The following is a 71,773-nucleotide window of genomic DNA, read 5'->3' on the forward strand; positions in this document are numbered from 1 at the left end:
GCTGACAGGTACAGGAGAAAACCTCACTCACATAACAGAAACTGACAGGTCCAGGAAAAAAACCCAATCATATATCAGAAACTGAGAGCTGCAGGAAAAAAAAAGCACCACCAACAGACCAGAGAATGACAGGTAGAGGACAAAGCCCCATTCACATACCTGCGGGGTGCTGAAGGTTTTCCTGGAGAATGTGATCAGGGATGCGGTCACCTACACTGAGCATGCCAAGCGCAAGACGGTCACTGCCATGGATGTGGTGTACATCCTGAAATGGCAGGGCTGCAGTCTCTATGGACTTGGCATCTGAACAACTCGACCCTTTCCACCAAACACAGCACAAAGGCTCTTTTAAGAGCCACCCACCACGTCACAGAGAGAGCAGTGACCTGGGAGCGAGGGTAGACAGTTGATGTACATTGTGATCGGTGCAGATCTATATTTTACTCCAAGTTCTATATCTTGGTGTGTGGATGTTTTAAATCAACATAGGCACGATGGGCTGAATGATCTTTATTCACAGATTCGTAGACATTTACGTTACAGAAGGATTCAGCACAAATAATATCTATGATGCCGAATCCCACTTTCCAGATCTTGGTCCTTAGCTTTTCAGTTTATGACACTTCAAGGGCGTAACATATAGTTTTTAAATATGATGAGGGTTTCTGCCTCTACCTCACTTTCAGGCCAAATGTTCCAGACCCCCAACAACCTATGGGTGATAAAAGTTCTGCTCAACTCTCCTCTACTTCTTCTACCAATTATTTTAAATCTTTACCCCCTGGCGATTGATCTCTCTGCTAAGGGAAATAGGTCTTTCCTGTCCACTCTATGTAGGCCCTTCATATACACATCAATCAAGTCTCCTCTCGGCCTGCTAATGTGCGGAATCGTTCTGTGATTCTATAAAAGGACGATATCCCGAATGAATAATTCGATTATATTAATGCTGCGACTTCCTCTGAAAAGAGCCGTTGCTTTGTTTTGTGCTTTTACAGTACGTTGTGAAATTTATTTGCTATTGTCCCTTCCGACACCCCGTGCTTGGCCAGCTCCCGGGCAGCACCAGGCTCACGGCGGTCTGGATGTGTGGACACAATCCGCACTCTCCAAACTATTGGAGTTTGGTGCCATCTCCTGGCCGCCAGCCAGTGGTGCAACAGGAAAACCATTCCTCAGAAACTATTTTAAACTGGAGAGAAATAACCTGAACATCTTGTTTCCGTTCAGTCTAAGATGATTGCAAAGTGTTTTACACGTCCTGACTGAAGCTCCAAAGACCTATGGCGAATGATCTGTAAATACAGCGTCTAACATTTCAAAATTAGGGCGATGAATTTATCGTGGTGTGGCTCGCTGCCCTCCCTCGCGAGTTCATTGTAGTTCGATTCAAGGCATCACAACCAGGCTCCTGTTAACACAGTTTAGGTCACCCTATCGCATTTTATAGTAGATGCATTGCTGGTCATCTTCCAAAATTCTATAGGCTCTGGAACAGTTCCCATGGATTGGAGGATAGCTAATGTATCCCCACTATTTAAAAAAGGTGGTAGAGAGAAAATGGGAGTAGTGGGGAAATGCTAAAATCCATTATAAAAGATGTAAAAGCAGAGCCCATAGAAAACAGTGACAGGATCGGACAAAGTCAACATGGATTTACAAAAGGTAAATCGTGCTTGACTAACCTACTGGAAGTTTTTGAGGCTGTAACTGCTAGAATAGATAAATGAGAACCAGTGAATGTGGTGTATTTGGACTTTCAGAAGGCTTTCGATAAGGTCCCACATAAGAGATTAGCGTGCATAGTTAAAGCACATGGGATTGGGGGGTAAGGTACTGTCTTGGATAGAGAACTGGTTGGCAGACAGGAAGCAAAGAGTTGGAATCAACGGGTCTTTTTCCGAGTGGCAGGCAGTGACTAGTGGGGTACTGCAGGGATCGGTGCTATGACCCCAGCTATTCACAATATATATAAATGATCTAGACGAGGGAACTAGATGTAATATCTCCAAGTTTGCAGATGACACAAAGCTGGGTGGGTGTGTGTGCTGTGAGGAGGATGCAGAGAAACTCCAGTATGAATTGGACAGGTTGGGTGATTGGGCAGATGCATGGCAAATGCAGTATAATGTGGATAAATGCGAGGTTATCCCTTTTGTTATCAAAAACAGGAAGGCAGATTATTAACTGAATGGCAATAGATTGGGAGATGGGGAAGTGCAACGAGACCGGGGTGTCCTTGTGCACCAGTCGCTGAAGGTAAGCATGCAGGTGCAGCAGGTGGTTAAGCAGGCAAATGGTATGTTGGCTTTCATAGCGAGAGCATTCGAGTACATGAGCAAGGATGTCTTGCTGCAATTGTACAGGGCCTTGGTGAGACCACACTTTGAGTGTTGTGTGCAGTTTTGGTCGCCTTATCTGAGGAAGGCTGTTCTTACCATGGAGAGAGTGCAGCGGAGATTCACCATTGATACCTGGGATGGCAGGAATGACGTATAAAGAGAGATTGGGTCGATTAGGTTTATACTCGCTAGAGTTTAGAAGAATGAGAGGGGATCTCATTGGAACTTAAAGAATTCTAACAGGACTAGACAGACTAGATGCAGGAAGGATGTTCCCGATGGCGGGGGAGTCCAGGACCAGGGATCACAATCTAAGGATAAGGGGTAAGCCATTTAGGACTGAGATGAGGAGGAATTTCTTCACCCAGAGAGTGGTGAACCTGTGGAATTCTCTACCACAGAAGGCAGTTGAGGCCAATTCATTAAATATAATCAAGAAGGAGTTAGATATATTTCTTAAGGTTAAAGGGATCAAGGGATATGGGGAGAAAGCAGGGACAGGGTACTGAATTTGGATGATCAGCCATGATCTCATTAAATGGCGGAACAGGCTCGAGGGGCCGAATGGCCTAATCCTGCTCCTACCTTCTATGTTTCTATGTTTCCCTTTGTTCTCAGACCCGTTCATTTACAGCGCCTGCCGACGAATTAAGAGCTTGTTCTACGGGTAAGCCTCAGATTCCAGTCACATCGTTCTCTCTCAAGGCATTTTCAGGTTTTAAAAATAAATGTTGGGGGTTTATTAACCCGAGACTTCTTGCAGTGTAACAGCCCAGAATGGGAGTTCTAACAGAGACCGGAACGGGGGCAGACTGAACACTGTCCCTCTTCTCTTTTCACAGGGCTCCCGCTTTTGTATTCACTCCTGGCTGTGCAAAGGATCCATCGACAATTATTGAAACCTCACTTTTACAAAGGTTGAGCTGGAATGTGTCCGCTTACAGAATCAATGGGGGTTGATTCCCGCCCGTTACATTCTCAAATTGAACAGGCTGATTGTCACAGCCCGGACTGTGCAAGGGAAATATGGAATAAGACAAACGGGAATAAAACGTGCTTGGAAATCTTTGGCTAATGGTGAATTTATTAACATAATAATCCTCAATTTAAAAATTATTGGCGGGGCTTTTGAAATTTTAAAAATCGTTGGCGGTCTGACTGTTGAGGCAGTTATTTCCGCCCTCTTTTCATTGGTGGGAAAAGCAGACTGTGATTGGACACCGGAAAACACCAATGAAATTCACCACAGTGCGACCAATCACAAGTACGCTGTCTGCATTCCTCCAGAAGGTATAAGAAGGGCAGATGTGGGAGGAGACTTTTATTCTTTCTCTGACCGTATTGATTGTGGAAATGTCTGGAAGAGGAAAAACCGGCGGTAAAGCTCGGGCTAAGGCCAAGTCTCGCTCATCCCGGGCCGGACTGCAGTTCCCTGTGGGCCGTGTTCACAGGCACCTGCGAAAGGGCAACTATGCTCAGCGTGTGGGTGCCGGAGCCCCGGTCTACTTGGCTGCTGTGCTCGAGTATCTGACCGCTGAAATTCTGGAGCTGGCTGGCAACGCGGCCCGGGACAACAAGAAGACCCGCATCATCCCCAGACACCTGCAGTTGGCCGTCCGCAACGACGAGGAGCTCAACAAGCTGCTGGGAGGGGTGACCATCGCTCAGGGCGGGGTGCTGCCTAATATCCAGGCGGTGCTGCTGCCCAAGAAAACCAGCACTGCCAGCTCCAAGAGCAAGTAAAGCGCACAAGATTAAATCTAATAACCCAAAGGCTCTTTTCAGAGCCACCCACATTATCTTTGAAAGGGCTGGTTACTGTTCTGTTATATGGGTCACGATTATACCAGGTCTGATTTAACAAGTTAAATCTTAAAATTACTTTGAAATTCATTTGCCACAGTTTTGCCCATTAAGTTATCTATCCACCACTCACCTGACAATCAAACGCTGCCACATAGTAACAGTGACAGATACAATTGCTATCCTGTATGAACGAATACTCGATCACTCACGTGCAGCACCAGTGAGTGAGTGGTAGTGCTTTTCCTATACTCACCTATCAATCCCACACTGACAGTACCAGAGAGTGACAGATACAGTATCTATCCCATATTCAGCAGTGAATCCCACATTGGCACATAGTACCGGAATGACAGAGGAAGTGTCTATCCCACACTCAATGATCAACCACATTGTTCACTAGAATCGGGTGAGCGCGTCCATCTGCATTTAATGGTTCGATAGCAAAATACTGTGGATGGCAGCTGTCTCCCATTCTGCCAGCGCATTTCACACCTAATCTAGAGCTGTCTTTTGTCTCCACTAGTTCTATCACCATCTCGTCTCGTTTTGAATACCTCTTAATGTCTCTTCTCTTTTGTTGTCTCCCAGCCCCTTAATCTATTTCATTCCCTGTGCCTCTTTCGTCTTGATAAAAGGTTTTGACCCGAAACGTTGGCTCTAATTTCTTTCCACGGAAGTTGCCTGGCCTGCTCAGTTTTTCCAGCATTTAATGGTTGTTTGGAATTTTCAGCTGGACCAATAAACTACTTGGCAATAGTTTTAAGCGGAACATAAACAGGGTACTGAAGTATCTGTCGAAATCAAAATGGTTTCTGCCGAATCATTGTCTCTTGTTGCAGCACTCGCTGTCGGCCAGGAGATGGCACCAACCTCTAATAGTTTGGAGAGTGCGGATTGTGTCCACACATCCAGACCGCCGTGAGTCTGGTGCTGTCCGGGGAACTGGCCAAGCACGGGGTGGCCAAGAACGCCAGCTCCAAGTAAAACTCCACAATTTACTGACAAAAAAAACACAACGACTCGTTTAAAAGCCACCCACAGCCTCTCTGAAGGAGCCGCCTGTTTAATGCACTGATTTCGTCAGTTTATTCATTCCGTCTAACGCCCTATCAATCTGGTGATGACATTATCAGACAAATAGGGAAACTGCCGCATTTTAAAATCTGTCTCTGTCGAATTTATTAATTATAAATAAAAGTATTTATTTTTTTGAATTTAGCGGATTGTTTCAAGATTAATTTATAAATTCTTCAATTGAGGCCAATAGTTATTTTTGTTAAGGTAATGAGATTTCAATCAAGCGACCAATCCGAAGTAGCCAAAGGTTACAGCGGGCTCCTCGAGTTAGAACTGGAGACATTACAGTCCATTCAATGACTTTACTTTAAACCCTTGAATTCCACAATCCCCGACAGTGTCTGTGCAGGAAGCAAACTTCAGAAGGAGAATAATCTCACAAGTTGGCCTCTTGTCACAGCAGCTCGGTTTAACCTATTGTGAGGTGGAAAGCTCCGGTTCCCCGTCACACCATCTGTCTGATATATAAAAGCTGAATGGAAACAGAACACTGAGCGCATGGACACCCAGGAAGACTAAAAGAGCTTTTCACTCTCAGGGGAGAATACAGAGAAAGCAAATCACCTCGCTCGTTCAAATCATTGCTGCTTTATTTCCTCAAATCAGCAGTGATTATTCCTGATTCAGTTCCAATCTCAACGTGTCTGTTGTTCGAGGACAGTGAACAGTGGAAACACAGCCTGACAGTGAGGATGTGAGCAGTTTCACAAAGTGCATCTATTGCAGGCAGCAGGAGAAAGATCACATTTCAAAAATCGGTTATTTACTTTCGATGCTTTGAGTTCTCCAGAACAGTGCTGCTGGTGATCGAGAGATACATTGCAGCTCTCTCAGATACATCAGGATCCGGGCACTGAGATATTCTGTTAATTGCACAGGCCCTCATCTCGGTTTCTATAGATTGAAAACAATTCTTTGTACAGCCCAGGTACCTGTGGTTATGTTCCAGAAAGCCATTCTGATTATTATAGGTAGCCCCATTGGAATGGGAAATGAAACCCTGGACTGTGCAATGGGGTGGTCCAATTCCTGGTCCAGTGCTGGATTTGGGTTGTGTCTGGATGCTGATAACTTACTGTAGAACCGTCCTACACACCTGGTGTGGAGAATCTGAGTGCCGCTGTGCTGCAGTGAGGGCAGACAATGGCACTGTTTGTATCGCGGTTTCCCCTCGCCAGATAATTTACATTATTGCAAACAAACACATTAATTATAACTCTATTTTTATATTCTCCTGGAACCTGTCATTATCTTATAACTAATATTAATCTCGTATTATTATTCTCATAGCAAAATACTTCAATGCGCCCGCATGAATAGGATCTTTCCTCCACCCGGAATGCAAGGAACAGTGCAGGCAGCTCCTTCTCACACAGAGTAAATACATTATCACTCACAGAGCGCAGAGACACAGAACTGGCCTCAGTCCTATTATCACAGGCAGCAGGAACTGTCCCACTTTGATCCGAATTTCCAGAGCTACATTATGAATCTCACAGTCGTTATCTGAGGAATGTTGTCCTTATCTGAGGAAGGATGGCCTTATCTGAGGAAGGATGTTCTTGCCATGGAGGGAGTGCAGTGAAGATTCACCAGACTGATACCTGGGTTGGCAGGAATGACGTTGGAGGAGAGATTGGGTCGACTAGTCTTATATTCGCGAGAATTTAGATGAATGAGAGGGGATCCCATTGAAACTTATAAAATTCTAACAGGACTAGACAGAATAGATGCAGGAAGGATGTTCCCGATGGCAGCGGCGTCCAGAACCAGGGGTAAGCCATTTAGGACTGAGTTGAGGAGGAATTTCTTCACCCAGAGAGTTGTGAACCTGTGGATTTCACTACCACTGAAGACAGTTGAGGCCAATTCATTAAATATATTCAAGAAGGAGTTAGATATATTTCTTAAGGCTAAGGGGATCAAGGGATATGGGGAGAAAGCAGGGACAGGGTACTTAATTTGGATGATCAGCCATGATCACATTGAATGGCAGAGCAGGCTTGAGGGGCTGAATGGCCTAATCCTGCTCCTATCTTCTATGTTTCTATGTCACTTGCAGCAGCAGAATAAGATGTTATTTCAAAGCCCAAACACATTGCACTGATAGGCAGATCCATTTTCACTCCCTTACTCACACACACGAACAGATAGACGCTGATATGGAGTCAATGCTCGCTGCTGGCAGTACTAGGACTATCAAACCCAACAACTACCATACAAGACCAGAGAATCGGAGATAATGGACTGAACCAAATCCTGAGACAGTCACTTATGATCCCAAACTAGCATTAGCTTACACAGGTGGAGAATGATTGCAATCCAACATTCACACAGAGCAAGAATAGTACAGTACAATAGACTGTCAATTACATAATAATTCTCAAACTCACATACATTACAAGTCTGACAGATACAGAATCAATCCCACACTCTCAAACAGTAGCAAAAACTGACAGCAACATAATAAAGCAGACATTCTCAAAGCAGAGACAGACAGGTACATAGTAAATTAGAGAATCACACCAGAAACTGACAGACAAAACAGTACATCAATATACTGGAAACTGAATTAGAGGATAATCCACACGCACATCCTAGAGATGGATATTGCTAGGGGAAATCCCACATTCATATACCAGGTTGACAGCTATAGATAAATTCAATGCACATTTAAAAGAGACTGACAGATACAGAGTGAAACTGGCACTCACATCCCAGAGAGTGACAGGTACAGGGAGAAACTTGCACTCACATCCCAGAGACTGTCACCCACACCCACAAGCAAAGACTGGCAGAAACTCTACACTTCCATAACAGAAACAGGCAGTAACTGATTAAAACCCTTACTCATATAACAGAAACTGACAGGTACAGCATAAAACCCCACTCACGTACTAGAAACTGACATTTACAGATATTATCCCACAATCACATACCAGAGACTGTCAGATACAGAGTGAAACTCACACTCCCATACCAGAGACTGTCAGATACAGAGTGAAACTCACACTCCCATACCAGAGACTGTCAGATACAGAGTGAAACTCACACTCACTTACCAGAAGATCACAGGTGCATAATAAATCCAAGACTTGCATACCAGAAACAGAAGATAGTGAAATAAAATCCACACTCGCATCCAAGAGACTGTCAGCTATAAGACAATAAGAAGTAGTCGCAGGAATCTATATATATCTATATATAAAAAGCAGTTCATCTGTTTGTCTGTCTGCCTGTCTGTATGTATGTCCTCTATACACTCAAAAGTTATAGAGCGTACCTACACATATGTTATATCAAAAGAAAGCTTATGATTATGGAAGTGTCAAAGGCATATTTACTTTTTGGTCAGACAAAAATTGTTCAGACAGTATACAATAAACGTTCAAAAAAATGACAACTCCGCTCATTAGCGTTGAGTGACATGATGGTTGACCAATCGTACAGGGGATAGCATTGAATGACGTGATGGTTGACCAATCCTACAGTTGAGTGACCTGATGGTTGACCAATCGGTGCATCACGGGGGGCATTTCATTGCATGTGTGGGCGGGCCTAATCCTTCTGAGCTGAGGTGAGTGGCCGCCATCTTGATTCCTAACTATTGATTTATTTCTCCCACTTTCTGTGTGTTTATTTCTCCCACTTTCAACACAAATAAATAGTTTTTTTTTAAAGATTTTTCTAAGCTCATTATTTTTCCTGGCTTTCACCCTTTTTTTTTGCTCTTGACTCGCTGACTCTGCCGGGCACTGCAACCTTGGAGGGTTACCCCGGCAACCAGGCCCGGGCCTCTCTCACAGCCTGTAGCCGCTCAGGAGGGTGGGGGTGGGGGGAAGAAGGTTTTCACCGGCAAGCGGGCACGGGCCTCTCACAGCCTGTGGCCACTCAGGAGGGCAGAGAGGGGCGGAGGAGGGTTACCCCAGCAACCAGGCCCAGGCCTCTCTCACAGCCTGTAGCTGCTCAGGAAGGCAGGGAAGAAAGTTTGCCCCGGCAACCGGGCCCGGTCCTCTCTCACAGCCTGTAGCCACTCAGGAGGGGGGGGGGAGGTGAGGAGGGTTACCCCGGCAACTGGGCCCGGGCGTCTCTCAACTTCAACCGCGCAGCCCGAGAGCCCGTCCGAAACCGCGCAGGCTAGCGGCGGTGTCGCTCGCATGGGGGCTCCAGGCCACCAAGGCCTCTCCCTCTCTCCTCCCACCCCCACCCTCTCTCTCCTCCCACCACCCTCTCTCTCTCCTCCCACACCCCTCCCCCCTCTCTCTCCTCCCCCCTCACTCTCCTCCCCCCCTCGCTCCACCCCACCCTCTCTCCTCCCCCTCTCCCCTCCCCCCTCCCCCCTCTCCTCTCTCCCCCCTCCTCTCTCCTCCCCCCTCCCCCCCTCTCTCCTCCCCCTCTCCTCCCCCCCTCTGCCCCATTCCCCTCCCCCCTCCACCCCTCCTCCCCTCACCTCCCCCTCCCCTCCTCCTTCCCCCCTCTTTCTCCCCCCTCCCCACTCTTTGTGCCCCCCTCTCCCCCCCTCACCCCCTCTCTCTCCTCCCCCTCCTCTCTCCTCCCCCCCTCTCTCTCCTCTACTTTTTTCATAACAACATGCCCTCAAAAAACCCTCGGCACCGCCGGACACTCCAGCTAGTAGATTATAAAGCCCCTCAAGCCTGCTCTGACATTCAATAAGATCATGGCTGAACTTCGACCACAACTCCAATATCCCACCCTATTCCTATATCCCTTGATTCCCTTAGTGCCCAAAAATCTATGATCTCAGTCTTGAATACACTCATCGACTGAGCATCCACAGCCCCATGCAGTAGAGAATTCCAAAGTTTCACGATATTCTGAGTGGATACATTTATCATCCACCAGTCCTAATTTTCCGACGCCTTATCAGGAGACTATGAACCCTAGTTCTAGACTCTCCTGCCAGGGGAAACAGCCTCACAGCATCTACCCCTGTCAAGCCCGCTAAGAATTTGAAATTTTTCGATGAAATCACCTCTCATTCTTCTAAACTCCAGAGAATATCAGCCCATTATACGCAATCTCTCCTCATAGGACAGCCCTCCCATCCCAGGAATCAATCTCGTGAACATTTGATGCACCCCCTGTAAAGCATGTAAATCCTGCCTTAGATAAGGAGTCCAAAATGTGCAAAGTACTCCAGTTATGGTATAACCAAAGGCCTATATAATTGCTGCAACACATACTTACGCTTTGCTGCAACCCCTTTGCAATAAATGCTAACATACGTTACCTTCCTAATTGATTACTTTACCTGCATGACAACATTCTGCATTTCGTGTAAACGGACACTCAAATCCCTCTGAATATTGACAGAAGTAAACCCACATTCACATACCAGAGACGGTCAGGGAAAGAGTAAAATCCTCAATCATATTAAAGAAACTGACAGATATATAATAATGTAGTGATTCATGTGCATCGCCACTAAATAATCGAGTTCAACTTCGACGAACTATAAACAAGTTCTTTTTTTACAGGAACAGGTTAAATACAACAGGTAAGGTAGCAGGTAAGATGGCTGACTGTAGAAGCACCGTGGTATAGGTCTTTCCCCAGCGGTGACGCCACGAGGACTAACTACAAGTTTCCCAGCTCAACTGCCAGCAGGTTCCGAGCTCTACTGTTGTAAGGTTCCGAGTTCTGACGTCATGACGTCATGACGCAGAGTACAGGAGAGAAGCCTGAGTAAAGTAACAGACACATACAGTAAGGTATGTTAAAGGGAATTATGTATCTCAATGTAAGGGACAACCAGTGGTACCGCCACATAGGCCCCCCCAGAATTCGCTTTAACGAAAGTCCAAGGATGAGATGGTCTGACGAGCTGGTGGTCATGGCGGTCGTGCTGTCTCGACTTGGTAGGCGAGCTCTGAAGATGCTGCTCATGAGCGGATCCTTATGCGCGTCGTGGCGAATAAAGTGTATCCGTCAGGCGAAGGACCATGGAGACATGCGAAACAGCAGGTCTTGTCAGAGTGACGGGCAGGTCGGGCGGACGCGGGCGATGACTCTGTTGATGTTGGAACAAGTCCTTGATCTGACAAGATCTGCAGGAATGCCAAACGAGCGATCCAAAGGACTTGATAGATGAGGTGAGTGAACTCGCCGACAGGTGAGCGAAACCTTCAGGAGGCTGGAACATGCGGAACGGTGTGTGCCATAGTGCTACGATGTTAACACAACAGAGGATGAAGAATTACTGCGTTGACCAGTGATCGGTGAGGCCATCAACTTTCATGTGGCTGATCGCAGCCGCAGGATGCCCGTTGGACCCATCCTCGATGTGTGCAGCTTCAGTAGACGTTTGCGTTTGTTAAAGGGGAAACTGGAGAAAGGGCAGCTACGGTCCAGGTTGTTGTTGCTTTCGGGAGGGGTAAACTCTGCCTGGAGGGCGGCAACACTTTTAGTTATTGTAGATTTAGGAGAAAACAGCCGTGAGGCCGGCAACGCTTTTCGTTCACGCTGAAACGTGTAGTAGGTAACACAACCAGCAGGCTGATGGGCTGGTGCATCATCGGCAGGGAACGAGTCTTCGTGTTTCACGAGGGCAGGGTCCTCGTGGTGTGCAAGGGATGGGTCCTCATGGTACGCGAGGGATGGGTCCTCATGGTTCACGGGGGTGAGTCCTCGTGGTATCCCCGCAGGGGGCGCTCCGATTTTGTGGGCCTGAACATGCCGTACCCCGCGCTAGGAGAGATGTATACTAGCTGTTGCTTTGGACGTAGAGGCGGACAATCCGTGTGGCGGTAGGAAAGACGAGTACGGGGACCGTAAGCAAGTGCGTGGTCGGCGCCGCATCGATGTTCTCGTCGAACAGGGCTTCTACCTTTATAAAGCACGAGGGAGACTGTGGCTCCCTGGATTGCGGTAGCGACAGCAAAACGGCTGGTGCTTCCATGGCGTGCTTCTTTTGTGAAATTGCTCACAAAAAAATGGGGTCCGGTTGAGTTTTGTCCGTGTCAAATGGGATCTGCTCCAGACTGCGCTTACCTTGTGAATACGTTCGCAAAGACGGGGTCGCCTTTGGAGGATTCGGTGTTAGGCGGTTGCTGTTCCGTGGTTGTTCGTCGGTTGTGCGTCAGTCGTCTTGTGGGAAGACGAGGTTCAGGCGCGCGTTGCTACCGTGAAAATCGTTCACAGATACGGGTTCACCAATTGTAGTGTTGGAATTGATGAGCTCCCGTATTCACGTCGTTGGGTCACCAATGTAGCAATTCGTTTTCATCGCCACGAAATAATCGAGTTCGACTTTGACGAAATATAAATAAGTTGTTTATTTACAGGAACAGGTTAAATACAACAGTTAAGGTAGCAGGTAAGATGGATGACTGTAGGAGCACCGTGGTGTAGGTCTTTCCCCAGCGGGGACGCCACAAGGACTAACTAGAAGTTTCCCAGCTCAACTGCCAGCAGGTTCTGAGCTCTACTGTTGGAAGGTTCCGAGCTCTGACGTCATGACGCAAAGTACAGGAAAGAAGCCTGAGTATAGTAACAGACACATACAGTAAGGTAAGTTAAAGGGAATTATGTATCTCAATATAAGGGACAACCGGTGGTACCGCCACAATACCACACAATCACACATACCAGAAAACACAGGTACAAAATAAAGCCCATATATACATACCATACTCTGACTGGTACAAAGAAAAACCCGCACTCACATCCCTGAGACAATGAGGGAAAGAATAAAACACACACACTCGTGGCAGAAACTGAATATTATAGTCAAAAACCCACACTCACATCCCAGAGATATAAAAATTAGAAGCAGGAGGAGGCCATACAGCTCCTCGAACCTCACAGATACAGAATAAAGCCACTCTCACACACCAGAGACTGTCAGGCACAGAATGACCACGCACGCTTCCATGCCAGAAACTGACAGGTAAAGTTTAAAACCTGGCACCCTGAAGCAGAACGTAACAGGTATAGATTAAACTCACACACACACACCAAAGACTAACATATACAGAGTAAAAACTGCACACATCCCAGAGTATGACAGATACAGAGTAAAACCCCCACATACATCCCAGATTATGGCATATACAGAGTAAATCCCCCACACACATCCCAGAGTATAACATTTACAGAGTAAAACCCACACTCACATCCCAGAGACAGACAGATACAGAATAAAGTGCTCACTCATACACCAAAGACTGACATGCAAAGTAGGTCCCACATTCACATACCAGAGACTAACAGATACACAGTAAAACTCACACTCACATCCCAGAAACTAACAGGTACTGATTGAAATCCACACATACAACAAAAACTAAAAAGTACATAATAGAACCCACTGGCATATACAAGAAACCAAAATGTACAGAATAAATCTGATCCTCACGAACCAGACACTGACAGGTACAAAGATAAACACACACTCTGCTACCAGAAACTGACAGAGACAGAATAATCTCACACTCACAGATACAGAAGATACCCACACTCACATACCAGAAGCTGACAGGTACATAAAAAAACACAGCTTTGCATAACAGAAAAAGAAGATAGTGAAAAAGACACTCACATAGCAGAGACTGACAGATAAAGACGAAAACCCACACTCACGAACCAGAAACTTTCAGATTCAGAGTGAACCCTTTCTTCCAGTGTGGAAATTGACAGGTAGAAAGGAAAACCCACACTCATGAATCAGAAACTGACTGGCACTGAATAAAACCAGTACTAGCATACCATATATCGATGGGTACAGATTATAACCCACACTCACATATCAGAGACTGACTTGTACAGTAAAATCTAAAATTCACACAGCAGAAACTGACAGGCACAGGGTAAAACCCACACTCACGTACTAGGGACTGACAGGTATAGGTTGATTCAAACACTGACACAAAGTATCGGAGGATGACAGAATCAGAATGAATCCCACACACGCATGCAGAACCAGAAAGTGATAGAGACACAATGAATCCCTCACTGACACCGATTATTAAAGACTGATTGCTACAGAATTATTCTCACTCTCACACACAGTACTAGAGACTGAAAGACACAGAATTAATCTAATTCCAAGACAGACCACAAGAGACTAACATATATAGCATAAATCCCACTCATACATACAGTATCAGAGAATGACACATACATAGAATCATACAGCACGGAAGGAGGCCATTTTGGCCCATTGTGTCCGCGCTGGCCAACAAAGAGCTATCCAGCCTAATCCCACTTCCCAGCTCTTGGTCCGTAGCCCTGCAGGTTAGAGTATCCCAATTGCGCACCCAAGTACTTTTTAAATGTGGTTAGGATTCCTGCCTCAACCACCCTTTCAGGCAGTGAGTTCCAGACCACAATAACCCTCTGGGTGAAGAAATTTGCCCTCAAATCCCGTCTAAACCTTCCCCTAAATACTTTAAATCTGTGCCCCTGGTTTTTAATAATTATTCAACTTATATTGTCATTGTACAATGCACAACGAAATGTGATCTTACTAGCTCCCATGAGTCCAGTACAAATAACATTAACATTAAACGTAAATAGCACCGTCCTGGGAGAAGCAAAGCCGCTGCGTCTGTGCGCGCCGCCATTCCCTTTTCCACCATTCCTCCTGTCCGACAATCTTCAGCCCAATGCCCGGGCCTGCTCACCAGCCGCCCCTCCCGGGGCTCTTTCCATGACCTTCTCACCAACCGCCCCTCTTCAGGGCTCTTTCCGTGACCTTCTGCACCTAAGTCTTCCCTGATGGTCACTTCTCCACGTATTAACCAGACCTGGCTCTGCTTAGCTTCCAACAAGCCTTGCCAGTGACCCTGTCCCTAGTCCCAGGAACAGGACCCCACTGCTAAGGGAAATTGATCCTTTCTATCCACTTTATCTATGCACCTCATAATTTTACACACCTCAATAAGGACTCCCCTCAACGTCCTCTATTCCAAGGAAAACAGACCAAGCCTATCCAGTCTATCCACATAGCTAAGATTCTCTACTCCTGGCAAGATCCTTGTAAATCTCCTCTGCACCCTCTCTAGTGCAATCACATATTTCCTGTAATGTGGTGACCAGAATTGCACGCAGTACTCTAGCTGAGGCCTAACTAGTGTTTTATACAGTTGAAGCATAACCCCCCTGCTCTTGTGTTCTATGCCACGGCTAATAAAGGCAACCATTTCTTATGCCTTCTTAACCACCTTATATATTTGGCCTGCTACCTTCAGGGATCTGCAGACATGCATTCCAAGGTCCCTTTGTTTATCTGCACTGCTCAGTGTCCTACCATTTAATGCGTATTCCCTTTCCTTTTTACCCCTCCCGAAATGCATTACCTCACACTTCTCCGGATTGAATTCCATTTGCCACTGTTCTGCCCACCTGACCAATTTATTGATGTCTTCCTGCAGTCTACAGCTTCTTTCTTCAGTATCAACCACACAGCCGATTTTAGTATCAACTGCATACTTCTTAATCATACCCCCTATATTCAAGACAAGATCGTTGATATATACCACAAAAAGCAAGGGACCTAGTGCTGAGCCCTGCAGTATGACTCCCACACTCACACACAGTACCAGAGACTGACAGATACAGAATTAATTTAACTCTCACACACAGTATCAGGGACTGACAGATACAGAATGAATCCCACACTTTCATACAACACCAGAGACTGACAGATACTGAATTAATCTAACTCTCACATAGAGAATCATAGACTGACAAAGAGAAAATGAATCACACACTAACTCAGAGAATCAGAGACAGACAGGCACATAATGAATCCCACACTCATATACAGTACCAGAAAGTGATAGGGACAAAATGAATCCCAATCTGATACAGAGTATTAAAGACTGACTGATACAGAATGAATCTCACTCTCAAACATAATACCAGAGACTGACAGACACAGAATGTACCTCACTGTCACATAGAGTATTTGACACTGAGTAATACAGAATCAATCCACACTAACACAGATTATCAGAGACTGACAGGTACAGATAAATCTCACGCTCACATACTGTATCAGAGACGGTCAGATACACAGAAATAATCTCACACTCACTTACATTACCAGATAGTGAGAGACAGAATTAAACTGACACTCACATGCAGTATCAGAGATGACAGCTACACAGAATGAATCTCACACTCTGAAGCAGTACCAAAAATTGACAGAGACAACATTAATCTAACTCACACATACAGTATAAGAGACTGAAAGGTACAGAATAAATCCTAAACTCACATGCCATAGCAGGAACTAACAGATATAGAATAAATCTCAGTCTCACATACAGTATTAGACATTGTCAGAGAAAGAGAATTAATCTCACACTGACACAGCGTATCAGACGGTGACAGACCCAGGATTAATACACACTCGTACACAGTACCAGTAAATGAGACACAGTTAACCCCACATTAAATACTGATTGGTGCAGAATGAATCTCACAGTAACACAGTGCATCAGAGGGCCTGGCAGATACAGAATGAGCACACAATCACAGGCAGTACAATTAATTTGCAGAGAGGTTCATTCCCACACTCATACAGTACCAGATACTAGCAGAGACTGAAAGAATCTCAAACTAACATCAAGTACCAGAGACTGATAGATGCAGTGCGAATCCTACTTTCATAAACTGAGTGAGTAGCATATTCATGCGGAAACCTTCGCTGAAATACAGTACGAGAGACAGACTGATTCAGAGCTAATTCGACACTAATGTACAGTACCAGAGACTAACAGTTACAGAATGAATCTCAGACTCGCACACCGTCCCAGTGACTGACAGATACAGAATGAAACACAGACTCGCACGTCTCAATGACTAAAAGATGCAGAATGAATCTCAGACTCGCGCATCCCAGTGACAGACAGATACAGAATTAATATCACACACACGTACACTACCAGAAAATGAAAGATTCCAAATTAATCCCAACACTGACACATGGTACCAGAGTCTGACGGATACAGATGGAATCCCACACTGACAGATGTAACAGAGACTGAGATTGAGAATGATTCCAAAAGTTACATAAATAACCAGAGACTGAGACAGAACTATTCACACACACACACAGTACTAGGGACTGGCATTACTGAACTAAAGTGGCGCAGACCACCCCGCAAGGCTTGAATATAGAGCACAGGTTGGACATTTAAATTGCAGACCCGTGCAGCAGAAGTGCTTGGGGCCTCTTTAATGGTCTGGGAAATGGAGAATGGGAAAATGATGATTACTCTGCCCTTGCAATGACCTTTCTGACTGCAGGGGGCGTGCTTGTGACAGAGTTTCAATCTGATTGGATACATAAAGCAGCCAATCAGAGAAATGCAGAACAATGGAAAAACATCACTCTCCAGCAGCCAATTACAACCATTGCCTTCACCCATCCCTCATTAGCATAGGGCGGTGGAGGCAGCCTATTTAAGTGGGGCCCGAAGCAGAATAGCGTCATTTTGTGTCTGAAATCGAGTTTGAGAATGGTTGATGAAAAGAAAACAGTGGCCAAGAAGGACGCCAAGAAAACCGTCACTAAACCGGCAGCGAAGGGCGGTAAGAAGCGCAGAAAGTCGAGGAAGGAGAGTTACTCCATCTACATCTATAAAGTGATGAAGCAGGTTCACCCCGACACCGGCATCTCCTCCAAGGCCATGGGTGTAATGAATTCGTTTGTGAACGATATTTTCGAGCGCATCGCGGGTGAGGCTTCCCGCCTGGCCCATTACAACAAGCGGCACACCATCAGCTCCCGGGAGATCCAGACCGCCGTGCGCCTGCTGTTGCCCGGGGAGCTGGCCAAGCACGCCGTGTCGGAAGGGACAAAGGCGGTGACCAAATACACCAGCTCCAAGTAAAACTCCACGCTGTCCTGAAAGAACAAACCCAAAACAACGGCTCTTTTAAGAGCCACCCACAATCTCGCTGAAAGAGTTACACAAACGCATTCCCATTTAGACACAATTTACTGTAATTATTTCCTGAACAAGTGTGTTTGAGAACGTTTGAATTTCCAGCTTTAGATTTAATTTTGTATTCTCAGATAAGCAGTTTCGCTGACTGGATCGACCATAGCGTCTCTGTTGAATTCCCTGTCCAATAAACTACAAAAACCATCCGTGGTCGCTATTTCCCTTTACACTCAGACGCTATTTCCAGAGCCTGCCGAAGAATTAAAAGCTTGTTTTTGGAATGAGACTCGGATTTGAGAAGGGCCGAACGGCCGTCAATGTGCTGTAATGATTCTGTAATAGATTTGAAGTGCAGAGTGCTTCCTTTAATGAATTGTAATGATATTGTCCGCCTATTGCTTTTGTGGAAAGCGAGCGGTCAGGGTCTGGCATGAACTGACTGAGAGGGAGGTGGAGGCAGACTCAATCGTAGCGTTCAACAGCGAATTGGATAAGTACCTGTAGGGAAAAAAATGCAGGGCTACGGAGAAAGGGCGGGGGAGTGGGATTAGCTGAAGTGTTCTTGCAGAGAGCCGGCACGGGCTCGATGGGCCGAATTGCCTCCTACTGTGATGTAACGATTCTATGATTCTGCAATCGATTTGAAGTGCAGCGTGCCCACTTAATTGATTTTTAATTATATATTCCTTTCATTGTTTTTCTAGAAATCCTTGATTATCAGGATTTCTCTGAAAGTGTATTTAGTTTTTGTGAAGATTTTACAGGGGATTGTAACGTCAACGTGGAGAGGTTGCTGGAAGCTCAGAGCCCTTTCTCTCTCTCACTCTGAATCTGTCTTCTTCCTTCCCGCTCTCTCTCCTCTCTCTCCTTCACCCCCCCTTACTTCCGCCTCACGTACAGTCTGCCTTTCTCAGCCAGGTCTGCTCAGGCTGCATAAATAAAGTTGTAAGACAAGAAATTTTCATTCAGCGACGATTTCAGTGAAGAATCAACATGACTGGGCGAGGTAAAGGAGGCAAAGGACTGGGCAAAGGCGGAGCCAAGCGCCACCGTAAAGTGCTCCGTGACAATATCCAGGGCATCACCAAACCAGCCATCCGCCGCCTGGCTCGCCCTGGCGGTGTCAAGCGGATCTCGGGTCTGATCTACGAGGAGACCCGCGGGGTGCTGAAGGTTTTCCTGGAGAATGTGATCAGGGATGCGGTCACCTACACAACACGCCAAGCGCAAGACGGGTCACGGCCATGGATGTGGTGTACGCTCTGAAACGGCAGGGCCGCACTCTCTATGGATTCGGCGGCTGAACATCTCGACTTTTTCCACCAAACACAACACAAAGGCTCTTTTAAGAGCCACCCACCACCTCACAGAGAGAGCAGTGACCTGGCAGCGGAGATAGATTGTGGATTTACATTGTGATCGCTGTGGATCTATGTTTTATTCCAATCAAATTTAGGTGTGGAGGTGATTTAAATCAGCATATAAACTAGATGGGTCAAATGCCCTTTACTCGTAGAATCGTAGACGTTTACGGCACAAAATAAAGCTATTCGTCTCTGCCGGCCGAAGTCTTGTCGGTGGCGGCACTTCTGTACCTGTCAGTTTCTGGTCTGGGATTTATGTGGGTGTTGATTTTACTCGTTATCTGTCACTTTCTGGGAGGTGACAGATGTTGCGTATTTCTTAGGGTTTGGTATGTGAGTGTGTCTACTCTAGCTCTCTGTCTCTACGATGTATAGTATAGAAAGTTACGTCACAGAAGGAGGCCATTCGGCCCATCGTGTCTGTCGGCCATAAACAATCTATCCAGCCAAATCCCACTTTACAGCTCTTGGTCCGTAGCCTTGCAGTTTACGGCACTTATGGTCATATCCAAGTACTTTTTTAAAATGCGATGAGGGTTTCTGCCTCTCCCACCCTTTCAGGCAAAACAGTTCCAGACCCCCACCACCCTGTGGGTGAAAATAAAATCTCAACTGACGGAATGTGTGAACCTGTTCAGGAACTCCCACTCCAGTGTCCGGGTCACACTCGTTTTATCAGTAATTCGCATGATAATTAACAGCGTCTCCATCTGGCCCATTTAATGAACGATAAAAGCGATTTGTAAAACAATCACATTTTTGCTGATTTAAGTGTTATAAGAAAGAAGTCTGAGCATGCGCTAAAATTCAAGCTACGCCTCCCCCTCCCCCACACTTTTGAAACCGACGGGAAGGGCCCCTGCGAGCACCGCTCCCCCAGCTCGGCCAGCGGAGGCCGTTTCCTCTGTGCTCGGCTGATAAGAACTACAAACACGGTCCCTGATCGCTCTTTCCCTTTGACCTGAGACCCGTTCACTTGCAGCGCCTTCCGACAAATTAAAAGCTTGTTTTCGAGATGAAACTCGGATTTCAGTCACCTCAATCACTGCAAACACATTTTCATTTTTTTCAATGCCATTTGTGGTCAATCCTTGTATTAACCCGAGAATTACTACATTGCAAAAACCCAGAATGGGGTTTCTTAGAGACCAGAACGGGGGACAGTTTAAACCCTCTGTCCCTCTTCCCTTCTTACAGCAGGACTCCCAGATCTGGTTTCAATCCCGCAGCAGTGCCTGTGCAAATGATCGATCGATAATCTGTGAAACCTCACTTTTACAAAGATTGAGCTGGAATGTGTCCCGTTACAGAATCAATGCAAATTGATGCCCGCCCGATACAGTTTCAACTTGAACCCGAAATTAATCCTGATTGTAACAGCCTGGAATTTGCAAGGGAGAAATGGAACAAGACAAAGGAAGACAAAAAATGTTCGGAATTATTTGGCTAATGGTGAATTTATTAACTTAATTCGCTCATTTAGGAAAATATTGGCGGGCTTTTTGAAATTAATTTTTTTTTGGCGGTCTGACTGTTGAGAAGTTATTTCCACTCACTTTTCATTGGCGGGAAAGAGACCGTGATTGGTCACCGGAAAGCACCAATGAAATTCACCACAGAGCGACCAATCACAAGTTCGCTATCTGCATTCCTCCAGAACGTATAAGAAGGGCAGATGCAGGAGGAGATTTTCATTCTTTCTTTGAACGTACCGATTGTGGAAATGTCTGGAAGAGGAAAAACTGGCGGTAAAGCTCGGGCCAAGGCCAAGTCTCGCTCATCCCGGGCCGGACTGCAGTTCCCTGTGGGCCGTGTTCACAGGCTCCTGCGAAAGGGCAACTACGCTGAGCGTGTGGGTGCCGGAGCCCCGGTGTACATGGCTGCTGTGCTCGAGTATCTGACCGCTGAAATCCTGGAGCTGGCCGGCAACGCGGCCCGTGACAACAAGAAGACCCGCATCATACCCAGACACCTGCAGCTGGCCATTCGCAACGACGAGGAGCTCAACAAGTTGCTGGGAAAGGTGACCATCGCTCAGGGCGGGGTGCTGCCTAATATCCAGGCGGTGCTGTTGCCCAAGAAAACCAGCACTGCCAGCTCCAAGAGCAAGTAAAGCGAACAAGATTCAATCTAATAACCCAAAGGCTCTTTTCAGAGCCACCCACATTATCTTTGAAAGGGCTGGATACTGTTCTGTTCTATGGGTCGCAATTATCTCAGATCTAAATTAACATGTCAAATTTTAAATTCTACTTTGAAATTCACAGATTTGTCGATTAAGTTATCTATCCACCACTCACCTGACAATCAAACGCAGCCACAGAGTAACTTACAATTGGTATCCTGTATGAACGATTATTCCCTCACTCACAAGAAGTACTAGTGAGTGAGTGGTAGTGCATTTCCTATACTCACCTGTAAATCCCACACTGAGACAGTACCAGAGAGTGACAGATAAAGTATCTAGTTTAGCCTCACCAGACAATTTAAAAATGTCACATTGTACTAGACTCAGATACAGTATCTCTCGTTTTTCAACAGCCAATTTGCCATTGGCAATGCAGAGTGACAGATGCGTTGTCTATCATATGCACTTTTGTCAACCCCGCACTATTCAATTCAAATCGCTTTATTGGCATGATAAGGTACATCTTATGTTGCCAAAGCATCAAAATACATTTCTGGTTGAACACATAAACGCAGATCTATTCATAGTGTATAAACAGCTTTTTCCCTGAGTGTATAAATATACATTCGCATAATTTATATATACTCTTTTCTTAGGTTTACTGGTTGTCCCTCTGTTTATGGCAAGCTGTAACATAGTGTGCCGCTAGTGTTACACAGTTTCTCTCTTCCCCTAGTAGGTATGGAAGTTTTTGGTCGTCATTCAGATTTCTGAATTCAGGGCATATTTGTGAGAATTTTTGGTAGAAAATCTCCCTGATGCCCTCATATTTTCCACAGGCTGTGAGGAATTGCAAGAGAGTGACAGATACAGTATCTGTCCCATATTCAGCAGTGAATCTCACCTTGCCACATAGTACCAGAGTGACAGAGGAAGTGTCTATCCCACACTCAATGATCAACCACACTGTTCACACTAAAATCTGGTGAGCGCGTCCATCTGCTTTTAATGGTTTTTTGGAGTTTTCAGCTTGACCAATAAACTACTTGGCAATGGTTTTAAGCGGAACATAAACACGGTGCTGAGGTATCTGTCGAAATCAAAATGGTTTCTGCTGAATCATTGTCACTTGTTACAGCACTCGCTTTCAGCCAGTAGATGACAAAGACGTCTAATAGTTTGGAGAGTGCGGATTGTGTCCACACATCCAGACCGCCGTGAGTCTGGTGCTGCCCGGGGAGCTGGCCAAGCACGGGGTGGCCAAGAACGTCAGCTCCAAGTAAAACTCCACAATTTACTGACAGAAATATGGAAATCACAACGGGTCCTTTAAGAGCCACCCACAGCCTCTCTGCAGGAGCCGCCTGTTTAATGCACTGATTTCGTCAGTTTATTCATTCCGGCTAAAGTCCTGTAAATCTGGTGAGGAAATTATCAGAAAATTAGTGAAACTGCCCCAATTTAATGCCTGTCTCGGTTGAATTTAAAAATTATAAATAAAATCTTTCTTTTTTGAATTTGGTGGAATGTTTCAAACTTAATTTTAAAATTGATCAATTGAGGTCAATAGTTTATTCTACTAAGGAAATGGGATTCCAATCAAGCGACCAATCCGAAGTAGCCTCAGGTTACAGCGGGCTCCGAGAGTTGGAACTGGAGTCATTACAGTCCATCCAAGTACGTTACTTAAACCCTTGAATTTCACAATCCCCGACAGTATCTGTGCAGGAAGCAAATTTCAGAAGGAGAATAATCTCACAAGTTGGCCTCTTGTCATAGAAGCTCGGTTTAAACTATTGTGAGGTGGAAAGCTTCGGTTCCCCGTCACACCATCTGTCTGATATATAAAAGCTGAATGGAAACAGAACACTGAGCGCATGGACACCCAGGGAGACTAAAAGAGCATTTCACTGTGAGGGGAGAATACAGGGTCCGGCCCAAAGAGTCACTTGTAACCCCATAATCCTTATAATTCTGAAGCTACTCCTCACCCCAATATATCCCCGCTCCCGGTCCTGGGGCGCTGCTCTCTCTGTGAGGCGGTGTGGGGTTCTAAGAGCCTTTGTTTTGTGCCCTGGATGTTGTCACTAAGAACTTTAAGGTGGCGCTTGGCTCCGCCTTTTCCCAGTCCTTTGCCCCCTTTACCTGTTCCAGTTATGACGATTCCTAACAGGAATATAAACTGAATGATAAACTCTCGCCGTCCTGATGTATTTATCAAGCCAGCCCGGATCTGGCTGAGAAAAGCAGAGTGTGAGAGAGGCTGGGAGGAGACAGAATCAGAGTGACAGGCAGAGCAGAGACAGCGTCCTCTGAGCTTCAGCTCCGCCTCCAGCTTTCAGGCTTCAGCATTGAAATCTTTGCCTGCTCCTCCCCCTCTCCCCGCACAGTGTTTAAAGCGACAGGAAGGGCCCATGCGAGCTTCGCTCCCCCAGCTCTGCCAGCGGGGGCCGTTTCCTCTGGGCTCGGCTGATGATCGCTGAACACATCAGGGAGCGGAGATATCACGGGCCCGAGTAAGGGAGCAAACAGCAGCCTCCTCACAGCAGCACATCGCATTGGGACTGTGTCCACAGATGGGCTTTGAGACGGGGCAAGTTCAGCGGAAACCGGGGACTGTTTGAAAGAGGCAGAGTGGGGCGGGAACAATTTCCGGAACATGGAGTGAGTGGGGAAAGGGAGAGGCCATTCTCGGGCTGTGTGTGTGTACAGTGTAAGGTAACATAGAAAGTAAATCACCTCGCACTTTCAAATCATTGCTGCTTTCTCCAAATCAGCAGTGAATGTTCCTGACTCAGTTCCAATCTCACCGTGTCTGTTATTGTTCAGTGAACAGTGGAAACACAGCCTGACAGTGAGGATGTGCGGAGATTCACAACGTGCATCGATTGCAGGCAGTAGGGGAGAAGTGTGAAAGAACACATTTCAAAAATCGGTTATTTCCTTTGAGTTCTCCAGAACCGTGTTGCTGGTGATCGAGAGATACATTGTGGCTCCCTCAGATCCATCAGCATCCAGGCTCTGTGACACTCTGTTAACTATTCAAGCCCTCAACTCGTTTTCAATATACTGGAAAACATAGATGGCAGCGGAGATAGATTGTGGATTTACATTGTGATCACTGTGGATCGATGTTTTATTCCAAATCAAATTTAGGTGTGGAGGTGATTTAAATCAGCATATAAGCTCGATGGGTCTAATGCACTTTACTCATAGAATCGTAGACATTTACGGCACAGAAGGAGGCTATTCGTCTCTGCCGGCCGTAGCCTTATCGGTGGCGGCACTTCTGTACCTGTCAGTTTCTGGTCTGGGATTTATGTGGGTGTTGATTTTACTCGTTATCTGTCACATTCTGGGATGTGACAGATGTTGCGTATTTCTTAGGGTTTGGTATGTGAGTGTGTCTACTCTAGCTCTCTGTCTCTACGATGTATAGTATAGAAAGTTACGTCACAGAAGGAGGCCATTCCGCCCATCGTGTCTGTGTCGGCCATAAACAATCTATCCAGCCAAATCCCACTTTACAGCTCTTGGTCCGTAGCCTTGCAGTTTACGGCACTTATGGTCATATCCAAGTACTTTTTTAAAAATGCGATGAGGGTTTCTGCCTCTCCCACCCTTTCAGGCAAAACAGTTCCAGACCCCCACCACCCTGTGGGTGAAAATAAAATCTCAACTGACGGAATGTGTGAACCTGTTCAGGCACTCCCACTCCAGTGTCCGGGTCACACACTCGTTTTATCAGTAATTCGGATGATAATTAACAGCGTCTCCATGTGGCCCATTTAATGAACGATAAAAGCGATTTGTAAAACAATCACATTTTTGCTGATTTAAGTGTTATAAGAAAGAAGTCTGAGCATGCGCTAAAATTCAAGCTACGCCTCCCCCTCCCCCACACTTTTGAAACCGACGGGAAGGGCCCCTGCGAGCACCGCTCCCCCAGCTCGGCCAGCGGAGGCCGTTTCCTCTGTGATCGGCTGATAAGAACTACAAACACGGTCCCTGATCGCTCTTTCCCTTTGATCTTAGGCCCGTTCACTTGCAGCGCCTTCCGACGAATTAAAAGCTTGTTTTCGAGATGAGACTCGGATTTCAGTCACCTCAATCTCTGCAAACACATTTTCATTTTTTTCAATGCCATTTGTGGCCAATCCTTGTATTAACCCGAGAATTACTACATTGCAAAAACCCAGAATGGGGTTTCTTAGAGACCAGAACGGGGGACAGTTTAAACCCTCTGTCCCTCTTCCCTTCTTACAGCAGGACTCCCAGATCTGGTTTCACTCCCGCACCAGTGCCTGTGCAAATGATCGATCGTAATCTGTGAATCATCACTTTACAAAGATTGAGCTGGAATGTGTCCCGTTACAGAATCAATGCAAATTGATGCCCGCCCGATACAGTTTGAACTTGAACCCGAAATTAATCCTAATTGTAACAGCCTGGAATTTGCAAGGGAGAAATGGAACAAGACAAAGGAAGACAAAAAATGTTCGGAATTATTTGGCTAATGGTGAATTTATTAACTTAATTCGCTCATTTAGGAAAATATTGGCGGGCTTTTTGAAATTAAAAAATCGTTGGCGGTCTGACTGTTGAGAACAGTTATTTCCACTCACTTTTCATTGGCGGGAAAAACAGACCGTGATTGGTCACCGGAAAGCACCATTAAAATTCACCACAGAGCGACCAATCACAAGTTCGCTATCTGCATTCTTCCAGAACGTAAAAGAAGGGCAGATGGGGGGAAGATTTTCATTCTTTCTCTGAACGTATCAATTGTGGAAATGTCTGGAAGAGGAAAAACCGGCGGTAAAGCTCGGGCCAAGGCCAAGTCCCGCTCATCCCGGGCCGGACTGCAGTTTCCTGTGGGCCGTGTTCACAGGCTCCTGCGAAAGGGCAACTACGCTGAGCGTGTGGGTGCCGGAGCCCCGGTGTACATGGCTGCTGTGCTCGAGTATCTGACCGCTGAAATCCTGGAGCTGGCCGGCAACGCGGCCCGTGACAACAAGAAGACGCGCATCATCCCCAGACACCTGCAGTTGGCCATCCGCAACGACGAGGAGCTCAACAAGCTGCTGGGAAAGGTGACCATCGCTCAGGGCGGGGTGCTGCCTAATATCCAGGCGGTGCTGCTGCCCAAGAAAATTCAGCTCTGCCACCTCCAAGAGCAAGTAAAGCGAACAAGATTCAATCTAATAACCCAAAGGCTCTTTTCAGAGCCACCCACATTATCTTTGAAAGGGCTGGATACTGTTCTGTTCTATGGGTCGCAATTATCTCAGATCTAAATTAACATGTTAAATTTTAAATTCTACTTTGAAATTCACAGATTTGTCGATTAAGTTATCTATCCACCACTCACCTGACAATCAAACGCAGCCACAGAGTAACTTACAATTGGTATCCTGTATGAACGAATATTCCCTCACTCAAAAGAAGTACTAGTGAGTGAGTGGTAGTGCATTTTCTATACTCACCTGTAAATCGCACACTGAGACAGTACCAGAGAGTGACAGATAAAGTATCTAGTTTAGCCTCACCAGACAATTTAAAAATGTCACATTGTACTAGACAGTGTCAGATACAGTATCTCTCGTTTTTCAACAGCCAATTTGCCATTGACAATGCAGAGTGACAGATGCGTTGTCTATCATATGCACTTTTGTCAATCCCGCACTAACACACTGCAAGAGAGTGACAGATACAGTATCTGTCCCATATTCAGCAGTGAATCTCACCTTGCCACATAGTACCAGAGTGACAGAGGAAGTGTCTATCCCACACTCAATGATCAACCACAATGTTCACACTAAAATCTGGTGAGCGCGTCCATCTGCTTTTAATGGTTTTTTGGAGCTTTCAGCTTGACCAATAAACTACTTGGCAATGGTTTTAAGCGGAACATAAACACGGTGCTGAGGTATCTGTCGAAATCAAAATGGTTTCTGCTGAATCATTGTCACTTGTTACAGCACTCGCTTTCAGCCAGTAGATGACAAAGACGTCTAATAGTTTGGAGAGTGCGGATTGTGGACACACATCCAGACCGCCGTGAGTCTGGTGCTGCCCGGGGAGCTGGCCAAGCACGGGGTGGCCAAGAACGCCAGCTCCAAGTAAAACTCCACAATTTACTGACAGAAATATGGAAATCACAACGGCTGCTTTAAGAGCCACCCACAGCCTCTCTGCAGGAGCCGCCTGTTTAATGCAGTGACTTCGTCAGTTTATTCATTCCGGCTAAAGTCCTGTCAACCTGGTGAGGACATTATCAGTAAATTAGTGAAACTGCCCCAATTTAATGCCTGTCTCGGTTGAATTTAATAATTATAAATAAAATCTTTCTTTTTTGAATTTGGTGGAATGTTTCAAACTTAATTTTAAAATTGATCAATTGAGGTCAATAGTTTATTCTACTAAGGAAATGGGATTCCAATCAAGCGACCAATCCGAAGTAGCCTCAGGTTGCAGCGGGCTCCGAGAGTTGGAACTGGAGACATTACAGTCCATCCAAGTACTTTACTTAAACCCTTGAATTTCACAATCCCCAACAGTATCTGCGCAGGAAGCAAACTTCAGAAGGAGAATAACCTCACAAGTTGGCCTCTTGTCATAGAAGCTTGGTTTAAACTATTGTGAGGTGGAAAGCTCTGGTTCCCCGTCACACCATCTGTCTGATATATAAAAGCTGAATGGAAACAGAACACTGAGCGCATGGACACCCAGGAAGACTAAAAGAGCATTCCACTGTGAGGGGAGAATACAGGGTCCGGCCCAAAGAGTCACTTGTAACCCCATAATGCTCTCTCTGTGAGGCGGTGTTGGGCTCTTAGAAGAGCCTTTGTTCCTCTTTTGGTAGAACCAATCAAAAAATAAACAAATGCACTGCAACTAATAGAACTTTAAATAAATGTTATCAAATCAGAATTTGGTTATTTAAATCAATTATGCACTCCCGTCCCCGCGGCGCCCACCAGTCACGGATGTCCTCGAGCGTGCCAGCGGACACCGCGTGCTCCATCTCCAGGGCCACCCGGGTGCGAACATGGCCGCAGAAGAGAGGGAGGCAATCTGGCCGGACGACCCCCTCGACCGCCCGCTGCCTGGACCAATTGATGGCTTTTTTAGCCAGGCCCAGGAGCAGACCCACGAGGAGGTCTCCAACCTGCCCGCTCCCCTCCGCACCGGGTGACCATAGATCAAGAGCGTGGGACTGAAGTGCAACCAAAAATCGAGGAGCAGCCCCTTCAAATAATGGAAGAGGGGCTGCAACCTCTCACATTCAACATATATGTGAAACACGGACTCCTCCAGGCCGCAGAACAAACAGGCGGCCTGGGAGTCCGTGAACCTACTTAACAATATATTGCTCGGGACTGCTCCATGCAACACCCTCCAGGCCAAGTCCCCAATAGAGCAAGGGAGGACTCCCGCATAGAGAGCCTTCCATTGGGGACCTCCGCCGGAAGGCAAGACGGCACGCCACGGCGTGTCCGGATGGCAGGCGAAGATGACAAAGTGGAAAGTGTGCAGGAGCAGCCCGTACAGGAAACCCCTCCGTGTGGAATGAAAAGGCACGGAGGGTATTTCCGCGAGGCGGCTCAAGTTATGAGGCGCCGGTTCCCGAGGGGAGTTTTGGGGCTGGGCGCCGATAAGGAATTCTGTCCGAACGGGGAAAGCTCGGACGGGATCGCCCCACATGCTTGAGCAGCCTCGATGCACCTTGTGCCATCGGGGCGCAGTGTCGCTTTTATCGACTGTGGTAAACCACTGTTATTGTTTTCATTGTTGTTCACTGTGGTTCACTACTGTTATCGTTATTGGCACATTGTTACCTCTTGCTACTCACTGTGTACCAATGCATGCCTCAGCTGGCTCCGCCTACGTGACCTGGTATAAAGGTGGCTGCTCGGCAGCCCACTTCCTTCTTGGAACCAGTCGCCCACGAGACGCATGCTCTGTTCTTTAGTTAATAAAAACCTTTTCATTACTATCCTAATTCATCGCCTTTCATGGACTAATTGTTAAGCGTATCAATTTTATTAACTAAAATTAAAATGTCGGGACCTGAGCAGCAACAACAGCAGGCGTTGCTGCGAGCCCTCAGACCAGCATGCCTGGACCTCGACCCTCAAGCGGCGGGTTCAGCTACCAATTTCGAACACTGGCTGAGCTGCTTTGAATCCTTCCGAGAAGCCTCCGCCGTGACATCGGAGGAGAACAAATTAAAAGTTCTGACCGCCCAGGTGAGCCCTCAAGTATATACACTCATCCGGGACGCTACTACGTACACGGTCGCTCTTGACCTGCTAAAAGGGCAATACACGCGTCCAGTGAATATGATCTACGCCAGACACCTCCTGGGATCCCGCAGGCAGCAACCGGGGGAATCGGTAGAGGCATTTTTACGGGCGTTACAGACGCTCTGCAGGGACTGCGACTGTAAGGCGGTAACGGCTGCGGCACACGCGGAGGGACTTATCTGATGCCTTCGTTAAGGGCCTCCAGTCCGACTACTCCCGGCAGAGACTGCTCGAAAGCAAGGAGCTCGACCTGAAGACGGCCGTAGCCCTCGCGCTCTCACTAGATGCGGCCCACCGAAACCTCGAAGCATACTCACATAACGGTGCCGCACCATGGCCATCGCGACATTGGGATGTGGGACCACCGCCCCCGGTACCAACTACTGCAGCAATGTCCCGAAATCAACTGGGACCGCCGCCCCCGGTACCAACTACTGCAACGATGTCCCGTAACCAGGCGCAAAATGCTACTTCTGTGGCCAGTTAAAACACCCTAGAGTGCGCTGCCCGGCGAAGACCGCTACCTGCTCTGGCTGTGGGAAGAAAGGCCATTACGCCAACGCCTGCAGAGGGAAACCCGCGAATGCCAGCAGCGCCGCGTGTGAACCGTGGGGGCAGCCATCTTCTCCGCCATTTTGTGCACCTCCAGCCGCGTGAGGATCGGAATCATGGCCGCCGCCATTTTGCCCGCCGCACTCAACCGCCATTTTGTCTCCAGACTCGACCACCGTCTCATCTGACGACCATATCGGCTCACTCAGCCATACACTGGCCTCCGTTATGCTGGATCAAGCTCTCCCTCATCATCTGTCCAGGTCCATGATGGACATTACTGGAAACGGCCGCGCCACTACTTGCCTGTTTGACAGCGGGAGCACGGGGAGTTTTATTCACGCCGACACGGTGCGTAGCCACTCCCTCACGGTCCTGCCAATGCGCCATCGGATTTCTATGGCGTCCAAGTCCCATTCAACGGATGTCGGCGGCTACTGTGTGGTGACCCTTTCGGTTAGGGGCACCGAATATAAAAATTTCAAACTTCTTGTCCTGCCCCGTCTTTGCGCTGCCGTTCTGCTAGGGTTGGATTTTCAGTGCCACCTCAAAAGTGTCACATTGGCATACGGTGGACCCCTCCCCCCACTCACAGTCTGCAACCAACAGCTCTTAAATCGCCCGCCGCGCACCACTTGCAGCCATTCCACACTCAAAGTACCCCCCCCTCCCTTGTTCGCTAACCTCACCCGCGACTGTAAACCCATCGCTACCAAGAGCAGGCGGTACAGCGCCGGGGACAGAGCTTTTATTAGCGCTGAGGTGGAGCGGCTCCTGAAGGAGGGCATTATCGAAGGGAGCACCAGCCCCTGGCGAGCCCAGGTTGTAGTCGTTAAGACCGCCGATAAACGCCGCCTGGTCATTGACTACAGCCAAACCATAAACCGGTACACCCAGCTGGACGCGTACCCCCTTCCCCGCATATCTGATATGGTCAATCAGATTGCGCAATACAGGGTATTCTCCACCATTGACCTTAAGTCAGCATACCACCAACTCCCTATCCGCCATGAGGACTGCCAGTATCCTGCCTTCGAGGCAAACGGCCGCCTCTACCACTTCCCTTTGGCGTCACCAACGGGGTTTCGGTCTTCCAAAGGGAGATGGACCGGATGGTCGACCAGAACGCGCTGCAGGCCACATTTCCCTATCTGGATAACGTCACCATCTGCGGCCACGGCCAGCAGGACCATGACGTTAATCTAGAGAAATTCCTCCGTACGGCCCAGCGGCTGAATCTAACATACAATAAGGAGAAATGTATGTTTCGCACCGCGCGCCTTGCCAACCTCAGCTGCGTAGTGGAGAACGGAGTCATTGGGCCCGAGCCCGACAGAATGCGCCCCCTTATGGAGCTCCCCCTCCCCCACTGCCAAAAAGCACTGAAGAGATGCCTGGGGTTTTTCTCTTACTACGCTCAGTGGGTGCCCAACTATGCAGACAAAGCCAGACCCCTCATCAAGTCCACCTCCTTCCCCCTGACATCAGAGGTGGGTGCAGCCTTCACTCTTATCAAGAGTGATATTGCGAAGGCCACAATGCACACAGTGGATGAGTCCATCCCTTTCCAAGTGGAGAGCGATGCATCCGACTTCGCCCTAGCTGCAACCCTTATCCAGGCGGGGAGACCCGTGGCCTTTTTCTCAAGGACCCTCCAGGGCCCCGAGATTCGACACTCCTCTGTCGAAAAGGAGGCCCAGGCTATTGTGGAAGCACTGCAGCACTGGAGGCATTACCTGGCCGGAAAACGATTTACCCTTCTCACTGACCAGCGTTCAGTTGCTTTTATGTTCAATAATAAGCAGAGGGGCAAAATCAAGAACGACAAGATCTTGAGGTGGAGAATTGAACTCTCCACCTATAATTACGATATCTTGTACCGGCCCGGGAAACTCAATGAGCCCCCAGATGCTCTATCACGAGGTACATGCGCCAACGCGCAGGTTGATAGACTGGGGACCCTCCACAATGACCTCTGCCACCCCGGGGTCACCAGATTCTGCCACTTCATTAAGGCCCGCAACCTGCCCTACTCCATCGAGGAGGTCAGGACTATGACCAGGAACTGCCAAACCTGTGCCGAATGCAAACCGCATTTTTATAGGCCAGACAGAGCACGCCTGATCAAGGCTACCCGCCCCTTCGAGCGCTTGAGCATCGACTTTAAGGGGCCTCTCCCTTCCTCTGACCGCAACGTGTACTTCCTCAACATAGTTGATGAGTACTCCCGTTTCCCTTTTGCCATCCCTTGCCCAGACATGACCAGTACCACAGTCATCAAATGGCTGAATGACCTCTTCGCCTTGTTCGGGTTCCCTAGCTACATACATAGCGACCGGGGCTCCTCTTTCATGAGCGACGAACTTCGGCAGTACCTGCTCGCGAGAGGTATTGCTACGAGCAGGACCACCAGCTACAACCCCTGGGGGAACGGCCAGGTGGAAAGAGAGAACATGTGGAGTTTGCACATTCTCCCCGTGTTTGCATGGGTTTTCTCCGGGCGCTCCGGTTTCCTCCCACAGTCCAAAGATGTGCGGGTTAGGTTGATTGGCTATGATAAATTGACCCTTAGTGTTAGGGGGATTAAATACGTGGGGTTACGGGGATAGGGTGGGATATGTGTTGGTGTAGGGGTTACGGGGATCGGGTGGGATATGTGTCAGTGCAGGCTCGATGGGCCGAAATGCCCTCTATCTGCACTGTGGGGTTTCTGTGATTCTGTGATTCTGTGAACGCGACGGTTTGGAAGGCCGTCCTCTTAGCCTTAAAATCTAAGGGCCTTCCAACCTCTCGCTGGCAGGAGGTCCTCCCTGCGGTGCTCCACTCCATCCGGTCACTGCTTTGTACTGCCACTAATGCCACCCCTCATGAGCAAATGTTCGTTTTCCCCAGGAAGTCCACATCGGGAACCTCGCTACCGACATGGCTGACTTCTCCTGGGCCCGTCCTACTGCGGAGGCATGTGAGGACCCATAAAATGGACCCCCTGGTCGAGAGGGTGAACCTCCTACACGCCAACCCCCAGTATGCCTACGTGGCATAACCAGACGGGCGGGAGGACACGGTCTCCATACGAGACCTCGCACCCTCGGGCACCCCTGAATCACCACCGTTATTCTCCACCACTTCTCCCAACCCAACCCCTGTAGACGGCATGCCGGAGCACCAGGACCTTTCGTTGACCACTCAGACACCAGATTCGACGTTGGATACTGCACCACCGCCGCCGCCGCTACGACGATCAGGACGGCATACAAGGCCTCCTGATAGACTTAACTACATGAACTTTTAGCACACTTCACCCCGCCGGACTCAATTTTAAACAAGGGGTGAATGTGGTAAACCACTGTTATTGTTTTCATTATTGTTCACTGTGGTTCACTACTGTTATCGTTATTGGCACATTGTTACCTCTTGCTACTCACTGTGTACCAATGCATGCCTTAGCTGGCTCCGCCTACGTGACCTGGTATAAAGGTGGCTGCTCGGCAGCCCACTTCCTTCTTGGAACCAGTCGCCCACGAGAGGCATGCTCTCTTCTTTAGTTAATAAAAACCTTTTCATTACTATCCTAATTCATCGCCATTTATGGACTAATTGATAAGCGCATCATCGACTCGATGGCTTTGACCGCGAGCCGGATGTTGGCCCAAGACATGCGCCGCGCCAACTCCTCCGGCGCCATGCAGCCCGCTCCTCCGCCATCGAGCAGGTCCCCGACTCTAGTCACCTTGCCAGGCACAGCCCTGCATTCCGCCAGCCACCCGAACCCGCGGACGTGGAGGTGCGGATTCCTGAACAGTGGCTCCCGAAGGACAGCCGCCATTCCTGATGGGGGAGAGCTCCGCCTGGAAGCGACGTAGTTCCAAACCCATAGCAGTTCCTGGTAGAAGACAGGCAGCTCCCGCAGGCCGGCACGCGTGCCGCCCACTTTCACAAAAAGGAGCTGCATGTCATAATTGAGGCCGTGCAGCTGGCGGAAAAAATACGTCGCCAGCGCACACCATCTTGGAGGATTCTCGACATACAGGTATCTCTGCAGCGTCTGAAGATGAAAAGTCGCAGCCTGGGTGCAAAGGCACACCAGCGCCTGACCACCCTCCCTAAGCGGGAGACTCAGAACCGCAGCAGAGACCCAGTGCTTCCTTTTGTCCCAGATGAAGTCGATGAGCTTCTTCTGTATCTTGGCGACAAACACAGGGGGAGGGATCAAAGTGACAAACCGGTACCACACCATGGCGGCCACCAGTTGGTTTATGACCATCACTCGACCCCTGTAGGACAACACTTGGAGCAGTCCTGTCCAGCGTCCTAAGCGAGTGGTGACTTTGGCCTCCAACTCTTGCCAGTTCGCCGGCCAGGCGTCCTCGGCAGGGCTAAGGTAGACTCCCAAGTAGAGGAGGTGCGTGGTGCTCCAGGCAAAGGGCCTGAACTCCTCTGGCAGGGAGTCCACCCGCCACTGACCCACCAGGAGTCCGGAACATTTCTCCCAGTTGATCTTGGTGGAGGATGCGTCCGAGTAAATCTGCTGGCATTCCCGCATCCTCCGCAAGTCAGCGGGATCTGTGACTGTGAGGAGCACGTCATTGGCGTTAGCCGAGAGGACCACCTCCAATCCCGTCAACCTTGTGGTAAACCACTGTTATTGTTATTCACTGTTGTTGTTGTTGTTGCACACTGTTGTACCTATGCATGCCTCAACATGTCTCGGCTGGCTCCACCCACAGGTCCAGGTATAAAGGTGATTGACCTGCAGCCCCCTGCCTTCTTGGAACCCAGTCAACCACGAGAGGCATGCTCTGTTCTTTGCTAATAAAAGCCTTTAGTTACTCTCCTAACTCTCCGCCTTTTATGAGTAATTGATAGCGCATCAATTTTATTAGCAAAGAACAGAGCATGCCTCTCGTGGTTGACTGGGTTCCAAGAAGCGGGTTCGGCTACCAAATTCGCGCATTGGCTGCGTTGCTTTGAGGCCTACCTGCAAGCCTCAACTGTGACCCTGGACGAAAACAAGTTGGAAATCCTGGCCTCAAAGGTGAGCCACCAAGTTTATACAATAATCCAGGACGCGACGACCGACGCGGCGGCTATCGATCTGCTAAAAGGGCAATACGCACGCCCGGTAAATATGGTCTATGCCAGGCACCTCTTAAGATCCCGCAGACAGCAGCCCGGGGAATCGGTGGAGGCCTTCCTACGGGCACTACGGATACTCGGCCGAGACTGCGATTGCAAAGAAGTATCAGCCGCAGCACACACGGAGGGACTGATCCGAGATGCTTTCGTTGCGGGTCTAATGACCGACTAATCCCGGCAGAGACTGTTGGAAAAGGGAGAAATGGACCTGAGAAAGGCAGTGTCCCTCGCGCTCTCGCTCGACGCGGCCCACAGGAATATGGACGCCTTCTCCCCTAACCGCTCCGCAACGTGGACGCCACAAACTTGGGTCATGGGACCGCCACCTTCAACTGCTGCTGCGATGTCCAAGGCACAGAAATGTTATTTTTCTGGCTAGGCAAAACACCCCAGAGCACGCTGCCCGGCGAGAAACGCTACCTGCTCCGGCTGCGGGAAGAAAGGACACTATGTCAGCACCTGCAAAGGTAAAACCGCTAACGCCAGCAGCGCCGCGTGCAAACCGTGGGGGCAGCCATCTTGTCTGCCATCTTGGGCTCCCCCAGCCGCGTGGGGATCGAGACCATGGGCGCCGCCATTTTGTCCGCCATCTCGGACGTCTCCAACTTCAACCACGGGGGACCCAGACTTAACCACCGCCTCATCTGACAACCACATCGACTCGCTCGACCATACGCTGGCCTCCGTGACGCTGGACCAATCTTTCCCTCATCAACTGTCCAGGTCCATGATGGACATTACGGTAAACGGCCGCGCCACTACCTGCCTTTTTGACAGCGGGAGCACGGAAAGCTTTATCCACCCCGACACGGTGCGCAGTTACTCTCTCCCGGTCCTGCCGACGCGACATCGGATCTCTTTGGCTTCCAAAGCCCAGTCAGCGGACGTCGGTGGCTACTGTGTAGTGACCCTTTCAGTAAGGGGCACAGAATACAAAAATTTTAAACTCCTGGTCCTGCCCCATCTTTGCGCTGCCGTTCTACTGGGGTTGGATTTTCAGTGCCACCTTAAGAGTGTCACATTAGCGTACGACGGACCCCTCCCCCCACTCACAGTCTGCAGCAAGCAGCTTTTAAATCGCCCGCCGCGCACCATTTGCAGCCTCTCCACCCTTAAAGTCGCCCCCCCCTCCTTGTTCGCTAACCTCACCCGTGGCTGTAAGCCCATCGCTACCAAAAGCAGGCGTTACAGTGCCGGGGATAGGAGCTTCATTAAATCCGAGGTAGCAAGACTCCTGAAGGAAGGGATTATTGAAAGTAGCACCAGCCCTTGGCGAGCACAAGTGGTGGTAGTGAAGACTGGCGAAAAACAGCGCCTAGTTATTGACTACAGCCAGACGATCAATCGCTACACCCAGCTAGATGCATACCCACTCCCCCGCATATCTGACATCGTCAATCAGATAGCACAATACCGGGTGTTCTCGACGAATTATCTGAAATCGGCATACCACCAGCTCCCCATCAGGGCTGAGGACCGCCAGTACACAGCTTTTGAAGCTGACGGTCATCTCTACCACTTCCTCAGAGTTCCCTTCGGCGTCACCAACGGGGTTTCAGTCTTCCAACGGGAGATGGACCGGATGGTTGACCAGAACACGCTCCAGGCCACTTTCCCCTATCTAGACAACATCACCATCTGCGGCCGCAACCAGCAGGACCATGATGTTAATCTAGAGAAATTCCTCCGTACGGCCCAACGGCTGAACCTAACATACAACAAGGACAAATGTATGTTTCGTAACAAGCGCCTTGCCATTCTTGGCTGTGTAGTGGAGAACGGAGTCATCGGCCCCGACCCCGACAGGATGCGCCCCCTTATGGAGCTCCCCCTCCCCCACTGCCAAAAAGCACTGAAGAGATGCCTAGGGTTTTTCTCGTACTATGCTCAGTGGGTGCCCAACTATGCGGACAAAGCCAGACCCCTCATCAAGTCCACCTCCTTCCCCCTGACAGCAGAGGCCTGTGCAGCCTTCACTCTCATAAAAGGAGATATTGCGAAGGCCACAATGCACGCAGTGGATGAGTCCATCCCTTTCCAAGTGGAGAGCGACGCATCCGACTTTGCCCTAGCTGCAACCCTTAACCAGGCGGGGAGACCCGTGGCCTTTTTCTCAAGGACCCTCCAGGGCCCCGAGATTCGTCACTCCTCTGTCGAAAAGGAGGCCCAGGCCATTGTGGAAGCTGTGCGACATTGGAGGCATTACCTGGCCGGAAAACGATTTACCCTGCACACTGACCAGCGTTCAGTAGCTTTTATGTTTAATAATAAGCAGAGGGGCAAAATCAAGAGCGACAAGATCTTGAGGTGCAGAATCGAACTCTCCACCTACAATTACGATATCTTGTACCAGCCCGGGAAACCCAATGAGCCCCCAGATGCCCTATCACGTGGTACATGCGCCAACGCGCAGGTCGATAGACTGAAGACCCTCCACAATGACCTCTGCCACCCGGGGGTCACCAGGTTTTTTCACTTCATCAAATCCCGTAACCTGCCCTACTCCATCGAGGAGGTCAGGACCATGACCAGGAACTGCCAAATCTGTACCGAGTGCAAACCGCATTTTTATAGGCCAGACAGAGCAAGCCTGATCAAAGCCACACGCCCCTTTGAACGGCTGAGCGTCGATTTTAAAGGGCCCCTCCCCTCCTCCGACCGCAATGTGTACTTCCTCAACATAATTGATGAGTACTCCCGTTTCCCGTTTGCCATCCCTTGCTCAGACATGACCAGTACCACGGTCATTAAATGTCTGAATGACCTCTTCGCCTTGTTCGGTTTCCCTAGCTATATTCATAGCGACAGGGGCTCATCCTTTATGAGCGACGAACTCCGGCAATACCTGCTCTCGAGAGGTATCGCTACAAGCAGAACCACCAGCTACAACCCCCGGGGGAATGGCCAGGTGGAAAGGGAGAATGCGACTGTCTGGAAGGCAGTCCTTTTAAACTTGAAATCTAAGGGCCTTCCGACCTCTTGCTGGCAGGAAGTCCTCCCTGCGGCGCTCCATTGCATTCGGTCACTGCTCTGTACAGCCACCAATGCTACCCCTCACAAGAGAATGTTCTCCTTCCCCAGGAAGTCCACATTGGGGATCTCGTTACCGACATGGCTGACTTCTCCAGGACCCGTCCTACTGCGGAAGCACATGAGGTCCCATAAGACGGACCCCCTGGTCGAGAGGGTGAGCCTCCTCCATGCCAACCCTCAGTATGGTTACGTGGTGTACCTGGATGGGCGGGAGGACACAGTCTCCATATGAGACCTCGCACCTTCGGGTGCTCCCGAAACACCTCCCTCGCCACCCACCACTAACCACGCCTACCCCCAGTACGCTTACGTAGCGTACCCGGACGGGCGGGAGGACACAGCCCCCACACGAGATCTCGCACCTCTGGGTGCCCCTGAAACACTACCATTGCCATCCACCACTACCCACAACCCAACCCCGCTAGACGGCATGCCGCAGCCCCAGGACCCGTCATTGACCACCCAACCACTCCATGAGACGCCAGATTCAACGTTGGATGCTGCACCATCACCGCCGCCACCACGACGATCAGGACGGCATACAAAGCCACCTGATAGACTTACTTACACGAACCTTTAGTACACTTCACCCCGCCGGACTCAATTTTAAACAAGGGGTGAATGTGGTAAACCACTGTTATTGTTATTCACTGTTGTTGTTGTTGTTGCACACTGTTGTACCTATGCATGCCTCAACATGTCTCGGCTGGCTCCACCCACAGGTCCAGGTATAAAGGTGATTGACCTGCAGCCCCCTGCCTTCTTGGAACCCAGTCAACCACGAGAGGCATGCTCTGTTCTTTGCTAATAAAAGCCTTCAGTTACTCTCCTAACTCTCCGTCTTTTATGAGTAATTGATAGCGCATCAAACCTCTTCCGCAAGAGGCGCAGGAAAGGCTCTATGCAAACGGCGTGTAACTGACCGGACATGGGGCATCCCTGACGCACTCCCCTCCCGAAGCGAAGGGGCACCGTCAAGGACCCGTTAACTTTAATCAGACACTCTGCGGCAGCGTACAGAAGTCGGATCCAGGCGACAAAATGCGTCCCGAACCCGAAATGCGCGCAGAGCCCCGAAGAGATACTCATGATCCACCCTGTCGAACGCCTTCTCCTGATCCAGGGAAAGGAAGGCGACTGACAGACCAGCCCTCTGGGAAAGGTGGACCAGGTCCCGGACCAGATGGATGTTATTGTGGATGGTCCAGCCCGGGACCGTGTAGGACTGGTCGGGGTGGATCATGTGGGCCAGCACAGCGCCTAGGCGAGCAGACATGGCCCTGGCAAAAATGTTGTAGTCCGTGCTGAGGAGGGAGACTGGACACCAGTTCTTAAGGAGGCGGAGATCGCCCTTCTTAGGCAGCAGGACAATAACCACCCTGCGCCAAGAGAGGGGCATCTCCCCGGTCGCCAAACTTTCCCCCAGGACCCGCGCGTAGTCGCCCCCCAAGATGTCCCAGAACACCCTGTGGAACTCCACGGTCAGCCCGTCCAGCCCCAGGGACTTTCCTCTGGAGAGCTGGTGGAGGGCGCCGGCCAGCTCCTCCAGACTCAGAGGAGCGTCCAATTTTTCGGCGCCCTCCAGGCCGACCTTCGGCAGGTCCTCCCACAAAACTCTTCACGCATCCTCGCTGGACGGATCCGGAGAGAACAGAGCCCCATAATAGGTGCGGGCCTCCACGCTGATTCCCTCCGGATCCGAGACCAGAGATCCGTCGTCGGCCAGCAGCCCCAAGAGCTGCTTACGGAACCCCCGTCTTTTTTCCAGCGAGTTGAAGAAGGGGGAGCCGCAGTCCAGGTCCCGCAGGAACTGGATCCGCGACCTCACGTATGAGCCTCGGGACCCGACGGGCTGCAGGTCCTTCAGCGCGCCCTTCTTCTCTTCGTACACCTTCCGCAGGGTCAGGTCCTCGACGACTTGACCGAGACGGGACTCCAGGTCGAGCACCTCCTTCTCCAACCGCCCGACCCGGGCCTCCCGCCTCTTGGTCGACCCCTTCGTGTACTCCTGACAGAAGAGACGGACGTGAGCCTTGCCCACGTCCCACCACAGCCTCCAGGAGGGGAAGCCCCCCTGCTTCCTGCTCCAGTCGGCCCAGAACTGACAAAACGAATCCTGGAACCGCGCGTCCTCCAGCAGCAGGTTGTTAAAATGCCAGTACGCGGACACCCCCGCGCGCGCAGCGGAACGAGCTTCGCCCACACCAGGTGGTGGTCCGTGCATGGCACCGGCCGCATGGAAGCCGCCAGAACGCAGGAGACGTACGCCCGGGAAATATGAAGGCGGTCGATTCTGGACCATCCTCCTCCAGACCTCACGCTAGTGAAGGCGCTGGAGTCGGGATGAAGATTTCGCCAGACGTCCACCAAGTCGAAGGACCTGACCAGGTCCCTCAACTTCTCCATCGGCGCTGGGCATCGCTGGGGGGCCAAACGGTCCCTCGCCTCGAGGGTGCAGTTAAAATCCCCCCCGAGGATGACGCACCCACCCGCATCGATGGAGCCCAGAAGAGCGGACACTTCTTCAAAGAAGCGCATTTGCTGCGCACCAGCCTGAGGGGCGTACACGTTCACTAGATGGAGCGGCATGCCCCCCAGGCGAACAGTGACCTGGAGCAAGCGGCCTGGCACGTGCTCCTTGACCCCCAAGATCTCCGGCTGAAAATGCGGGGCCAGCAAGATAGCCACCCCGCTGGAAACGCTGGAGAGGTGACTCATACTGACCCCTCCTTGCCACTCCAGGAGCCACGTGGCCTCGTCTCCCGGAACAGTGTGGGTTTCTTGCAGGAAGCACACCGCATACTTCCCGTCCCGAAGGACCGAAAGGTTATTAAATCTGCGGCGAGCCTCCCTGCTGCCGTTGATGTTGAGGCTGGCTATGGTTATCTTCATCTCAGAAGCATAGTGCAACCTCTACCTACACCTAACAGGGGGAGGGAGCGCAGCCGCTAGTCGACCGCCACTCCTTCGGCAGCCCAGTGAGGAACGACCTGAGCCAACGCAGCTCAAGCGGGCTCACGTCCGCGTCCGCACCCATGGTCTTGACGGTGGCGCGGACCGACCCGATGAGCAGCGCCAGCTCCGACCACCTGGCAAGGGCCAGCCGGGTCTTGTTTTGACGACCCTGGCACACGGCCACAAAATCCCGGAGTTCCCTGACGGGAATGAGGGGAGACTCGGCGAGGGGCACGAGGTCATCCATCGCCTCATCGGCGATGGAATCCAACTCATCCTCCGCGCCCATCACCGAGTCCCTGTCCTCCTCCGGGGGATCGCCACCAGCGGCCGACCCATCCGTCACGCAGTGCACAGCGAACGGCTCGGCCGCATCGGCCGGCCCCGCCTCCACCTGGATCCCACCCCCAGGATCGGTGGCAGAGGATTCCTCCCTGGGCTCCTCCGGGGGTGCCGGGCTAGAAGACGGCGGCGGTTCGGAGTCCCCCTCTGCCACAGATGCTAGAACACCCGGAGAAATCGGGGAGAAAACAAATTGAAATTCTGCCAGGACGTCCGGCGCCAGAGGCACAGTCAGGGGGCCTTCCTCCTCCTCGCCACCAGTCTCTGACCCAGCGGATGGGGTGTCCTGAACTAAAATTTCAGCCAGGTCGAGCAGCCCCTGGGAAATGTCCGGGTCGCATTGGGCGAGCTCAGTTTCTTCCAGCTCGCCCGAACCAGACCCCAGGCCGCCCGACCCGGCAAGGGGTAACAGCACCGAAAGAATATCAATTTCTGCCGCGGGTTGTTCCGTGACCCCCCCCATGGGCAGGGTCTCGTCCCCATCCCCGGGATGCACGTGCTGGACAGACACATCTGCCTCAGCCTCCCGAGGGACAGGCGACCCCTGCCGATCGCTGGTGATGGTTAAAGTGGGGGGGGGGGCACAGTATCCATGGCGGGTGACGACTCCCCCTGCCCGGGGGGAGCTTCCTCCTCCCGGTCCTCCTCCTCTTCCAGGGGGTCGCGCCTTCTTTTTAACGCGGAGGGAGCGAGGGAGACCTCCATGTCTGCAGGGGCCCCCTCCTCTGCTCCCTCCGGTGGAGCAGGTTTGTCGGGTCCCTCGGGCCCGAGCCCGGCCGCAGGTATTAACGTTTCCGCCTCAGCGGTCGCGACCACAGGCTCGGGCACGAGGTCCCTCCCACCATCGTCTGCACCGACCAACTCCGCGATGAGCGTGGGTGACAGGGGCTCCAGGTTCAAGGGCTCGCCCTCCCCGGGGGGACCCACCCTAAGGTGTTTGGCTTTCCCCCGCACCTTCCTTCCGCCCGGACGCACTCGCTCCCCCCTGCCGGAGGCCTTGATGGCATCGGCCTCCGACAATGACCGCGCATCGGTTGTTTGGGAGGTGCGGCCAGACCCGGGGAGAGGAGCAGCGGCGGCGCCCACCTTGGCCGCACCAGACGATCCGGCGGCCTTGGAGGCGCGGCAGTTTTTCCGAATGTGCCCCACCTCCTTGCAGGCATGGCACCGCACACCATCCACCGTCCAAAAGGCGCGATAGGCGGTCCCCTCAAGGAGGACGACAAATGCCCTGTCGGTGTCCTCCTCCCGTGCCAGCTGAATAAAGACCTGGCGCCGGAATGACAAGACGTGCCGAAGGCTGGCTTCCCGGCAGCCGAGCGGGATAGGTGCGATCCCCGACCTCACCTCCCCAAGTTGGCGCAAGTGGGGGAGGAGGAGCTCACCAGGAATATAGGGCGGGATGTTGGAAACAACGATCCTCCGCGTGGTGGCCTCGAGAGGCTCCACCGGCAGGAAGGTCCACCCACAGTGAGCCCCTTGGTGACGGCCAGGGACACCGCCCGCTCTGACCCCAGGAAGAACACAGCCTTCCCGTATATTTTTGAGGTGGCGAGGATGGCTGAAGGGCTGACAACCCCAGCCATGGCCTTTACGCACGCCTCAATTGTCATTGTGGAGTGGGTGTAGCTCTTCACCCCAAGCTTTTTAGTTATTAAGAAGAAAGGTGACGGGGCGGCAGAAGCAGCGGGAGCAGCCATGGCTGTGGCTGCCACTGCCGCATATGACCTAGCCGGCCCCACCACCGGCGAAGAAGTAGATGCCATTATGGGGTGGTTTATATAAAGGGCTACACCCACCCCAAGTCACAGGCCTTGAGATGTTGAAGATGGCCTCCAGTTGTTTTTTTTAAGTCCTCCCTTGAGCAGAGAGAGCTGTTAAATTAAAGGCCCACCTCTCCCCTTATTGATTAGAATTGGGAGAGGGGCCTTCTCCCCTCTGCTCAAGTGGCAATTAATTAAAAGTTGGAAAAGAGGTGCCTCTTGAGAGAGAGAGCAGAGAGAGACAAAGAGAGAGAGAGAGGGGGGGTGGGAAGGAGGGAGGCCGCAAAGGCAGGGTCGCCACTCAGGATGGTAGGTGGGTGGGTGTCAGCAGGGGTGCACTCCCCGATGGAAAAAAATAAAGTCTCTGAAAGGTGTTCTTCTGGCAGGGGGAGAAGATGTCTTCACCTGGGAAAGCTGGAGAATGCCCAGGCTCAGCCCTACACCAGGTCTTAATGATGTATTAATGATTTAAAGGCTTCACCTAGGCAGCTCCAGCTGTCCCAGGCCAGGCAATAGAAGGGGTGCTTATTAGTAGTGTGTTTGGCCTAGTATTCTACAAGAGCCACACACACACACACAGACACCCTTTGGTGTTCCGGCCGGTCTTCTTTCCTCCCCCCACCTACAATACAAAGTCTTTTGGGGAATGCATCAAATGACACCCACCTGCAGATGTTCAGCAGAAGAAGTTGCTCCTTCCCTCCTTCCAAGCAGTTGGTGTCGATGCTGTTTCGCTCCCCTCTCTCCCTCTCCCGGAATGGAGGCCAATTTGGGGAGGCAGTGGTGGAAAGGCCTCTCCTCTTGTAGATGTTGGCCTCCTTCTCCCTCCGTCCTCCTCTCTCCAGGCACCTCAGTTGTAGCTGTTGTTGCTGGTTTGTGGTAGTGGTGGTCTGGGGTCTCTCCTTCTCCTCCACTCCCTGGTCAAGGAGACCACCACTTTCCACTCTGCTGCAGCTTGAACCAGCAGCACAGAGAGCAAGGCAGAGAAGGAATAAAGCTGTGAGGTTTGCCCTTGTCTTGTCCTCTGTCTCATTTGATTAATAATGTCACGTGACCACTCTGGCCTGTATTTAAGCTTCCTGTTTCCTGTCCTCTTGGCTCAGTCCTGGGTTCGCCTGCCTGCAGGTAGCAGCTCTCTCTCTCGAGTCTCTGTGTTTTCAAGATTCAAGGAATCTCCTTTCGAGTGTTACTATGTCTCTGTGTTTTAGAGTCACAAGTGAATCTCCTTTCGAGTGTTACCTGTCTCTATGTTCTCGAGTCTCAAGGAACCATCCCTCGAGTGTTACCATGTCTCTGTGTTTTCGAGTATCAAGTTAAGCATCTTTCGAGTTCTACCCGGCCTCGAGTCCTTTGATAGGTTTCCTGCACTTCGGTCCACGACCGAAACCCTAGCAAAATGGCCCCGTGAATGCATGGCCCCATGACAGGTACAGAGTGAAACACACACTCACACAGCAGAAGCTGACAGATAAAGAATATAATCCCAGAGACTGACAGTTACGGAGTAAAGACCACACACAAATTCCAGACTCGGAATGATAAAGGGGACAAAAAAACTCAGGCACCAGTGATTAACAGCTAGGGATTAATGCCATTACTCACAAACCAGTGACTTACAGATGCATACTAAATTCCACACTCCCATCCCAGAAACTGACAGGTACTGAACAAAACCCTTACTCTTACAACAGAATTTGACAGGTACAGCGTAAAACCCACAATCACATATCAGAGACTGTCAGATACAGAGTGAAACTCACACTCACATACCAGAGACTGTCAGATACAGAGTGAAACTCACACTCACATACCAGAGACTGTCAGATACAGAGTGAAACTCACACTCACATACCAGAGACTGTCATATACAGAGTGAAACTCAAATTTACATACCAGAGACTGTCAGATACAGAGTGAAACTCACATACCAGAAGATCACAGGTGCATTAAAGATCCAACATTTCCATACCAGAAACTGAAGATAGTGAAATAACACAACACTCACATTCAAGTGACTGACAGAAACAGAATAAAATCCACAATCACATCAAGAGACTCTCAGCTATAAGAAAGTAAGAAATAGTTATAAAGCCCCTCAAGCTTGCTCCTACATTCAATAAGATTATAGCCCAGAAATTCGGGTCGGGGGCTTCCCGCGGGTGTAAGCCCCCGACCTGCACTTAGCTTGCGCGCCGGCCGTTGAGCTGTGGGCCCCCATGGAATTCCGATCCGGGGCCTGGTCCAGCTGCCGGCGCGCAGTGCTTGCGTATCCCAGGGGTGCAGCTAGTTCGATGCATCCTTGGGATCACGTGGGCCATGGGGAGCCAATCGGAGCAGGGAATGCTCCATTCATATGATTGACAGGAAGAGCTGTCAAGACTTATAAATACTATGGCCCCAAAACAGAACTAAATCTTCAAATAATTATTTTTTTTAATCACATTTTTTAAATAAACTATAAATTACATGAAATAACTATTTTAAACAATAATTTAAATTTTTGAAAAAAATAATTTAATTTTCTAACGGGGCTAAAAATAAACTTACCTTGCTTTAAAGTATTTAAAAATAATAAACCTGTGGAAAAAATGTTTTAATTTTAATTAATTCACCACTTACCTTGTAATAAGCAGGCCTTACGCCTGCTTTTTACATGTGTAACTTCTGGAAACTTACCCTCCTGGGAAAATCTGCAAAAAAACCTAAGTTCGATGCGCACGCGCAGCCTCTCCGGTGCACGCGTTTGAACTCTGAACCCCTTCTTTCAGCAGAACGGAAGTGCCGGTTTCCCACGCATGCTCAGTGCATGCAGGAAACTGGCACTTCCATTGGGCTTATGGGTGAGTACCCCGTGAGTACTCACCCGTGGAGACCCGAATTTCTGGGCCCATATCTGATCTTCTGCCACAACTCCAATATCCCAACCTGTCCCTATATCCCTTGATTCCCTTAGTGCCCCAAAATATATTATCTCAGTCTTGAATACACTCATCGGCTGAGCATTCACAGCCCCATGCAGTAGAGAATTCCAAAGATTCACAACACTCTGAGTGGATACATTTCTCATCAACTCATTCCTAATTGTCCGATGCCTTATCATGAGCCTATGAACCCTAGTTCTAGACTCTCCTGCCAGTGGAAACAGCCTCGCCGCATCTACCCCTGGCAAACACACTAAGAATTTGAAATGATTCAATGAGATCACCTCTCCTTCTACTAAATTCCAGAGAATATATGCCTATTATAATCAATCTCTCCTAATAGGACAGCCTAGGAATCAATCTCGTGAACATTTGATACACCCCATCTAAAGCATGTATATTCTGCCTTAGATAAGGAGTCCAAATTGTGCAAAGTACTCCAGTTATGGTATAACCAAAGGCCTATAAAATTGCAGCAACACAAAGTTATACTTTTACTGCAACACCTTTGCAATAAATGCAAACATACCTTTTACCATTCTAATTGTACCTGCATGATAACTTTCTCTGATTCGAGTAAAAGGACACCCAAATCCCTCTTCATAGGGACAGAGAAAAACCCACACTCACATTCCAGAGACAGTGAGTAATAGGGTAAAATCCTCAATCATATAACAGAAACTGACAGATATATAATACAACACATTCACACATACTAGAAAAACCAGGTACAAAATAAAGCCTACATTTTGATACCAGACACTGAATGTTACAAGAAAAAAATCACACTCACTTCAAAGGGACAGAGAGGTACAGAGTAAAACACACACACACATGGCAGTAACTGAATATTACAGTCAAAAACCCACACACACCTCCCAGAGATATAAGTATTAGAAGCACCAATAGGTCACATGCGGTTACTTGAGCCTCACAGATATAGAATAAAGCCACACTCGCACAAAAGAAACTATCAGGTACAGAATGACCACAAACACTTCCATGCCAGAAACTGACAGGTAAAGATTAAAACCTGGCACTCGGAAAATAGAAACTGACAGATATAGAGTAAAATCCACCCTTGCACACCAAAGACTAACAAATACAGAGTAAAACGCGTACACACATCCCAGAGTATGACAGATATAGTGTAAAACCCACACACAAATCCCAGAGTATGACAGATACTGAGCAAAACCCACAAACACATCCCAGAGTATGACAGATACAGAGAAAAAAGCACACTCACATCCCAGAATATGACTGATACAGGGTAAACGCCCCACCACACCTCCCAGATTATGACATATACAGAGTAAACCCCCCACCACACATCCCAGATTATGACATTTACAGAGTAAAACCCACACTCACATCCCAGAGTATAACATTTACAGAGTAAAACCCACACTCACATCCCAGAGTATATCATTTACAGAGTAAAACCCACACTCACATCCCAGAGTGTGACATATACAGAGTAAAACCCACACTCACACACAAAAGACTGTGAGATAAAGTGTAAGTCCCACATTCACATACCAGAGACTAACAGACACAGAGTAAATCTCACACTCACATCCCAGAAACAAGCAGGTATTAATTCAAATCCTCACACATACAACAGAAACTAAAAAGTAAAGAATACAACCTACTCACACATACAAGAAACCAAAATGTACAGAATAATGTCCGTCCTCACAATCCACACACTGACAGGTACAAAGAAATATGCACACACTGATACCAGAAACTGACAGAGACAAATAATCAAACACTCGTTCACCTGTGACTGACTGATACAGAAAAATACCACACTCACATACCAGAAGCTGACAGGTACTTAATAAAACACACCTTTGCATAACAGAAAAAGAAGAGAGTGAAAAAGACACTCACATAGCAGGGTCATTCTACAGAAACGGTGGCATTCCTGTCTCTCACCTTTGCAGCAAGCAAAATACTTTAAATGAACTTAATGATCACATGTAATATATATTTTTGATAAATATACACTGTTCTTTTAATAATAAAACATATTTGAGTCATGTAATGAGCAATGCTTGTTTTTTATAATTTATATAAAATACCAAGTGCAAGCAATTTGCTTGTCACTCAGATCATGTATGGAAGTTTAGAGACATATTCTGAGTTTAAAAATATATTTTTCTCCTACTTTAAATGTCATTAAGTAAACACAAATGTCACATTTATGGAGTGGAAACCTAAAAAAACTAAAATACCAACTAAATATTGTAAATAATACAACGGTAATAGCGGTAACCCCATGTTATGTCATTGGTGTTACTGTTTCACAAAACACACTATTTTGAAAAAATGCAATGACTTTTGGAAGTACTTCCTGGTTCAAGAGGTCATTGGAGGAAGTGCGACCAACAGAGGCACCTGGTGAGTCTGCTGTCTCTCTACATTTGTTATAAATTTGATGATTTAGTTGATAATTTAATGCGAGGCTTTTAAGTATGTCATTGGTGTTAGTCATTTCGTAGGAAGGGAAATGAGAAATTGATCATAGAAATTGATTAAATTAGATATTTGAATGATTTTAACATGATTGAAGACATGTGGTCTGAGGTAAGGTGGCGTCCATTTTGTAAAAAACATTTTTTCTGCAAATTGTCATTGGTGTTACCATCATTGGTGTTGCTACTCCTCCTGGTAACACCAATGACAATCAGTAACACCAGTGACGTTTTTGTGTAAATGAGCTTTTATAAAAGGTTCAACAAAAGTTATCAGCAGACTGACCACAGGAAAGAAGAACACAATCACTCTCCAGAAGGTGAAGAAACAGAGGAGGTTACTCTGTGACTCCCTGCTCAACCTCCACAAGAGATTTGTTGCTGAGCATGGAGAACAGATTTCTTATGCCTTCTTCTGCAGGCAGAGACCCTTTTGGGTTGTGACACCAAATGAGCGGGACAGAGAAACATGTCAGTGCAAGACTCATGAAAATCTTCAGTTTATGGCAGATACACTGTACAAACTTGGGCTCTCAGAGTGTAAAAACCTGGATGAAATGGCTGACAGCACCGTCTGCAACAACTCAAAGTCATGTGCCTATGGTGAATGCCAAGAATGTGAACGCACCGCATATCCCCTCACCGAATCAACATCAAATACACTGGTAACTTTAACCCAGTGGTGTCTGGAGAAGATTGACCATTCCAAACCAGGTGAAGAGTCTGAGAAGAGAAGAACAATCACTGTCAAGAAAGATGTGCCAATAACAGAGGATGAGCTTGCTACCCATTTTCAAGATAGGCTCTTTAAGTTCCGCAGACACATCTTCAACATCCGTTGGCAGTACAATGCTTACAGAAATCTAAGAGAGAACCTGACCTCCAAGGACTGCCTTATACACATAGATTTTAGTGAAAACTACACTTGCAAGTATGCAAATGAAATCCAGTCTGTGCACTTTGGGGGGTCACATCAACAAGTGACCCTCCACACTGGTGTTCTCTATGTGCAGAACCAGTCCCCCATGCCCTTTAGTACGATCTCCCCAAGTAGAAGGCACGACCCAGTGGCTATATGGGCTCATCTTGACCCCATCCTGGAGATGGTGAAAAATCGGTGCCCTGAAGTCCAGAACCTTCATTTCTTCAGCGATGGCCCTGCCACCCAATACAAGCAGAAGGGCAATTTCTACATGATTTGCTCAGAACCTCACCAGAAGAGCTTCCCCAAAACCACTTGGAACTTCTTTGAGGCAAGCCATGGGAAGGGTGCTCCGGATGGGGTGGGGGGTGCATTAAAGAGCTCAGCCGACATCTTGGTCCATCAGGGAAGGGATATCCCAGATGCACTCCCTTTCTTCCAGGAGTTAAAGGACTCTGGAACGCAGGTGAAACTGTTCTATGTAAGCGAGGAAGATGTTGAGACTAAAGCACAGAAAATGCTGGAGGTGCCTCTTGTGGCAATAAAGGGGACCATGAAAATGCATCAAGTTTTGAGCATCACACCTGGCATCCTCAAATACAGAGACATCAGTTGTTTCTGCCACGCAGCAGAGGGTGTGTGGGATTGCCCATGTTACAGTCTCCAAGAAATCATTGTAGGAGCTGTGCCGCCTACAGGACGTGATCACTCTGCTCCACAACAACCACACTGACCTGATGTCATTGAGACTCACCATAGCGGGCAGTGATGTATTGTGAGGTATGATGACTAGCCATACCCTGGCATTATACTGGAGGTGGAAGAGCACAACATAAAAGTCAAGTGCATGCACAGGAATGGCGTGAACAGGTTTTTCTGGCCAAGCCCAAGAGATGACGTAAACTGGTATGGGGACGACCAGATAATGTGTTTCATGCCAGAGCCAGTTCCTGTGAACAAACGATCAGTTCAGGTTGACCAGAAGATCTGGACATATTTGAAGGGGCAGCTGGATGTGTGACCACAAGTCGAAAACCAGGTGCTGGAAGCCTAAAGTTGATATAAAGACAGATTACTTTGTTTACTTGTGTTCTAATGAGTATGTTTTATATCTGGCTCAATCAGGATAGAACTAGGCTACATGTTTTATGAGTTTCTATGAAAATGGTGATGTTGACTACGATGTTGATGACAATGTTCAGACACAATCATTCTTGGTCTTGGTTTTAATGTGCTCTCTTTAATGTGCTCCTCTTTGGTCTTAAAGTGCTTTGGCTAAGTTTTTTTATGTTATTACTCAAATTATATGAATCTCTCAGTGCTGTAAATGAGTTAACTGAAAAAAATGGCACATTAGTTAGATGAAATGTAATAAATTCATTGAGTTGTTTGAAATAGTCTGGGGTCAAGTCATTGGTGTTGTATTGTGTCACTGGTGTTACTGCATGTTTTTTTCAGTGATATGATAGCAAAGGTGTCATTTTTGACATTATAATAATTTTGTGTTTGTTGATTGTTGCTTTATTCATGAGTTAGCAGTTTACAGATAGTATCATTCAATTTTGATGACTGTCCTTCAGTTATTGTTGATATTATAGCAAAAACATGATGGCGCAAATGAAAAAATGTCACTCAATGTAACTTTACACATACCTGATTATAATAAATAAATAAATAATCAAAACTTTTCTTTAAATTATTATCAACCTACTCTGTCTTTCAGTATATGTGCAGATTGAATTGAGAAATAGCATTGTGATAAGCCTTTAATTTTGTTTAAGGTATACGTAACACCAATGACAAAAAGACGGCACAAGCATTCTTTGAGTGAATGTATAAAAATAATTAAAATACATTAAGCTTTCATTTTTGTGGATTGATAAAGCTAAGAGGTTAATTAATATTGTACAATAAGTTTTGATTATGTAAAATGAAATATATTTCAAGACATCTTGCAATTCCAAATGCCACCGTTTCTGTAGAACGACCCAGCAGAGACTAACAGATAAAGAAGAAAAACCACACCCACGAACCAGAACCTTACAGATTCGGAGTGAACCTTTTCTTCCATAGCAGAAATTGACAGTTAGAAAGGAAACCCCACACTCATGTATCAGAAACTGACTGGCACTGATTAAAACCAGTACTAGCATACTAGAGATCGACAGAATAGAACCCACATTCACAAACCAGAGACTGATTGATGCAGAGTAAATCTCACAATCACTGATCAGAAACAGCCAGTGGTAGCATAAAACCCACACTCACACTTCAGACACTAATAGATAGAAAATAAAAAATGCATTCAAATACCATTGACAGACACAGACTGAAACCCACATTCACAAACCAAAGGCTGACAGAAATAGCATAAAAACAATTCTCACAGAACAGAAATTGCAAGATGCAGAATAAAACCCACACTCTCTCATCAGAGACTCACAGACAGAGAATGAATCTCACAGTAACACAGAGCATCAGAGGGCCTGGCAGATACAGAATGACTACACAATCACATGCAGTACAATTGATTACAGATAGATTCAGCCCCACACTCAGATACAGTACCAGAAACTAGCTGAAATGTATGAATCTCAAACTAACATCAAGTAGCAGAGACTGATAGATGCAGTACGAATCCCACTTTCAAAAACCGAGTGTGTAGCATATTCATGCAGAATCCTTCGCTGAAAAACAGTGCGAGAGACAGACTGATTCAGAACTAATCCGACACTTACATACAGTACCAGAGACTGACAGATACAGAATGATTCCCACACTCACACTCAGTACCAGAGACTGACAGATACAGAATAAATCTCAGACTCGCACATCCCAGTGACAGACAGATACAGAATTAACATCGCACACGTACATTACCAGAGAATGACAGATTCTGAATGAATCCAAACACTGACACATGGTACCAGATTTTGACGGATACAGATGGAATCCCACCCTGATGCATGATATCAGTGAAGGACAGGAAACGAATGGATCCCACACTCACATACTGTAACAGAGAGTGAGATTGAAAATGATTCCCACAATTACACAAATCACCAGAGATTGAGTAATACAGAACTATTCTCCCACACACAAATTACTCGAGACTGGCAGATACTGAACTAATGTGGCGGGGACCACACCGCAAGGCGTGAATATGGTGCACCGTTTGGAGGAAGTACATCTAAATTGCTGTCCCGTCTGATATGCTTGGGGCATTGCATAATGGTGTGGGAATTGGTGAATGGGGAGATGAATCTCCCTCTGCTCTTGGGATGACCTTTCTGACTGCAGGGGGCGCGCTGGTGGCAAACACGCAATCTGATTGGTTTCTTTATGTATCCAATCAGAGAGATGCAGAACAATGGAAACTGACATCATTTCTAACCAGCCAATCATAATCATTGCCTTCACCCATCCCTCATTAGCATAGGGCTGTGGGGGCAGCCTATTGAAGCCGGGCCCGGAGCGGGATTGCGTCATTATGCATCCGAAATCGAGTTTGAGAATGGTTGACGAAAAGAAAACAGTGGCCAAGAAGGGTGCCAAGAAAACCGTCACTAAACCAGCAGCAAAGGGCTGCAAGAAGCGCAGAAAGCCGAGGAAGGAGAGTTGCTCCATCTACACCTACAAAGTGATGAAGCAGGTTCACCCCAACACCGGCATCTCCTCCAAGGCCATGAGCATCCTGAACTCGTTTGTGAATGATATTTTCGAGCGCATCGTGGGTGAGGCTTCCCGCCTGGCCCATTACAACAAGCGGCACACCATCAGCTCCCGGGAGATCCAGACCGCTGTGCGCCTGCTGCTGCCCGGGGAGCTGGTCAAGCACGCCGTGTCAGAAGGGACAAAGGCGGTGACCAAATACACCAGCTCCAAATAAAACTCCACGCTGTCCTGAAAGAACAAACCCAAAAATCAACGGCTCTTTTAAGAGCCACCCACAACCTCTCCAAAAGAGCTACTCAAACCCGTGTCTCTTTCGACACAATTTGCTGCTATTTTTCTCAGTTTACTGCAATTATTTCCTGATGAAATGTTTTTGAGATCATTTTTTTAAGTTCCGGATGCAGATTTATTTTGGAATTCTCAGATAAGCAGTTTCATAGTCCGTTTCGACCTGAGTGTCGCTGTTGAATTTCCTTCCCAGTAAACTACAAGCATGGTCCATTGTCGTTCATTGTCTTTACTCTCAGACCGGATGAATTAAAAGCTTGTTTTAGGGATGAGACTTGGATTTCAGTCACTTCGTTCTCTGTTAAGACCTTTTAATTTTGTTTATAATGCCAGTTGGGAGTCAACCCATTTGTTAACCTGAGATTTCCTGCAGTGCAACAACCCAGAATGATAGTTCGTACAGAGACCAGAACGGGGGCAATTTGAACCCTCTGTCCCTCTTCCCTTCTTACAGAAGGACTCCCTGTTCCAGTATCACTGCCGCAGCAGTGCCTGTGCAAAGCATCGATCGATAATCTGTGAATCCTCACTTTTACAAAGATTGAGCTGGAATGTGTCCCGTTACAGAATCAATGCAAATTGATTCCCGCCCGATACAGTTTGAAATTGAACCCGGAATTAATCCTGATTGTAATAGCCTAGAATTTGCAATGGAGAGATGGAATAAGACAAAAGGAATAAAAAAAGGTCTGGAAATCTTTAGCTAATAGTGAATTTATTAACTTAATTCGCTGGTTTAGTAAAATATTGGTGGGCTTTTTGAAATTAAAAAATCATTGGCGGTCTCACTGTTGAGAACAGTTATTTCCACCCTCTTTTCATTGGTGGAAAACAGACTGTGATTGGTCACCGGAAAACACCAATGAAATTCACCACAGAGCGACCAATCACAAGTTTGCTGTCTGCATTCCTCCAGAAGGTATAAGAAGGGCAGATGAGGGAGGAGATTTTCATTCTTTCTCTCACCGTATTGATTGTGGAAATGTCTGGAAGAGGAAAAAGCAGCGGTAAAGCTCGGGCCAAGGCAAAGTCTCGCTCATCCCGTGCCGGACTGCAGTTCCCTGTGGGCCGTGTTCACAGACTCCTGCGGAAGGGCAACTACGCTGAGCATGTGGGTGCCGGAGCCCTGGTCTACTTGGCAGCTGTGCTCGAGTATCTGACCGCTGAAATCCTGGAACTGGCCGGCAACGCGGCCCGGGACAAGAAGAAGACCCGCTTCATCCCCAGACACCTGCAGCTGGCCATCCGCAATGACGAGGAGCTCAAGAAGCTGCTGGGAGGGGTGACCATCGCTCAGGGCGGAGTGCTGCCTAATATCTAGGTGGTGCTGCTGCCCAAGAAAACCAGCACTGCCAGCTCCAAGAGCAAGTAAAGTGCACAAGATTCAATCTAATAACCCAAAGGCTCTTTTCAGAGCCATCCACTTTATCTGTGAAAGGTTTGCTTACTATTTAGCCATTTTCAGTAAACTGTCTGTCGAACATGTAGAAATCTAGATCCACAAACACTGCAGCGTGCTTGCTGTTAGCGAATATTCACATCAGTGTTTCAATATAGAGAAGGTCTGGCTTCAGTGAAAAACAATACACACAGAAACCTAACGGGAGACCGGCACTCAATGAGCACATTGCTGGGAGAGCCAAATATTAACCGATGTTTAGAACCGAGTATAAAGTGAGAGCGCGGTTGTTGGGCTTACCATTCCTTATTGGGACAATAATTCCATAGGGAGAAATATATACATCCGGAACCATACAAACATTTCCCCTTTTAATTGGCAGACAGGATCGAACCAGAATTACAGCACTGGTTAATTTTTAAATATTCCAAATAGTAACTAAAGTTCCCACCTGTCCCTGCATTAAGAGTTGGTTTTAAAGGTGAGATTCAGACTTCAGGCACCTCGTTCTCTCTCTCGGATCTATCCCGGTATGTGGAGTTTGATCAATTTACTATCATAAGTGCCACTTATAGTTTTCGACTCACAATGGCCGAGATCATTCACTCTACTGGGCAGCTCACTCACATTTCAACCCAGATCATAAACGCACCGTCAGATATTCAATGTCCAAGTTTATAAATCCCCAGTTAAGGTAACACTACAAGACCTGTACGGTGTGTGCACAGCCCGATCTGATTGGCAGAGATCGCAGCTCTTTCCTTTGCTGATTTGGTGGCTCTTAAAAGAGCCGTTGTTGTATTTGGTGCTAAAGTCTGGAGCCGGGCACGGTGAGTTTAGGCGCGCTCCCCGCAGATGCGGCGGGCCAGCTGGATGTCTTTGGGCATGATGGTGACTCGCTTGGCGTGGATGGCGCACAGGCTGGTGTCCTCAAAGAGCCCCACCAGGTAAGCCTCGCTGGCCTCCTGCAGGGCCATGACGGCCGAGCTCTGGAAGCGCAGGTCGGTCTTGAAGCCTTGAGCGATCTACCGCACCAGGCGCTGCAAGGGCAGTTTGCGGATCAGCAGCTCGGTGGATTTCTGGTAGCGGCGGATCTCCCTCAGAGCCACAGTGCCGGGTCTGTAGCGATGGGGTTTCTTCACTCCGCCCGTGGCTGGAGTGCTTTGTGCATTGAGTGGTGCTGGAGTTTTGCTAAGTGGGAGAGTTCGGATAAGTGGGAGGTGAGGGTGTTTTTTTGCTCTGTTTTGTTCCCCACTCCCAGGCTTAGACAGCACTGTGGAGGCGGAGCAGTGAGATGAGTCAACCAAACAGGCCCCACAGACAGTATTCAAGGAGGAGGTTGGTGATCAGCTGGTTGGTTGGTTTTCTTCCTTCTCTTCTCTCTTATACCTTTAAGTTGGTAAGTCCTTTGAATAGTGGTGTGACATTATCATCTATATCTGGGCAGGGTCTTCATAACTAATAATAAGAAATTTAATTAATTATATAGAATGGAGCAGGTGATGTGTTACTGTTGCGAGATGTGGGAGCCGGTGGTCCCCATTGAGGCTCACGGTGATTACATCTGCAACAAGTGTTTGCTGCTAGAGGAACTCAAGTTCCATGTTATGGAGCTTGAGACCGAGCTTCAGACACTGCGACACATCAGGGAGGGGGAGAAATTCCTGGACTCTATGTTTCAGGAGATGGTCACACCTATGAAGTTAATTACTGCAGATGTAGTCCGTGGTCAGGGACAGGATGGTGTGACTATGAGTGAGGAAGGTACAGGGATCCAGGATGTAGTGTTGAAGGAGACACAGCCCTTGTTCTTGTCCAGCAGGTTCGAGGTTCTTACTCCCTGTGAGGGCGGGAGCGGGGACTGCAGGGAGGATGAGCAACCTGGCCACAGCACCATGGTACAGGGGGCCATTCAAGTGGAGGGAGTAAAAAGAAATGTTTTAGTGGTAGGGGATAGTATCATTAGGGGGATAGATAGGGTTCTCTGCAGTCAAGTGCGGGAGTCCCGAAGGCTGTGTTGCCTGCCCGGTGCCAGGGTTAAGGACATCTCTTCTGGGCTGGAAAGAAACTTGGAGTGGGAGGGGGAGGATCCAGTTGTCGTGGTCCATGTTGGTACAAACGACGTAGATAGGACAAGGAAGACGGTTCTGTTAAAGGAGTATGAGCAGCTAGGGGTCAAATTAAAAAACAGAACCTCAAGGGTAATAATCTCTGGGTTATTACCTGAGCCACGAGCGAATATGGCTAGGATAAATAAAATTAAAGAGTTAAATGCGTGGCTCAAAGACTGGTGTGGGAGAAATGGGTTTTGCTTCTTGGGACACTGGCACCAATACTGGGACAGGAGGGAGCTGTTCCATTGGGATGGACTCCACTTGGCCAGTGCTGGGACTAGAGTCCTGGCGAATCATATAACTAGGGTTGTAGAGAGGGCTTTAAACTAATTAGTGGGGGGAGGTTTCTTGAGAGCAAATAATAGAAATGACAACAGAGAAGGTCATAGACTTAGGTAGCAGTGGGGGAATTAAAAAACAGAATTGTCAGGATGGGACAAAAGGTATAGGGTAAAAAGTAAAGTGCTAAAAAGGGAAAAAACAGGAAGTAAGTGTTACAAAACATATTTGAAAGTTCTTTATCTGAATGCACGTAGCATTCGTAACAAAATGAATGAGTTAACGGCACAAATAACGACATATGGGTATGATCTTGTGGCCATTACAGAAACATGGCTGCAGGGTGACAATGGCTGGGAATTAAACATACCAGGTTATTTAACAATCAGGAAGGACAGGCAGGAAGGAAGAAGAGGTGGGGTGGCTATGTTAACAAAGGAAGGAATCACTATAATACAGAGAAATTATATTGGGTCAAAGGAGCAGGATAGTGAAACAGTTTGGGTGGAGATAAGAAATAATAAGGGGAAAGAAACACTAGTGGGTGTAGTCTATAGGCCTCCGAACAGTTGCAACTCTGTTGGACGGAGTATTAATCAGGAAATAGTTGAGGCTTGTAATAAGGGAACAGCTATAATTATGGGGGATTTTAATTATCATATTAACTGGACAAGTCAAATTGGGCAGAGCAGCCTTGAGGATGAGTTCATTGAGTGTATTAGGGATGGGTTTCTTGAGCAGTATGTAACTGAACCGACCAGGGTGCAAGCTACCTTAGATTTGGTCCTGTGAAATGAGACAGGATTAATTAAAAATGTCCTAGTAAAGGATCCCCTTGGAATGAGTGACCATAACATGGTTGAGTTCCATATTCAATTAGAGGGTGAGAAGGTTGGATCTCAAACAAGTGTGCTGAGCTTGAATAAAGGAGACTATGAAGGTATGAGAGCGGAATTGATTAGAGTGGACTGGGAAAATAGATTAAAGGGTAAGACGGTACATGATCAGTGGTGTACATTTAAGGAGATATTTTACAACTTCCAAAAAAAATATATTCCACTGAGGAAAAAAGGGTCTAAAAGAAAAGATAGCCATCCGTGGCTAAGTAAAGTAATTAAGGATAGTATCCGACTAAAAACAAGGGCATATAAGGTAGCCAAATCTAGTGGGAGGATGGAAGATTGGGCAGTCTTTAAAAGACAGCAAAAAATAACTAAAAGATTGATTAAGAAAGGGAAGGTAGATTATGAAAGTAAATTAGCAAAAAATATAAAAACAGACAATAAAAGTTTCTATAGTTATATGAAAAGAAAAAGGGTGGCTAAAGTAAATGTTGGTCCCTTAGAGGATGAGACCGGGAAATTAATGGTGGGAAACATGGAGATGGCAAAAACACTGAACAATTATTTTGTATCAGTCTTTACAGTAGAGGACACTAAGAATATCCCAGCACTGGACAAACAGGGGCTCTAGGGGGGGAGGAACTAAATACGATTAAAATCACTAAGGAAGTGGTACTTGGTAAAATAATGCGACTCAAGGCGGATAAATCCCCTGGACCTGATGGCTTGCATCCTAGGGTCTTGAGGGAAGTAGCGGTAGGGATTGTGGATGCATTGGTAATAATTTTCCAAAACTCACTGGACTCAGCAAAGGTCCCGGCAGAATGGAAAACTGCTAATGTAACACTCTTATTTAGAAAGGGTAGTAGGCAGAAGGCTGGAAACTATAGACCTGTTAGCCTAACATCTGTGGTTGGTAAAATGTTAGAGTCCATTATTAAGGAGACAGTAACGGGACATTTGGATAAACATAATTTAATAGGACAAACTCAGCATGGTTTCATGAAGGGGAAGACATGTTTGACAAATTTGCTGGAGCTTTTTGAGGAAGTAACATACAGGGTGGATAAAGGGGAACCAGTGGACGTAGTGTATTTAGACTTCCAAAAGGCATTTGACAAGTTGCCACACAAAAGATTATTGCTCAAGATAAAAAATCACGGGATTGGGGGTAATATTCTGGCGTGGGTGGAGGATTGGCTCTCTAACAGAAAGCAGAGAGTTGGGATAAATGGTTCGTTCTCAGATTGGCAATCAGTAACTAGTGGTGTTCTGCAGGGGTCAGTGCTGGGTCCCCAACTCTTTACAATCTATATTAACGATTTGGAGGAGGGGACCGAGTGTAACATATCAAAGTTTGCAGATGATACAAAGATGGGACGGAAAGTAGTGAGTGAGGAGGACATAAAAAACCTGCAAAGGGACATAGACAGGCTAAGTAAGTGGGCAGAGATTTGGCAGATGGAATACAATACTGGAAAGTGTGAGGTTATGCACTTTGGCAGGAAAAATCATAGAGCAAGTTATTATCTTAATGGCAAGAAACTGGAAAGTACTGTAGTAAAAAGGGATCTGGGGGTCCTGGTGCACGAAACTCAAAAAGTTAGTATGCAGGTGCAGCAAGTGATCAAGAAGGCCAATGGAATGTTGGCTTTTATTGCTAGGGGGATGGAATATAAAAACAGGGAGGCTGCAGTTGTACAAGGTATTGGTGAGACCGCACCTGGAATACTGCATACAGTTTTGGTGTCCATACTTAAGAAAAGACATACTTGCTCTCGAGTCAGTACAAAGAAGGCTCACTCAGTTAATCCCGGGGATGAGGGGGTGGTCATATGAGGAGAGGTTGAGTAGATTGGGACTCTACTCATTGGAGTTCAGAAGAATGAGAGGTGATCTTATTGAAACATATAAGATTGTGAAGGGGCTTGATCGGGTGGATGCGGTGAGGATGTTCCCAATGATGGGTGAAACTAGAACTCGGGGGCATAATCTTAAAATAAGGGGCTGCTCTTTCAAAACTGAGATGAGGAGAAACTTCTTCACTCAGAGGGTGGTAGGTTTGTGGAATTTACTGCCCCAGAAAGCTGTGGAAGCTGCATCATTAAATAAATTTAAAACAGAAATAGATAGTTTCCTAGAAGTAAAGGGAATTAAGGGTTACGGGGAGCGGGCAGGAAATTGGACATGAGCCTAGGTTCGGAATGGTCATGGCCCTGTGGGTAGTGGAGTGGGCCCAGGGGCCATGTAGCCTGGTTCTGCTCCTACTGTGTTCTTATTCTGTGTTAGATTTCAGGAGATGGTTTTATTCCTGTTCCTGGCTGGGGTGGAGATCGCCTTTACAGAAGGTAAGTACTGTAGAAAATATAGGGACAGAGTGATCTCCTGGAAGAATTTCGATCGCCTAAATGGGTCAGAGAGGAATTTCCCAGATTTTTTTCTCCCAAATTGGCCATTGGGTCTTTATCTGTTTTTCGCCTCTCCCGGGAGATCACATGGATTCGGGTGGATGCAGAGTGCTAGAAGATTTGAGGTTAGGATCAGACCAGCCATGATCTTATTGAATGGTGGAGCAGGCTCGAGGGGCCGATTGGCCTACTCCTGCTCCTATTTCTTATGTTCTTATGTTCTTCCGGGCCGCTTTGGTCACCAGCTGTTTGCGAGGAGCTTTCCCTCCGGTCGATTTGCGCGCTGTCTGCTTGGTCCTGGCCATTTTCTGAACAGATCTCAGCACAATCTGGAACACACGAACTGTTAATTCGGAGTATGCTGTGTGTCCGCCTTGTTATACTCAGTGAGGGTCTACCCCGAGCACCGATTGGCTGGAGACCGGCGCCCAGCCAGTACAAAGCCAACTCTGACCAATCAATGAAACGCTGGAAAGCCAGGCCCCGATTGGCTAAGCTGTGATTAATCGCACATTTCAAAAAGTCCACCAATTTTAGTGCAGGAAATAACCGTTGTGACACAAATCAAATTAAATTTGCACATATTGAGATGATCATTACCAGAATCATTGAATGTTTTAACTGTAACTTGCTGGGCTTGGTGCTTTAGGGCCCATCCCATTGCCCGCACTCTGGGCTGTTGATGCTGACAGGAGCGGGGAGAGGGACCCGCGCCAATCTCCCGCTCTTCCACTCGATTCCTCTCACCTCTCCTCTCCAGCCCATTCAGAATATCCCGCCGCCCGTCCGATTGTGACGTAAGCCGCCGCTTTCAGGGGAGAGGATCAGAATTCAGTCGCTTCTCTCTGTCCCCGTGGAGCCTGTGAGAAGGGCTTGGCCAATAATCTGTCATTTGGGAACTGTGCAGTGAGCGATCTGATACTCGGCACCTTTTAGATTGCTGAATGGAGACTTATTGCCGCCGGTTACAGATAAGAGGCTGACAAATTAAACCTGTTCGTAGAACAGCGCCAGGGATTACTGATGGTGAACGCAGACTAAAGAACAAAAGGGCGGAGATTTTAAAATCGTTCCCTTGAAATTAGACTTTAGATTAATTCGCTTCTTTCTGGCACTGGAATTGGCGGCTTTTTCAAAAAACAAAAAAATTCAAACATTTTACCTGGACGACAATTTCAACCAATGATGTGCTTACTTTCTAATCTGTGGCTCTGTGATTGGTTGAGAAATGGGATTGTGAAGCGGATCCCCAATCAAAAGTAAGGTCGGGTTAGAGCGGCTCAAACTGCGGTAATTTCAGGTCCCCGAATGTTTGAACTGAAATTTCACAATTTCACAAACCCTGTCAGTATCAGTGCCGGACACCACCGTCTGGCTGCAAATAATTCACAAGTTGGACTCTTTTCAGTAACCCATTCAACGGCTTGTGCCCGACCAGCCGGCTAATTATTAAAATTAGAATCATTACAGTATAACTGCACAATGAACAAATGTGTAGACGCGATGTGGCTTTACACCGAGAGTGGGAATGTTCTGTCTGAGGAAATAACTCTCTCCATAAACCTGGTGCAACCGAAAGCAAAATTCAAAGATTACAGAACACATCAGATATCTGTTAATAATATTTCTGACCACAATCTATTTTTGAGAACAATCTACTACAGCTCCCGTTCCCAGGTCACTGCTCTCTCTGTGAGGTGGTGGGGGGCTCTTAAAAGAGCCTTTGTGTTGTGTTTGTTTGAAAGAGTCGAGTTGTTCAGCCGCCGAATCCATAGAGAGTGTGGCCCTGCCGTTTCAGAGCATACACCACATCCATGGCAGTGACCATCTTGCGCTTGGCGTGCTCAGTGTAGGTGACCGCACACCTGATCACATTCTCCTCGTAGATAAGACCCGAGATCCGCTTGACACCGCCACGGTGAGCCAGGCGGCGGATGGCTGGTTTGCTGATGCCCTGGATGTGGTCACGGAGCACTTTATGGTGGTGCTTGGCTCCGCCTTTGCCCAGTCCTTTGCCTCCTTTACCTGGTCCAGTCATGATGATTCTTCAGTCAAACTTCTGCTGAATGAAAAACGAACTGCTTCTGGCTGCTCTTATATGCAGCCGACTCCGGCCTGACTGAGAAAGCGCAGAATGAGAGAGGCGGGGAGGGGAGGAGGCAGAGTGAGAGATTAAACAGAGAGAGCGGGAGAGGAGGAGGCAATGTCAAGAGTGACAGACAGAGCAGAGAGCGGCCTCTATTCTTCCAGCTCCACCTCCAGCTTTCTGTAACCGCCAATTTCAAACCCTTTATCGACAGTAGAAACGAAAGACAGTGCTCCGCACAAACCCTTACAGACTTGGACTTCATATTCAAGGGTTTCCTGAAACCAGAATCTTTTAAATAAGGTCCTGTTACAATTAACAATCAGTAATATTACCGCCTATATACAGTCCCTTCGATCACAAGTCGACCTGTCTCCTTCCATGTCAATCTCTGACCTTATTCCATCTCCTCACACTTCCCCACACAGATGGGTTCAGCAGTTTACAAACACCTTATTCCAGGTGACTTGGAGAATCTCATGTGTTGGGGTTCGAGTTGTGATGCGGGGTACCTCTGCCAGTGTCTCCGTCTCACAGAGACTCTCACCCTGAAACTGTGAACTGAAAATGACCATGAACTGAGACTGGAGCCAAACACCCCCCCCCCCAACATCCCCGCCCCCAATTAGAGTGAGTCCCGGCCTGGACATCCCATTCTCTGTGTTTTATTGCAGACACTGGGGGAGGGGTGGGTGCAGCGAATGTCAGGGAGTCACCAGGGAGCTGGGGTTCATTTGCAATGATTTCAATCTGGAATCTGAGAGAAGCCCCGGGACATGGATCATTTGATTCCACGATCAGCTCTTTTTGGAACGACGTGGGTGGCTTTGAAAAGAGCCTTTGGGTTCAGATGTTTACAAGTTGTCATTTTTATTTTCTTTTGCTCGCTGCTTTCTGAGACTTTGCTGATTTGGGCTTGGCCTTCGGTTTTTCCACCTTCTTGGCCGCCTTCACCATTCTGCCTGTGGCCTTCTAGGGGCTCTTGGGCTTCTTCACCACCGCCTTCTTCCCAGCCGTCGCTTTCACTGTCTTCTTAGACTTTGGTGCCTTCTTGGTGATCGTTTTCTTGGCTGCTGGTCTCTTGGCTGCTGGTTTCTTGGCTGCTGGTTTCTTGGCAGCTGGTTTCTTGGCTGGAGATTTCTTGGCTGCCGGTTTCTTCACCTTCTTTCCCTCTTTCCGCTGGGATTCCTTCTTAGCGAGCCTGAAGGAACCCGAGGCACCCGTGCCCTTGGTCTGCTCCAGGGAGCCGTTTCCCACTTTCCTCTTGATACTTAACCTGATCTGGGAACTTAACTTCAGCACATCGACGCCGTTGGCAGTGTTATATATTGTGTGTTCTCCTCCCACCTGTGGTGGTGCTGTCACAGCAGATAAATGGTTGGGTGTTCTCTTGGTTAAGTTTAGCTCTATTTGTTCGGAACTTTCCAGAACTTCCTTCCCTTCCTGAATAAAGCACTTCATGTTTGAATCTCTGAGTTCTGAGTCCTAAATTGTGTCTAGGTAGAAAGTTACCGACACAACAAGTGGCAAAGAGGATTGGATGAATCTGCGTTGTGGGAACTTTCTTGTTTTCAACTGCAAAACACTCGGAACAGACATTGCAGCATCACATTAACATTACGGCAGTGAGTAAACAGAAATTTTAATTTGAAACGTGAGATGGCTGCTCTATTAGGAAACATCGGTGATCTTGATGAAAATGTGGAGCAATGGAGCGCTTATATGGAACGTTTTGACTATTTTGTATTGGCGAATGCGGTGGCAAATGAAAAGGTCGTGCCTACCTCTTTGAGTGTAATGGGGCCGAAGACATTCAATTTACTTCACAGCCTTGTGCAGTCAGATAAGCCAGGAACTAAAACATATAAGCAACTAGTGGAAATTCTTGGAGCACATTTTTCACCAAAACCTCTGATTATTGCTGAGAGATTTAGATTTCACAAACGGAATCAAGAGGAGGGGGAATCAGTGACGATATTTATTGCTGCTTTAAAAAGGTTGTCAGAACACTGCGAGTTCAAGGAGGTGCTGAAGGACACTGTAGGGAGGCATCTATTAACTGGTTTATGGTAACATACCTGGCCAGCAGCCTTTTTGCCTGCTGCACTGTAAACCAATTTTAACAGCGGTTCTGAATTGTTACCCCACCTTTCAGTTCTGACTAGAGGACTTATAATTAATGATATTAAAACCGACAATTGGTTTGGATGTGAGCAAAATTTATTAAACTAAAGAAACCATAGTCAAATATAAACTATACCACATGAACACAGTAAATGCAGTAAAAGTGTATAACAGGGAGGGTACAGATGGCGAAAACGAGGGGTACAATGGCTACAATGTTATTTAAACAATCTTAGCAATTCCCTTAAATCACCACCCCAATCGCCTTGCTAGGTTGTCTTGTTGAGGAGTCAGAACACCCTGCTCACCTGTGGTCCAGCGAAGTAAAAAAGAGAGTGATAGCTTCTCAGTAGCTATCTTTATACCTGTGTGCTGCTGCCGTTCTGTCTGGAAAAATTCCCGCCTAAAGTTCCAGTACAAAAACAAAAGGACTGTGATTGGTTGCTGAATTGCTTGTTTAAACATAGCCAGCCATAATCGGCCTCGGGTCAAGTGGGCAACTCCTGACCTCCCTGGCTTGATTGACAGGTCTTTCACACAGACACATTACAAGCTGCCTAGCTGACTGTGATTGGTTGCTGAACATAGCCAGCCATAACAACCTGTCTCTGTGGCCTCGGGTCAAGTGGGCAACTCCTGACCTCCCTGGTTTGATTGACAGGTCTTTCACACAAACACATTTCAAGCTGTAAACCTCTGTGTTTGACCGGGCTCAAAAGCACAAATTTTAATCAAGATGTTCTTTCTCAATGTGTGTGAATACTTCCACGAATTTCCTCCATTCCATTGTAGTCCAGCTCAGCCCAGCTCAGCAGTCTTTCGTGGTTCTGAGCATGCTTTAAAACATTGATCTGACCCAGAGGCAATTCAAAACACATAAATCTTCATCCATGATGTGGACCAATGTTTCTCTTGTTTTCAGGGGAATTTTGCGAAACCCCTACAACACTATTAGAGACAGACTCGTGTGTGGTCTGCAAAATGCAGCCATACAGAAGCGCCTTCTTACTGAGGACAACCTTACTCTTGAACAGGCCATTGAGGTTAGTGTCTCCATGGAGATGGCGGAAAAGGAGGCTCACCAGTTGAGTTCAACAGGGCGAGTTCACAAGGTGTCATCTGAGCCTAAAGGTGCGTGGAATGGCACATGTTATCATTGTGGGAAAACGGGCCATCACGCTAATGACTGCTGGTGTACGGAGCTGGAAAGCCGAAATTGTGTCAAAAAGGGTCAAATTGAATGCGCCTGTAGAGGTAAAAAAAGAACAGTCAGAACTGGGAAGCATGAAAGCAAAATGTCTGTATTTGGACAAGAGAGGAAAAGGAGTGTTCATTCAGTGCAGTATGATGGAACAAGCAAAACAGAGGGGAGCGACACCTCTGAGGAGGAAGAGGTGCACATACTGACGGTTGCAGTTGGTTCAAATGGCTACTGGGTATCACCACTGGTGGAGGGACAATCAGTGCGGATGGAGGTGGGCACAGGCGCGGCTGAGTCCCTTGTTTCAGACACTGTCTACAACAAAATGCTAAAGCATCTTACCCTTCAACCAACAAACATTGTGCTAAAGACATATACCGGCGAACCTGTGGCCATGAGAGGCGCCATTGAGGTGACAGTTAAATTGAACGGACAGACTGCGAAACTGCCACTATATGTGGTAAAGGGAAATTACCCATCGCTACTGGGACATGCATGGTAGAGAAAATCACGCTGGACTAGCCTGCAGTCCGCATGATGTCAAAAGGGGAGTCAGGTCTGACTGCAGTGTTAAACAAACATGCAGAACTCTTCAATGGGGAGCTTGGGAGCATGAAAAAGATCAGCGTGAGACTGGACATTAAACCTGACAGCAAGCCGAAGTTTCACAAAGCCCGACCTGTACCCTATGCAATTAGGCCAAAGGTTGAGGCTAACTTGGAGGCCTTAGTCGAGAATGGAGTCCTGGAGCCTGTGAGCATGAGCAAATGGGCCACACCCATTGCTCCTGTCCTGAAAAAAGATGGATCTGTTTGAATCTGCAGGGATTTTAAAGTGACTATTAACCCGGTGCTGTCTGCGGGACAGTACCCTCTTCCCCTCATTGATGATCTTTTTACGGGCCTGGCCGGAGGGCAAATGTTCAGCAAAATAGACTTATGCCAGGCTTATCTACAAATGCATGTCGATGACAAATCAAAGGAGCTGCTGACAATTGTGACACACAAGGGGCTATACAGTTACTGCCGCCTTCCGTTTGGAATTACATCGGCCCCTGCTCTATTCCAAAGGGCAATGTATCAGATTTTGAGTGGACTGCCAGGAGTCCAGTGCTACCTGGACGACATCCTTGTCACTGGGACAAATGAGGAGGATCATCTTCTGAACTTGGATGCGACACTACAACGACTGAAAGAGTACGGACTCAAAGTTTGTAAGGACAAATGTGAATTCTTTTAGTCTTCAGTTGAGTACCTGGGGCATGTGATTGACGCTACTGGCCTGCATAAGGCGTCATCAAAGGTCAAGGCGATCGTGGAGGCCCCAGCACCCCAGAATGTGACCAGTTACGTTCATTTCTGGGGCTACTTAACTGCTATGGGAAGTTTGTTCCAGACTTAGCAACATTGCTGAAGCCGTTACATCAGTTGCTATGTCAAGGCAAAACATGGAAATGGACTGAACTGTGCAACGAAGCTATCGCCCAAGAAAAGAAAGCATTGCTGAAATCGGAGGCCCTGACACACTTCGACCCAAAGCTACCCATGCAGCTAGTATGTGATGCGTCACCATATGGTGTAGGAGCAGTCATATCCCACATCATGCCTTCTGGTGAAGAGAAACCTATCCCCTTCGCATCACGCACCTTGAACAAGGCCGAGAGTAACTATGCAGAGATTGTGGTAAACCACTGTTATCGTTTTCATTGTTGTTCACTGTTGTTCACTACTGTTATCGTTAATGCACATTGTTACCTCTTGCTACTCACTGTTTACCAATGCATGCCTCAGCTTGCTCCACCCATGGCTCCGCCTACATGACCTGGTATAAAGGTGGCTGCTCGGCAACCCACTTCCTTCTTGGAACCAGTCGTCCACGAGAGGCATGCTCTGTTCTTTAGTTAATAAAAACCTTTTCATTACTATCCTAATTCATCGCCTTTCATGGACTAATTGATAAGCGTATCAATTTTATTAACGAAAGTTAAAATGTCGGCACCTGAGCAGCAACAACAGCAACAACAGCAGGCGTTGCTGCGAGCCCTCAGACCAGCATGCCTGGACCTCGACCCTCAAGCGGCGGGTTCATCTACCAATTTCGAACACTGGCTGAGCTGCTTTGAATGCTTCCTAGAAGCCTCCGCCGTGATATCGGAGGAGAACAAATTAAAAGTTCTGACCACCCAGGTGAGCCCTCAAGTATATACACTCATCCGGGATGCTACTACGTACACGGCAGCTCTCGAACTGCTAAAAGGGCAATACACGTGCCCAGTGAATACGATTTATGCCAGGCACCTCCTGGGATCCCGCAGGCAGCAACCGGGGGAATCGGTAGAGGCATTTTTACGGGCGTTACAGACACTCTGCAGGGACTGCGACTGTAAGGCGGTATCGGCTGCGGCGCACGCGGAGGGACTTATCTGTGATGCCTTCGTTAAGGGCCTCCAGTCCGACTACTCCCGGCAGAGACTGCTCAAAAGCAGGGAGCTCGACCTGAAGACGGCCGTAGCCCTCGCGCTCTCATTAGATGCGACCCACCGAAACCTCGAAGCATACTCAAGTAACGGTGCCGCGCCATTGTCATCGCAACCTTGGGACATGGGACCGCCGCCCCCAGTACCAACTACTGCAGCGATGTCCCGAAATCAACAGGGACCGCCGCCCCCGGTACCAACTACTGCAGCGATGTCTCATAACCAGGCCCAAAAATGCTATTTCTGTGGCCAGTTAAAACACCCTAGAGCGCACTGCCCGGCGAAGACCGCTACCTGCTCTGGTTGTGGGAAGAAAGGCCATTACGCCAACGCCTGCAGAGGGAAACCCGCGAACGCCAGCAGCGCCGCGTGTGAACCGTGGGGGCAGCCATCTTATCTGCCATTTTGTGCACCTGCGGCCGCGTGGGGATCGGAATCATGGCCGCCGACATTTTGTCCGCCGCACTCAACCGCCATTTTGACTCCGGACTCGACCACCGTCCCGTCTGACGACCACATCGGCTCACTCAGCCATGCACTGGCCTCCGTTACGCTGGATCAAGCTCTCCCTCATCATCTGTCCAGGTCCATGATGGACATTATGGTAAACGGCCGCGCCACTACTTGCCTGTTTGACAGCGGGAGCACGGAGAGTTTTATTCACCCCGACACGGTGCATAGCCACTCCCTCACGGTCCTGCCAACGCGCCATCGGATTTCTATGGCGTCCAAGTCCCATTCAACGGACGTCAGCGGCTACTGGCCTAGAAATTCACTGGCTTTAGCACCGCTTTTGAGGCGCTACAGGGCCTAGCACCGAAGTTATGGCCAGTTTAGAAATTGACAGGGGCCCTAAATCGGCGTTAGGCCGGTAGCGCTGCGCCGGCACCGATGACGTCATCGGTGTGCACAGCGTCCCGGTTGCCATGGTAACCCGCCCGAACTCAGAAATTGAGTTGCGGCCGCCTCGCCCGTGGCAGCCGTAAGCAACGTTCTGGCAGAGGTGCCTTACAGAACTTTGCGCCGGCGCATTAAAGGCCCTGCAGCGGCCGGCCGCTTTCCCGCCGGCCGCCTGGCCGCAGCTCCCTCACTGGACTTCCCCCCCCCCCGGAACAGAAGCAAGCCCGGCACTTGTCCAAGGTGCCGGGCTCATTTTTAAAATGATTATTGCGGGCTGCGGCCGGGTGCAGGCAGCTCCTCCTTAACGGAAGGAGGAGGCCTGCACTTCCCGAGCCTGCCGCACCGCAGCGGGCGCCGCAGCGCCGGAATAGCGCCGCAATGCGGTGCGTGGCGCCAGTTTTGAGGCGCTGAGACCCCTCAGTAGCGCCGGCAGCCGTTTGGGCGTGGCGCTACTGAATTTTTGGCGCACGCAGGGGGACTTAGCGCCGGCACTAACTTCCGGCGCTAAAGCCCTCGCTGCGCCAAAACCGAATTTCTAGGCCACTGTGTGGTGACCCTTTCGAAACCCATCGCTACCAAGAGCAGGTGGTACAGCGCCGGGGACAGAGCTTTTATTAGCTCTGAGGTGGAGCGGCTCCTGAAGGAGGGCATTATCGAAGGGAGCACCAGCCCCTGGCGAGCCCAGGTTTTAGTCGTTAAGACCGGCAATAAACACTGCCTGGTCGTTGACTACAGCCAAACCATAAACCGGTACACTCAGCTGGACACGTACCCCCTTCCCTGCATATCTGATATGGTCAATCAGATTGCGCAATACAGGGAATTCTCCATCATTGACCTTAAGTCAGCATACCACCAACTCCCTATCCACCCTGAGGACCGCCAGTATACTGCCTTCGAGGCAAACGGCCGCCTCTACCACTTCCTTAGGGTTCCCTTCGGCGTCACCAACAGGGTTTCGGTCTTCCAAAGGGAGATGGACTGGATGGTTGACCAGAATGCGCTGCAGGCCACCTTTCCCTATCTGGATAACGTCACCATCTGCGGCCATGACCAGCAGGACCATGACGTTAATCTAGAGAAATTCCTCCATACGGCCCAGCGGCTGCATCTAACATACAATAAGGAGAAATGTATGTTTCGCACCACGCGCCTTGCCATTTTCGGCTGCGTAGTGGAGAACGGAGTCATCGGCCCCGACCCCGACAGAATGCGCCCCCTTATGGAGCTCCCCCTCCCCCACTGCCAAAAAGCACTGAAGAGATGCCTGGGGTTTTTCTCTTACTATGCTCAGTGGGTGCCCAAATATGCGGACAAAGCCAGACCCCTCATCAAGTCTACCTCCTTCCCCCTGACATCAGAGGTGTGTGCAGCCTTCACTCTTATTAAGAGTGATATTGTGAAGGCCACGATGCACGCAGTGGATGAGTCCATCCCTTTCCAAGTGGAGAGCGATGCATCCGACTTCGCCCTAGCTGCAACCCTTAACCAGGCGGGGAGACCCGTGGCCTTTTTCTCAAGGACCCCCCAGGGCCCCGAGATTCGACACTCCTCTGTCGAAAAGGAGGCCCAGGCTATTGTGGAAGCGGTGCGGCACTGGAGGCATTACCTGGCAGGAAAACGAGTTACCCTTCTCACTGACCAGCGTTCAGTTGCTTTTATCTTCAATAATAAGCAGAGGGGCAAAATCAAGAACGACAAGATCTTGAGGTGGAGAATTGAACTCTCCATCTACAATTACGATATCTTGTACCGGCCTGGGAAACTCAATGTGCCCCCAGATGCTCTATCACGAGGTACATGCGCCAACGCACAAGTTGATAGACTGCGGACCCTCCACAATGACCTCTGCCACCCCGGGGTCACCAGATTCTGCCACTTCATTAAGGCCTGCAACCTGCCCTACTCCATCGAGGAGGTCAGGACTATGA

General features: G+C 48.4%; 5 protein-coding genes, 1 long non-coding RNA gene and 1 pseudogene across 6 annotated transcripts in view; all 7 read left to right on the forward strand.

Moving 5' to 3' along the window:
- Positions 1–3,555, forward strand: part of LOC147098395 (uncharacterized) — an 11,680-nt gene extending 8,125 nt beyond the window's left edge. The window contains exon 4 of the long non-coding RNA XR_015074163.1: positions 3,185–3,555. This is a non-coding gene — a long non-coding RNA (uncharacterized LOC147098395). The remainder of the gene's footprint in view (positions 1–3,184) is intronic.
- Positions 3,556–3,632: 77 nt separating this feature from the next.
- Positions 3,633–4,110, forward strand: LOC147098396 (histone H2A-like). Its single transcript, XM_085970036.1, has one exon. The coding sequence runs from the start codon at positions 3,648–3,650 to the stop codon at positions 4,083–4,085; it is 438 nt and encodes a 145-aa protein (XP_085826162.1). The 5' UTR covers positions 3,633–3,647; the 3' UTR covers positions 4,086–4,110.
- Positions 4,111–17,702: 13,592 nt separating this feature from the next.
- LOC147098397 (histone H2B-like) lies at positions 17,703–18,117 on the forward strand. The gene has a single exon (XM_085970037.1). The coding sequence runs from the start codon at positions 17,714–17,716 to the stop codon at positions 18,086–18,088; it is 375 nt and encodes a 124-aa protein (XP_085826163.1). The 5' UTR covers positions 17,703–17,713; the 3' UTR covers positions 18,089–18,117.
- Positions 18,118–21,229: 3,112 nt separating this feature from the next.
- LOC147098398 (histone H2A type 2-C-like) lies at positions 21,230–21,640 on the forward strand. The gene has a single exon (XM_085970038.1). It carries the CDS (start codon positions 21,230–21,232, stop codon positions 21,617–21,619), a length of 390 nt encoding a protein of 129 aa, XP_085826164.1. The 3' UTR covers positions 21,620–21,640.
- Positions 21,641–26,427: 4,787 nt separating this feature from the next.
- On the forward strand, positions 26,428–44,944 carry LOC147098399 (histone H2A-like). The gene is made up of 3 exons (XM_085969974.1): positions 26,428–26,787; positions 28,941–28,985; positions 44,933–44,944. Exons 1-3 carry the CDS (start codon positions 26,428–26,430, stop codon positions 44,942–44,944), a joined length of 417 nt encoding a protein of 138 aa, XP_085826100.1.
- Positions 44,945–53,564: 8,620 nt separating this feature from the next.
- Positions 53,565–53,939, forward strand: LOC147098400 (histone H2B 1/2-like). Its single transcript, XM_085970039.1, has one exon. It carries the CDS (start codon positions 53,565–53,567, stop codon positions 53,937–53,939), a length of 375 nt encoding a protein of 124 aa, XP_085826165.1.
- A 1,056-nt stretch (positions 53,940–54,995) lies between these two features.
- LOC147098401 (histone H2A-like) lies at positions 54,996–55,385 on the forward strand (annotated as a pseudogene).
- Positions 55,386–71,773: the final 16,388 nt, after the last annotated feature.

This window comes from Somniosus microcephalus, chromosome 29, assembly GCF_052327205.1.
Source record: "Somniosus microcephalus isolate GS21.2 chromosome 29, FLI_Smic_1.0, whole genome shotgun sequence".
Classification (NCBI taxonomy): domain Eukaryota; kingdom Metazoa; phylum Chordata; class Chondrichthyes; order Squaliformes; family Somniosidae; genus Somniosus; species Somniosus microcephalus.

Coding starts and splice junctions, on each gene's coding strand:
- LOC147098396 (XM_085970036.1), top strand. CDS start 3,648: ATGTGGGAGGAGACTTTTATTCTTTCTCTGACCGTATTGATTGTGGAA.
- LOC147098397 (XM_085970037.1), top strand. CDS start 17,714: ATGGTTGATGAAAAGAAAACAGTGGCCAAGAAGGACGCCAAGAAAACC.
- LOC147098398 (XM_085970038.1), top strand. CDS start 21,230: ATGTCTGGAAGAGGAAAAACTGGCGGTAAAGCTCGGGCCAAGGCCAAG.
- LOC147098399 (XM_085969974.1), top strand. CDS start 26,428: ATGTCTGGAAGAGGAAAAACCGGCGGTAAAGCTCGGGCCAAGGCCAAG. Junction 26,788..28,940: donor CGGTGCTGCTGCCCAAGAAA/ATTCAGCTCTGC, acceptor TATATGTGAAAC/ACGGACTCCTCCAGGCCGCA.
- LOC147098400 (XM_085970039.1), top strand. CDS start 53,565: ATGGTTGACGAAAAGAAAACAGTGGCCAAGAAGGGTGCCAAGAAAACC.